General features: G+C 52.4%; 7 protein-coding genes and 4 non-coding genes across 15 annotated transcripts in view; 3 read left to right on the top strand and 8 right to left on the bottom strand.

Moving 5' to 3' along the window:
• TRAF4 (TNF receptor associated factor 4) overlaps positions 1-4,794 on the bottom strand; it is a 6,074-nt gene extending 1,280 nt beyond the window's left edge. Inside the window, exons 1-6 of the mRNA XM_065897089.1 lie at positions 4,563-4,794; positions 1,524-1,575; positions 839-943; positions 602-763; positions 351-512; positions 110-265 (exon numbers count right to left, since the gene is read on the bottom strand). Of these exons, the coding sequence (XP_065753161.1) occupies positions 110-265; positions 351-512; positions 602-763; positions 839-943; positions 1,524-1,575; positions 4,563-4,705 (780 nt within the window). The 5' untranslated portion in view covers positions 4,706-4,794. The remainder of the gene's footprint in view (positions 1-109; positions 266-350; positions 513-601; positions 764-838; positions 944-1,523; positions 1,576-4,562) is intronic.
• A 1,300-nt stretch (positions 4,795-6,094) lies between these two features.
• NEK8 (NIMA related kinase 8) lies at positions 6,095-13,885 on the bottom strand. The gene is made up of 15 exons (XM_065897343.1): positions 13,805-13,885; positions 11,739-11,944; positions 11,267-11,499; positions 10,897-11,028; positions 10,203-10,411; positions 9,968-10,047; positions 9,497-9,678; positions 9,245-9,395; positions 8,762-8,838; positions 8,314-8,431; positions 7,520-7,670; positions 7,111-7,274; positions 6,848-7,006; positions 6,506-6,664; positions 6,095-6,123 (listed from the first exon to the last, which is right to left on the bottom strand). The coding sequence occupies exons 1-15, from the start codon at positions 13,849-13,851 to the stop codon at positions 6,095-6,097; spliced, it is 2,097 nt and encodes a 698-aa protein (XP_065753415.1). The 5' UTR covers positions 13,852-13,885.
• Positions 13,886-15,753: 1,868 nt separating this feature from the next.
• Positions 15,754-18,235, top strand: TLCD1 (TLC domain containing 1). Its single transcript, XM_065897625.1, has 4 exons — positions 15,754-16,422; positions 16,752-16,834; positions 16,928-17,010; positions 17,406-18,235. Exons 1-4 carry the CDS (start codon positions 16,229-16,231, stop codon positions 17,787-17,789), a joined length of 744 nt encoding a protein of 247 aa, XP_065753697.1. The 5' UTR covers positions 15,754-16,228; the 3' UTR covers positions 17,790-18,235.
• Positions 18,236-18,369: 134 nt separating this feature from the next.
• On the bottom strand, positions 18,370-21,555 carry RPL23A (ribosomal protein L23a). The gene is made up of 5 exons (XM_065896715.1): positions 21,519-21,555; positions 20,728-20,911; positions 19,224-19,400; positions 18,660-18,729; positions 18,370-18,429 (listed from the first exon to the last, which is right to left on the bottom strand). Exons 1-5 carry the CDS (start codon positions 21,541-21,543, stop codon positions 18,415-18,417), a joined length of 471 nt encoding a protein of 156 aa, XP_065752787.1. The 5' UTR covers positions 21,544-21,555; the 3' UTR covers positions 18,370-18,414.
• LOC136139575 (small nucleolar RNA Z17) lies at positions 18,547-18,615 on the bottom strand. The gene has a single exon (XR_010657096.1). It is a non-coding gene; the product is annotated as a small nucleolar RNA Z17 (small nucleolar RNA).
• LOC136139571 (small nucleolar RNA SNORD42) lies at positions 18,807-18,873 on the bottom strand. The gene has a single exon (XR_010657092.1). It is a non-coding gene; the product is annotated as a small nucleolar RNA SNORD42 (small nucleolar RNA).
• LOC136139574 (small nucleolar RNA Z17) lies at positions 19,473-19,544 on the bottom strand. Its single transcript, XR_010657095.1, has one exon. It is a non-coding gene; the product is annotated as a small nucleolar RNA Z17 (small nucleolar RNA).
• LOC136139569 (small nucleolar RNA SNORD42) lies at positions 21,012-21,078 on the bottom strand. Its single transcript, XR_010657090.1, has one exon. It is a non-coding gene; the product is annotated as a small nucleolar RNA SNORD42 (small nucleolar RNA).
• Positions 21,556-22,556: 1,001 nt separating the features above from the next.
• Positions 22,557-26,739, top strand: RAB34 (RAB34, member RAS oncogene family). Of its 4 annotated transcripts, none has more exons than XM_065898153.1 (11): positions 22,557-22,696; positions 23,596-23,808; positions 24,021-24,112; positions 24,945-25,010; positions 25,113-25,214; positions 25,331-25,395; positions 25,521-25,572; positions 25,762-25,843; positions 25,923-26,013; positions 26,127-26,234; positions 26,317-26,739. In XM_065898153.1, the coding sequence occupies exons 2-11, from the start codon at positions 23,755-23,757 to the stop codon at positions 26,382-26,384; spliced, it is 780 nt and encodes a 259-aa protein (XP_065754225.1). In that variant the 5' UTR covers positions 22,557-22,696; positions 23,596-23,754; the 3' UTR covers positions 26,385-26,739. The 4 variants fall into 4 exon arrangements, with proteins under 4 accessions (XP_065754225.1, XP_065754224.1, XP_065754223.1 ...); XM_065898152.1 differs by lacking the exon at positions 22,557-22,696 and adding an exon at positions 22,869-22,926; XM_065898151.1 differs by lacking the exon at positions 22,557-22,696 and adding an exon at positions 23,183-23,342 and having other exon boundaries at positions 24,942-25,010.
• Positions 26,740-31,138: 4,399 nt separating this feature from the next.
• On the top strand, positions 31,139-37,724 carry PROCA1 (protein interacting with cyclin A1). Of its 2 annotated transcripts, XM_065897596.1 has the most exons (5): positions 31,139-31,151; positions 34,181-34,267; positions 36,396-36,531; positions 36,812-36,966; positions 37,045-37,724. In XM_065897596.1, exons 1-5 carry the CDS (start codon positions 31,139-31,141, stop codon positions 37,722-37,724), a joined length of 1,071 nt encoding a protein of 356 aa, XP_065753668.1. The 2 variants fall into 2 exon arrangements, with proteins under 2 accessions (XP_065753668.1, XP_065753669.1); XM_065897597.1 differs by lacking the exon at positions 34,181-34,267.
• Positions 37,725-39,108: 1,384 nt separating this feature from the next.
• SUPT6H (SPT6 homolog, histone chaperone and transcription elongation factor) lies at positions 39,109-61,890 on the bottom strand. Its single transcript, XM_065896396.1, has 36 exons — positions 61,782-61,890; positions 60,844-61,002; positions 60,669-60,745; positions 60,147-60,339; positions 59,823-59,907; positions 58,701-58,974; positions 58,124-58,225; positions 57,760-57,876; positions 57,319-57,408; positions 56,975-57,117; positions 56,158-56,306; positions 55,903-56,001; positions 55,309-55,438; positions 55,072-55,222; positions 54,745-54,899; positions 54,349-54,544; positions 53,799-53,938; positions 53,569-53,686; positions 52,583-52,659; positions 52,188-52,323; positions 51,758-51,895; positions 51,512-51,679; positions 50,400-50,527; positions 49,063-49,270; positions 48,394-48,541; positions 47,816-47,958; positions 46,754-46,894; positions 45,012-45,207; positions 44,373-44,611; positions 43,704-43,817; positions 43,407-43,531; positions 41,568-41,680; positions 41,083-41,160; positions 40,820-40,986; positions 40,162-40,349; positions 39,109-39,901 (listed from the first exon to the last, which is right to left on the bottom strand). Exons 1-36 carry the CDS (start codon positions 61,888-61,890, stop codon positions 39,715-39,717), a joined length of 5,181 nt encoding a protein of 1,726 aa, XP_065752468.1. The 3' UTR covers positions 39,109-39,714.
• Between the last annotated feature and the right edge of the window lie 3,568 nt (positions 61,891-65,458).

Below are 65,458 nucleotides of genomic sequence, written 5' to 3'. Positions count from 1 at the left end.
GGGGGAGGGCTGAGGCTTCAGAGCAGCACAGCAGGGACCACTAAGGGCCTATGTCTGAGGTTTCAAGGACCAAGAAGAGAGCTGACAGGAAGGAAGAGAGGCATCTCACCCTGTGCTTGCAGCCGGAGTCTTTGAATGGGCACAGCACCAGGGCAGTGCTACAGCTGTCCTTGAGGTGGCCCGGCAGATCCTCCCGAGCCATGGTGCCCACGCCACACTGGTTGGGGCACGGCACAGGCAGCCTCGGGCACTGGTACTGGTGGCTCTAGGGCCGCAGAGGCAGAGAGAAGCAGTCAGTAGCCTGACTCCCTGCTACCTGCCCTGCGGCCCACAGCTCAGGAGGGCCTCACCTGGATGGTGTCAAAGACAAACTCCTTGGTGCAGTAAGTGCAAGGCTGGGTGCGCTTGGGGCACTCAGAGGTGGCATGCTGGGCCAGGAGCCGCCGCATCATGCGGGCCCCGCATTTGTTCTCACAGTACACACTCTCTTGTGGGCACACACCTTCGTGGCTCTGTAGAAACACCAGAGGGGCTGAGTTAAGGGATCCCTGGGCCACCAGGTGCCCCACTCTCCCTCTACCCTCAGCCAGGCCCCACCCACCTCAAAGGCCTCCCCGCTGAAGTCACAGCCACAGAACTCGCACTTGAGTCGCCTCTTGGGGCAGTCGTGCTGCAGGTGCGCGGGCAGATCCCGGCGGCTCAGCTTGGCGGGGCAGCGGTTGGGGCAGGGGACTACGTTGAAGCTGCAGGTATTCAGGTGGCCCTGGTGGGAGGGGCCACAGTTAGTGCCTGCCCAGGGAGGGGCAGCCCCCCCACCCCGGCCCCTTCAGAGCCTCACCTGTAGGTGGCGAAGTGGCCCACTCCAGCGGCAGCCCTCCTCACTGTGGATGCAGCGGATAGGCAGGCCCAGTACCTGTACCTCCAGCTCTGGGTCTGGGTAGATCTGGGGACAAGGAGGCGGGGGACTGGTCAGGGTCAGAGCCTGCTACAGTCCCCAGTTCCCACCTCCTCCACCCCAGATAGCTTAGCTCTCTACCTTAGAGCCAGTAACAGCCCCTCGGTGTAAATTCTCCTCTGTGCCCAGGGATAAAGAGTGCAGCAGGTGGTCTCTGCTCTAACACTAGATTCCAGGGTCCCCAACACGCTGGCCCAGGACGCTCCCTTCGGAGCGGCAGCCAATCAGCCTGCTCAGCCCCAGGCAGCCTCCACACCCTTTGCTTCCTTCCTCCTGGTACAGGGGTCCTGGCCCTCAGCCACAGGGCTGGCCAGCCACCCAAACGGGAGGGGACACTTCTGGTGGGCACAGAGCGGTTCTGTATACCCCCACAGGCTGGGCATTGTGCCTGCCCTCCAGGGCAGACTCGGGCCTCATCTGCGAACTGGCCTGGTGGGAGGGAACAGGCCACGTCAGTAGGGGTGCCTGATTCTACGGCACCGGGTTGACACTGGCCCCGAGCCCACTGGCTGCAGCAGCTCCAGCCTCCACCGAGGGCAAGAGCCTGTACCTGGCACAGTGGACTCACCTTGGCATAGTCCAGAGGAAGTTGATCCTCAGGGCACTTGAAGACTCCTTCACTGTGAAGGGGGAAGGGACAGGGTCAAGGCGCCATACTATGAGAAGAGAGATCCCTGGGCCCCATCCCCTCAACCAGGGTAGCCTCCTTCCCTCACCAGACCGGTTCCCAGGTTCCCAGGCAGCCCTACCGGAGAGGGAGAGTAGAGGCCTGAGGGTACCCACTTCTACAGGACCACCAAAGATCCCAGCTCCTGTCCCGGGGAGGGTGGATTTGGGCCCAGTGGAGACAGAGGCAGCTGCTTCAGACAGCATTTGGCCAACAGGTGGCAGCTGGCACCCCTCCCCCAGGATGGCAGCTGGACGGCGAAAGGAACAGGCTGCCTAGCCACCCAGTCCCCCAGGTTACTTTTCATTGGCTGGGCTGAAAGCTGTTGGGGGAAGGTGAACACGGATGGGCTGAGGTTAAGCGCCGGGGCTGCCCAAGCCCCTGCGAGGGTGCCCAGCCAAGAACCCAGGGCAAAGGTCAGCTTGGGGCCACTTTACCCCAACTCTCCCCTCCTCCTATGTGGGTGTGTCTTCTAAAGCAAAGAAAAGGAAAGGCTCGCTCCAAGGTACTGTGTTTACACTCCCACCCAGTTCTCACAACCTGCCTGAGAAGGGGCTCAGTGTCTCCATTTTGCAGATGAAAGAACTGAGGCTCACGGGTGAACTGGACTGTCTGTCTGATTCCACAGCTCAGATAGTTTCTACTACGCTGTACACAGAAGAAAGGCCAGTCCAAGAAAAGTGTCCAGGCAAGCATAGCCAAGGCTCTGGTCACAGCACGGCAGGCATCTGAAGCCTGCTGCCCCTGTCCGCTGCCCTCCCTCTCCTCCACCAACCCCACACCAGGCTGTTAGCACTCAAGGAACCTGTGGCATGCCTCCTTCTGCCAACAAGGCCTCGCCGACCCTAGCCAGGACCAGTCACGCATGCCTGGCGCGGCCTAGGCAGGGCAAGGGCTCACCCAGCAGGACTGAAGACCCTCAGGCACGGCATTTCTGGCAAGTCTGAGTCAGGCAGGTGGGAGGCAGGCAAGGATGAAGGCGGAAACAGAGGCTACATGACAGCCCTGTCCACGATGGCACTTGGCAGGACGTGGGCAGTCCATGCCCCAGGTGCTCAAAGGATTTCTAGCACCCACCTCCTCCCCCTGACCCCACGACTACTACTGGGCATGCTGCCAATGCCAATAATAATACATGCCCAGGCACTGAGGAGGTATGCCGGTGCCCACAGGGTAACCAGGCTTCCTGGACCAACCTGAGTAACAGCGCTGGCAGGAGAAGGGAAAGAGGGGTGGGCCGTGGGGGAGGGGTCTGCTTGGCTGCTTCAGGAATGTGCTGACTTAGTGGTTTTGGAGTCAGGGAGGGGACTGAGGCAAGTCCCCAGGCTTCAGGCAGAAGATTAGCCTGGGCAGCTTGGGGCCCAGCCAGGACAAAGGTTCGCCCAGTGCCACGGACACCCTAGCTGGTAGGGTGGGAGGCGCAGGGCCTGTCCCACCATCCCTTCCCTCCCGGGCCTCAGCGTCAGAGTTCAGGCGCCAGCCGAGGTGGGGAGGCAAGGGCAGAGACTGCTCCAGGCCGTGCAGTGGAGGCCCAGGCCCAGGGGAGAAGACAGGATGGGGGGAAGGGGCTGTGGGAGAGGAAGAGGGGATTTCCGGGAGGGGGAGGGGAGAAGCAGCAGAGAGGGACAGAAGAGGGAAACAAGCCTGACAGCCCCCTCCCCCGTTCCTTCCCCGAGGCAGTCAGGGTGGGTCAGCTGAGGAGGGGAGAGGCTCAGCTGGCCTCATCTGGAAGCCAGAGGGCTGGGGAAGAGCACGGGAGAAGACAATGGGGCTGTGTGTAGGTAGGGGAGTGTGTGTACACTGAAGGGAGGAGGGAGGCGGGTGAGGGAAAAGGAGGAGGGGGCAGCACAGCAGCTTGTGCAGGAGCATATGTGAGGGCAGGACCGGCCCAGGCTGCGGGGAACCGAAAACAAAGGGCCTGCTGAGATTTCCGCCGGGCAAGGGGCTGCGGAGGACGGAGGGACGGAATCCCAGAGGTGCTCTCCCAGCCTGCGCCCCACGAACCCTCAGCAAACAGCCTCCTGACACAGGGCACTGGCTGACCCAGCCTTCCCCGGTGCTCTTGGCCCACGACCTCCCCACGACACGGGGCTCCCTCTTCTTGCCTCCCCACACCCAGGACTGAGCAGGTCCCAGCGTGGACAGGAGACTCAGAACACCGCAGGGCGCCCAGAACTCAACGAGTGCCCAAGAGCCCACGGAAGACCTGGGTCGGGAGAGCGCACGGGGCGTTCAGTCACACCCAGGGTGCGACCCCCTCCCCCTCACGACTTCTAGACCACTCGCAGTACCCAGGACCCCCAGGGGCAGGGAGGGACATCCAATGGGTTCCTGTTTCAGGGAAGATGGGGAGCGTCGTAGACCTCCCTCTATCGTGCGACCACAAGCAGGCCGGGCTTACACCCCAGTTAAGCCTTTAGGTAATTGTGCGACCGTGGGCAAGTCGCAGCCTTTCTTTGAATTTGAATCTCGTTTCCTCATCTGTGAAATGGGAGAACAATAGGTGCCGTTCTCGGAACATCCGAAGAATCAGAAAAGCTTAAGATGTGTGAAAGCTCGGAGGCTTAAGGTGCTGCGCGGGGCACAGGGTTTTGTCCTCCTCTTCCCAGGATTCAAAGTTCAAGGGTGAAGCCGTTCTGGCTCTCAGGTGAGGGGGAAGGGCCGGCCACGGATCAGGAAGGGCGTCCTTTCCCACCTCCACCCTGCGGGAAGGCACGGAATTCTTCCCACCTGGCGCGTGGCACGCGGGACCCTACGGATCAGTGCGTGGGGTCCTCCCTCGGGGCCTGACGTCACTGCCGCCCTGTGACGTCACGGTGGGCGCCCCTGAGGTCACGGGGCCGCAGCGCAGACAAAGGCCCGGCGTGCCTCCGGCCTGGGTCCTCCCCCGGCGGCGTGTCCCACCCCCACCGGCCGTCCCCTGCTCCCGCCGGGCCGCACCTGAGGAACTCCTGCAGGCAGGTGTCGCAGAAGCGGTGGCCGCAGGTAGAAACCTGCACGGGCTCGCGCATGGGCTTCCCGCACAGCGGGCACAGCAGCCGCCGCTTGGGCTTCTCCAAGAACTTGTAGTCAAAGCCGGGCATGGCGGGCGGGCACGGGCAAGCGGGGCCGGGTTCGCGGCGGCCCCACAGCCCGCGCCTCGCTCCAGCCGCGCTCCCGGCTGCGGGCGGCGCCGACTGGCAGCCGCGGCCTGCGCCCAGCCCTTGAGCTCGCCCGCCGGAAGAGGGGGCGGGGCCGTGCCCGCGCGGTCCTAGTGCCCGCCTCGCAGGGCTCCCCACCCACCCGGCGTTGCGGCAGCTTCGGGGTCGGCACTCAGACAGGCTCTCCCTCTCCAGGAAGCAGGGTCTCCTCTTTATGCTTGGGAACAGAGATCGAGGCCCCGCTACTCCCCAGGGCCGGGGGTGAGCTCTGATGCTGGATGGGGCGGAGAGCCTCGGGGGACGGGCCGCGCCACAAAGATTCGCTTCTCCGGAGTCAACAGCTCGGCCTCGGGGGCCACGTGTCGCCCAGGGGCCCGGGGCTCCAGCTTCCAGGTGCTAGGCAGCTGAAGCCTGGCAACCAGATCCGGGGAGCCCAGCTGGGCGGGGAGGCCGGGCTGGGAACTGGGCCAGAGGAACCTCGGCCCGGGCCTCAGGCTGCGCCCACATTCCTCTCTCCACCGCGGCCCTGCAGCCCAGATGGAGCCCAGCCCAGCCCTGGGGTGGCCGCCACCCCCAGCCCTCAAGAGACCACACTCTAGGCAGGCAGCTGATTTTTTATTGGCACTATTTCCCAGTCATCTGGGAAACTAGTCTGGTCCAGCCAGCTACCCTCTCTCCCAACGTGCTTTGGGGGAATGGCATGGGGTGAAGGGCAACCTTCAGCAGGGATATCCTCTGCGGTATACTGCAGCCCATGCACTCCCCCAGGGGAAGGGAGGCACTCAGATTGTGTAAACCCCTGCCTCAGGATATAGGAGTGGGGGCAGGTGGTAGCACTCCCGGGACCTCCCTGCCCCAGGCAATGCAGGGGCTAGGCCTCTGGAATGGCCAGAACAGGCAGGCCCCAGCTTGCCTTACTCCAAAGCACCGAGCTGCGCTCCCAGTAAGACACCTGCGACTTATTTTCAAACTGGGCTGGGGGAAGGGGCAGCATCTAGGTGGAGCCACAGCTACCTCCAGCCTTTTTCTGCAGAGGCTCTGGAGACCTCCCTGCTTCCAAAAGTTGCGTCTGGCCTCCAACTGTAGCCAGGCTGAACCCTGGGGACGTTGACTAAAGATAAGAAGGGGTGGGGAGGGGAAAAGGACGTTGGGGGAATAGGGTGGGTTGAGTTTTACATATCCAGGGCCAAAGGCAGAGCAGGGGCTTTATTGGTTCTTATACCCCATTGATGATACCATCCAGGGGGCTGGTCATGCCTGAGGCACCTGCACTTTTCAAGAACATTTACAGGAGAAGCAATATCGGGTCGTCCAGAGGTGTATCCAGGTGCCTCAAGGGGGGACTGGCTCATCTGTGACCGCTGGAGAGCACAAAAGAGAAATCCCTGCAGCCTCCCAGAGGGCGATGCCTCCAGCAAGCCTCAGCTACTTCCACTCTCACTCCCATACTGGGCCCTGGACTCTGGACCCTGCCAGGCCAGGTTCAAACTAAACTGGACTTGAGGGTTGGAGGAGAAAGACGCATTTGGGCCCTGGGGAGGAGCGGAGGCAGCCCTTCAGGCACAAGAAGCACCTACCCTTGCCCACCCCAGGAGCTCACTTTTGCCCAGCAGCTTCTGCTTTCATTTATCTGGGAGCTGAAAATGCTTTTAATAATTTGGGCTGTGACCACTGGGGATGGGAATGTGGGCAAGGGCCAGCTGCGTTAACCCTTGTGTGGGTGAGGGTGAAGTTATAACTCACGGCGGATAGCCAGGAGAGTGTTTCCATGGCAACAGGACACAGAAGTCACTGTGTAGGGGTGTGTCTCATCCAGCTGCACTGGCCTAGGGAGTCCAGCATCCTCATCCCTCCTTCCCAGTCGACCTCGGGCCCCTTTGCCCCAAGAGTACACTTCACTTTCTGCCAAAGAGAATCCCAAGGAGAGAAATGGGAGAAAGACATACCTTAGCAAGCAGCTAGCTTCCTAGATTGCCATACTGGCCCCAACATGGGGTTGCTGAGTTCAGTAGCCCTGAGGATAACCCCCCATTGCTCCTGGGTCTGCGCACACCCCTACCGGCCCCCACAGTGCCCACTAATCACCTGCCCCAATGGCCACAGTGAAGGCATCCCCACAGGCCACCATTGCTATCTTGATTCCCTGGAGGCCTTGGACTTGACAAGGTACCCGGCTGACCCGGCGAGCGATGGTACCCAACTGCCCATGCTGATTGCTGCCGAATGTATAGCAGTCACCAGAGGCTGTAGGGGAGGAGAGAGGAAAGGAAGGAAAGGGTGCCTCAACAGAGGGCCCAAGGAAGCCAGGGGAGTCCACCTTTGGCCTCCTGTGCCCAGGTCCTACTTACCAGTTACAGCAGCTGAATGAGCAGTGCCCAGGTCCACGCTCAGCAGGGGCTCGCGGTCCAGGGGTGCAGAACCTAGTGGTGTGAAGCTCAGGGCCTCCTCCACTTGCTGGTGTGGGGCAGGCTCCTCCCCTAGGGAGAGATGGTCCAGGCCCAGCTTGTTGAACCTGAGGGCAGAGCCAAAAGCCAAGTCCAGCTGACACAGTTTATATAGACTGTCCTCCCCCCACGTATCTGGGCAGGAGCTGGTGCACCAGGGGACATATCTTACACTGGGTTGAACCCACAGAACACTCAAGACCCGCTCAGTTCTAATCCCTGGTGGGAGGTAGGCAATGACAGATGGAGCACTGGCAGCTAAGGGAGGTCGGGGAGGGCAGGCTATTCATTGTAGTGCACCTAGTTCACGTACCTGTTGCTCCCACAGGCCAGGGCTTGGCCGGGCACAGTGAGGATCATGGAGGAGTCAATGCCACATACAACCCGCTGGGCTTCCTGTCCTGGGGGCATGGGTACCTGCTGGGGGCAGCTGTGGGACTCCCTGTTGCCTAGTCCCAGCCGGCCTACAAGGAGAAACCGGCACTGGGCTAGTTTGAGCTTGTCTAGCTTAGTGATACTAGGATAAGGAGGACCCACAGGGCAGCATGAGTGAAGGCTGTTCCTGACTGAAATGCCCATCCTTGGCCCCTCCGTGGGTCAAAATTCTACTCCTCCTTTAAGGCCCTGTTCAGGTGCCACGTCTCTCTTCTCCAGGTAGAGTCCCTTGCCATTCCTTGTGTTCCCACACCTCTGGACCTTGGGTGAGCCCTGATGCTGTCTGTCCTCTATCATGTTGGAGATGTGTCATCCTTCCCCCATCTAGACTGAGTCCTCCAGGAGGATGGGGACCCCTATCTAAGTCATCCCTAGTTTCAATGCCCAGCCTGATGCCTGACCCAGGGAGGGGCACAACATATATTTCTGGATGAATGAAATCTCTCTCATTACATCATGAGCACCCGAAGGAATCAACATCATGTTCATCTTGTCTCAGCACCCAGCACAAGGTGGGCACATATTGGGTGTGCAATAAAGGTTGGTCGAGTGAATAAATGATTCAGAGAGAAAAGGAGGAGGAGAAAACAGGCCATAGGGTAGAAGATGGCTATGAAGAGGAACAAATCATGGCGGGGCGGTTCCAGAGGCTAGAACAGAGTGAAACCTTACCACCATCTCCGCGGCCCCAGGCAAATAGTTCTCTCTCAGTGGACAAGGCCAGCACATGAGACGCCCCACAGGCCACCTGCACCATCTCATAGCCCAGCAGGGCCTCCACAATGGTGGGCTAGACGGAGAGGAAGCAAGGGCAGGCTGGGCAAGGGGCCTGGACTAGCCACCTGGCCTCAGCATCCTCTGTAGGGAGGAAGTTGGAGGCTGCAAATTCTCATGAGGTGGCTGTCTCTTTAACTCCCCCCCACACACATATTGCAACCACTGGGGAAGCCTGGTCTTTCTGTACTTCCCCAGATGCTGCCCAGAACAGGTGCAGCCTGGGAGGTATAGGGACCTGTGGCTGCTGGGGATTCCCCTGCCTCCAAGCTGGGTGTCAGCTCTCAAATGTGGGCTGCTTGCCATCTCCCCACTTCCTCCTCCACAATGTACACTCAAAACCCACCTGGCTGATGTCATTGAGGCTGCCATGGCCTAGGCACCCATTGCTGCCACTGCCAAAGGTCATGATGATGCCTCGGTCTGGGGAGGGGAGTAGTGAGGAAAGGGAAAGGAAAGAGGTTAGGCTGTTTTTCCAGACAGACCAGTGCAACCTTGGATCGGAGGAGCAAGAAAAAGTTAGCTGGAGGCTAGGGCTGGAAGAATTGGATGGGGGGAGAAAAGGACTGGGGTCTTTCTTCCCAAGTGTGTGACTTTGGACAAGTGACAGCCTCTGAGCCTTAGTTTCTAGATCTGTCAAATGGGGATGATATAACTGCCTTGTCAGGCCTGCTGTGAAGGTAAAGGAGATCGGGTAAGTAAAGCACTCCCTGGAAGATAAAAGCATTATTAAGTGAGCAGTTAGCAAATGATAGGCAAGGAAGGAAATTGCTCTGGGGGGGTCTTCTTATAGCTGAGTCCCCACAGGCTAGTCCCCTGACCGGCTCACCAGTCAGGCAGGCCGTGAAGAGGTCCCCACAGGCCACATGCTTGATAGTCACACCCGACTGGCCCTCCAGGAAACGGGAGATGAACTGGGGCTGCTGCTGCTCCACCGCCCCAGGGAGGAGGGGGCCCCCTCCGGCGCCTAGGGGCGGGGCCTGCGAGGGGACAGGGGAGGGCGTGGGCGGCGCCTGAGTGCTCAGCTCCTGAGCCACGCCCCCCTCCATTCATGGCCCCACCCCCACCCCCGCCTGCTCACCTCCCAAAGTATGAGGCGCCCAGAACGCGTGACGCCAGCCTTCTGCGTGCGCCCCGCTGCCACCTGGACCACCTCTGTGTTGAGCATTGGCAGCCGCAGCGGCACACTGAGCCCGCCACCCCACACGTACACCGATGACAGGGGCGGCGGAATGGCCGGCCGGGCAGGTCCCCGGGGAACACCTGCGGGGGACAACTCATCAGGCCTATTAAATTGGTGGGACAGACTTCCCTGATGGTCCAGTGGATAAGACTCCACACTCCCAATGCAGGGGGGCCGGGTTCAATCCCTGGTCAGGGAACTAGATCCTGCAAGCATGCCGCAACTAAAAATCCCCACGTGCTGCAACAAAGATCCCCACATGCCGCAACTAAGACCCCGCACAGCCTAAATTAATTAATTAATTAAAAAAAATTAATTGGTGAGAATGCCATGGCGTCCGTCGGAACCCCTGTGGTTGCCCCGACTTACCTCTGCAACGGCCACTGGTGGTCCTGCCCCCTGTGCTGCCGGGGGCCATGGGTGGCCCGGTGGCCGGGGGCTTCTCTGCCCTACAGGACAGATGGGGGCCTCAGGACAAGGACCCTCCCTGGCATCCCCACACCCAGAAATGGTGGACTTGCCGAGAATGCCCCTCTCTGCCCCAGGCCTACTGTGCTCCCACGGGGTGCCCCACTGCTGCCCAGGGCCCCCTCCCTGCACCGGCCTCCGCATGCGGACGCTGCCCAGGTCGGTGTGGAGGTTGAGGAGCGCCCGGATGCAGAGGGGCTGCGCCATGATGTGGCTGAGTGGTGGCCGCTGTGCAGGCTCCAGGCTGAGAAGACTCAGAACCAGCTGGCGGAGCTCAGGGCTGTACCGGTCAGAGATGGGCGCAAAGGTGCCGCTCATGATCTTCAGCACCAGCGCTGGCAGGTTCTGTGAAGGCACCACGTGTGGGGGTGGCCAGAACCTCAGGCCAGGCTCTTAGACTGCAGCACCCCCAGCTCCGGCCCCAGACCCTAGCCTGGTGGGGTGGCCACGGCCCTGCACTCAGAAGCCATCCGTCTGGTGAGGGGACTCCCAGGATGATAGGGGAGCCAAACTCTGCTTTCAAGAACCTCTGAGAGGGGAGCTGCAGCCATGTCCGCTGGCTGCATGTTGGGAAAACTCACGTCTTGCCCTTAGGAGGGTCCCTAATCTGATGGGAGAGCCCTACCCTCAGTTTAATGGGGGGTCCCAAGCCCTACTTTAAGGAACCCATAGTCTTAGGGAAGCCACAGCCCTGGCCTGGGGTAATCCACCAGTCTGATGAGAGAGACATAAGTGAGCCACAAGAGAAGAAACACAGAAGTGGTTGGAGCCAAGGACTTCAGGAGATAGAGGTAGGGATCTCAGTTGTCCCCCCGGGGGGACTTACTCACCGCAGCCTCAAAGGCCCTCTTGAGGCTGGCCAGCTCATATAGGACACAGCCCAGGGCCCAGATGTCACTCTTCTGGTTGTAGGGCTTGCCCTCACACAGTTCAGGGGAAATGTAGCATGGAGTACCCACCACCTGCAGGAGGGAAGCTGATATTACAGCCCCGGGGTGGGAGGACCAAGGCTCGGCCCAAAAGCCCACTTAGAGACAGCTTCTCCCCAAAGTAGGCAAAAGTGCTTCCTCCTGCAGGACCATCCAGCCAGGGACTAAGGGGCCAAGGTCTTGGGGGGGTGGGGCTGGGGACAGGGATGCAAAGTAGACCTTGGCCCTCAAAAGCTCCAGCACCCTTGAGGTCCCCTCCATGCCCAGGCACCGTGTAGGCCTTGCTCTTGCTGCTAAGGATCTTGGAGATGCCGAAGTCACCAATCTTGACGACCATGCGGTGTTTGTCTAGAAGGATGTTCTGGGTCTTGAGGTCCCGGTGCAGGATGAGGTGGGTGTGCACGTGATGCAGCGCCAGCAGGATCTGCACAAAGAAGTGCAGGATGGTCTCCTCCTCCAGCAGGGAATTACAGCGCTTCTGGATGAACTCAGCCAGGGTGCCACCTGCAGTCGCAAGGAACTAGTCAAGATCCAGGCTTCTCCATGCTTGAGATTTTCCTTTTATGAAACTAAAGACCCAGACAGGGCAAGGGCCTGCCAGTGTCACACAACTGGGGTCAGAACCCTATACCTCTGACCCTCAGCCAAGCCCATTCCAAGGAGGGAAGCTGGCTGATCTGTGCCTGCCTGTCCCAGAGGTGAGAGGCCCTTGGAGCCAGGCCAGTGCAAGGAGGCTGGCCCACCTGGTGCATATTCCATGGCGATCATGAGAGCCTTGTCCTCCAGGAAGTTCTCGTAGTACTCAATGACATTGGGGTGGTTGAGCAGCTTGAGGACCTGGCACTCATTCTGGGCTGCCTGCCTCTCTTCCTTGGTCATCTGCTCCACTGGGATCTGCTTGATGATCACCAGCTTCTGGTCAGCCTTGCGAAGGCACAGGTGAACAATCCTGAGGACGTGGAGTACAGGAGTGGGTACCAGCTGAGCTTCCAGCCACATATCAGGCAGGGCAGCCCTGGTGACTGGGTATTCCTTAGGACAAGGGAATTGGCACCTAGACTAAGAAGTCATCTAAGTTGGTGCGCAAAACACTGAGTTTAGGAATAGGGAGAACCGACCACAAGCTGTCTGAGACCTTGGGCAAGTCGTTTAACTTATCTGGGACTCAGTTTCACCACAGGCACAATGACTGTGCCTAATAATAGTCTTGGTCTCTGTAAGTCTGCATAGACTCTGGAGTTAACTGCCTGGTTCAAATCCTGGCTCCTCCTCTTACTAGTTATCTGGTCTTAAATTATGTGACATCAGGATCTGGAAAGTAGGATCGATCTCACAAGGTTGTTGAGAGGATCAAATGAGAAAATGCATGTACTGCACTTAGCACAGCGCCTGGCACATCAAAAATATTCAGTGAGTAGGAGCCATTCATTTATTTTCTGCCAGTTCTGTAGTCAGTGTTCATAAAAGCAGGGTTTTGTTATTTCTCCTTCACCACTATAGCCCCAGTGCATAGCCTAGTGCATACCCCAGCACTTAGTAGGAGCTCAATAAGTATCTGTTGAATGATGGACTATCTAAGTATCAACTGTATATCTCCAGCTCAGACCTCTCCTCTGAGCCTCAGACTTACATATTCAACTACCTGCTTTGCACCTCTACCTGAATGGCTGGCAAGCAACCTGAATTTTAACAAATACAAAACTCTTGATTCCTGCCCTTGAAACCTTTCCTTCCTCAGTTTCTTCCATCTCAGTAAATGACACCACCATCCCCCAGTTATTAAAGTCCCTAAGTTAGTAAAGTCAGACACCTGAAAATCATGCTAGAATCTTTCCCCTATCTCACACTGACATCAGTAAATCTTGTTTCTACTACCTCCAAAATACTGGGAACCCACCCGTTTCTCTGTGTCTTCTGCTATAACCCTTGGCCAAATTATCATTTCTTGCCTAAAATACTGCACTAGACTTCAAATGGTTCCTTTCACTCTTGTCACCCTCAAATCTAAATTCTACACAGCAGCCAGAGTGACATTTTAAAAATGCAAATCATATCACGACCATTCCTTTGCTTAAACCTCATTTCCTTTACACTGCAAATAAATTCAATTCCTTTACCTCAGCCTACAAGGCCGTAATTTGGTTCCCGCCCTCTGTGACAATCACATTTTATTCCATTCTTTACCTTGCCCACTACATTCCAACTACATTAGTCTTTTTCTCTTTGAATACTCTGAATTCTTTCCCACGTGAGGACCTTAGCATAAACTGTTTCCTCCGCCTGAGAAGCTCTGCCTTTTTCAGACTACATACTGGTCCTCATTCCTCAAGTCTTGGTTTGAAACTTCACTTCTCAGAGAAATTTTCCCTGATCATCCCAAATGAATACTCCCTGGTGTTGTACTCTATTCTCGCCGTTTGTTAATCACTGCTTTAACAATGTCCTGTTTATTGTATAATTTTCCGATAGTCTGTAAGCTCCGAGACGGAAAGGAGCACGCCTGTTTGGTCTTAACTGTATACCCAGTATCGAATGCCTGACGTGTATAGTTGCTGCTCAACATTTGTTGAATGAATGAGTCAGGATCAAAGAACAAACTCTGCGGGGGGCCGCAAAGGCTGGCCGGGGGCGTGACCTCCTTGGAGGCGGAGTTCCCCAACCAAGACTAGGACAGGAAGCCTGCGCAGGGCTTCCCGGATTAGGCGCTCACGCATCGGGGCGGGGCTAAACGGGTAGCGATTTTGCTGTCGGAGTTGGGCCTTATTTTCCCTCTTCCCGAGCAATTGCCTCCCCCAGAGCCCTGGCTCACCCGAAGGCACCTCTGCCCACCACTCGGATCCGCTCGTACTTCTCCATCGCATTTCTCAGAGTCACATTTCCGGAACCCCAAAACTCAGACACAGCGCGTGCGCGGCCCCGCCCTCTCTAGAACCACGCCCCCTGCACTGCAAGATAATTGAGGGGCGGAGCTAGTGGAGCTAGGTGTTGGTTCAGCCTCTCATTTGTCTCCGCTAATTTGCACCGTCCCTGCAGCCCGGATCCGCAGTCGCCCTCCCAGTGTGCAAGGAATGGGGCGATATGCCATTTCTTGGCATGCCCCGCAAAAGCCAGCACCTTACCAGCTACTTCCTACACACGTGGCCGCATCCGGCCCTCGCAAAGCTTCCTTAGACCGCAGGGGTTCCCCGCGCAGGCCGAGTGAGGGTGGGAAGAAAGGACCGATCTCTCTCTGCCCCCACTCTTTGCCCACTAGTGACGCTGTTTCCGAGGGAGAGGGCAGATTCTCACTGGCACGCAAACGATAAACACTACCAAAGCTGAACCGAGTCGGCGCTCTCGGTCTGTGGGGCAGGGTGCCGGATTAGTTTCGTGTTTGCCTAGGGAGGGACCGGGGAAACCCCGACCTGTGCAAGTTGATTCACCTAGGGAGGACGTGACGCGGTCTCCGGGCTGTCCTGACTAGTGAGCTAGTGAGCACTGCGCTCGTCAACACCCTCAACTCCCCAACGCACACATACAACGCTGCCGCTGCCGCAGAGTAATCTGCCTTCAGTTCTCAACTAGAGAGAACTTCCTTGGGGGAAGATGGGAGGGAAGTGGACTACTACCTGAAAGCTTCGGGGAGAAGGGGAAAGACCCTTGTTCGGCTGATATGGGTTCAAGGCTTCTTCTGCCCAGAGGTAGGGGGTCGGTTAGTACAATCGTCTAAGATCTTGACCAGAAGTGAGTTTAATTCCAGGTCGCTCCCTGGCGCCCCCTGCACTTCACGAGTTCCATAAAAGCTCAGTTTAGGGAGCAGGAAGGATGGTGATTAGTTAAGGGATAGCATCCCTATTTCTGAGGGGCGAGGAAAGTGAGGAAAGGGGTGTTTATCTTCAGCTCCCACCCTGCCCCTTGAAAGGGTGCCCAAACCTACCCACATGGAATGACCACTGGAAGGGCCCCTCATGAGGGCCCCTCAGTCTGGCTCAGGCCGCTGTGGCTGTCGGACAAAGCTGCCCTGTGAGCAAAGGGGAGCACTGAGTGGAAGGCCGCTCAGCCGGGACACTCCGTGCTCTCACCTAGAAACCGACTGGGCCTTGGTTGACCAAGAAGCCCCAGAGGGGTTAATGTGTAACCTTGGAGCCATCAGCGGAGGCAGAACAAACACCCAAACCGCTTTGCGCCTCGGGTTTCTGGCTTTTCCTCCCTCTCGCAGCACCTCCACTACCTCCCCCCCGCCCCCGCCCCAACTACTCCTTTCTCCTTTACCCCTGTCCCCGCCTCTCCGCCGCCCTTCAGTTTGCCTGGTTCCTTCGCAGGCGGGAGGGGATCCCGCGCCACGGTGAGGACAGGCTGACACCTAGTGGTCGCGAGCTGCAATTGCTCCACGCCACTGGCCTGCGGAGTGAGTCACCCCAGCGGCCAGGGCAAATCGGCCGTCTTCCCCGCCCTAGCCTCCAGGGAGCGGGGAGAAGAGAGCTGGGACTGTCTGAGGGAGGACTATGACTGCCGCGCGGCCCCGGGAACCCAAGAGCCGGACGGGAGATGGGTGATGAGTTAGTCGAGTTTCTAGGCACCGACTCGGTGCGGGACGAGGTAGAGGCAGGTAAACGTGTTCGTCTTGGGCTCGAAGAAGCTAGTGATCCAGTGGAACAAGGTCCGGGCGGAGATCACAGTCCGAAGCGGGGCACCGGCTGGTCCCCAGAACCAGGGATTAAGGACGTGGGTTGTGACGGGCCTCGCTTAGTTCTGCCCACAAAGGAGTTGAGGGCGGGCAGACAGAGTTCTCTCAGTACCCGCCCAGGCAGGGGAGCCGGGACCCCTGGGGAAAGTTGGGCATGCGGGTTAACTAGGCCAAGCGAGCGAAGTGGGACTCCGTCGGCAGTCGGGAGCTGCCAGCGAGGGGTGGCTTGAAGGCGGCGCCCCGAGGACAGCCCATTTTGCCCGAAGTCCGCGGGAGCCTGGAAGCGCCAGCGGGGGGGCCCCGGGAAATGGGGCCCGCGCCCTCCGCGCTGCAGAGGCGCCGGAGGGGCGGGGATAGGCGGGCGGGGCGGGACGGGGGCGGGGGCAGAGGCCGGCTGGGAGGGAACTGGAGGAGCGAAGGGGCCTAGAGGTCTTCGCCGAAACCGTGTGTGTGAGGCCGGCGGCCGGCAGGAGAGGCGTCCGGGGTGGACTGGCCCGAGAGGGAGCCCCTTTCCCGAACGGCCGGAGGAGGCCACCTAGAGGGCGGACAGAGGCAGGGAGGGCCAGCATGCCCCCAATGCTCTTCCCCGCCCTGCCGCTGCTCCTGGGCGCCACGCTGACCTTCCGGGCGCTCCGGCACGCGCTCTGTCGCCTGCCTCTGCCTGCGCACGTGCGCGCCGACCCCCTGCGCACCTGGCGCTGGCACAACCTTCTCGTCTCCTTCGCCCATTCCATTGTGTCAGGGATCTGGGCGCTGCTGTGGTGAGTGAAGGACTGGGGGAGTGAAGGTGGCTAGGGGACCCCGCATTACTCTCTCCATCACTCACCGGCGGGCTAAGGCCCAGGCAGTCTCACCCGATTCCCGGTTTAAAATGTCCAATCGGGAGCGGCAGCAGCGCCGGGGGGCGGGGGGGGCGGTTCTCACCTGGGAAACAGGAGACACCTGGGTTTCAGCCGAGCCCCTCCTGGCTCCCCCGTCAGCCAATAGCGCCAGCCCAGACCCTCCGGGGACTGGCAAGGGTAATGGCGGGGGGAGTCGTGGGTCCTTGGGGATACTGAGATGAGAGCCTGCCTTCTCCCTTCCCTTCCAGTATATGGCAGACCCCTGAGATGCTGGTGGACGTTGAGAGCGCATGGTCGCTTTCTGGCTATCTGCTTGTTTGCTTTTCCGCAGGTAAGTCTTGCCCAGGAAGCATTAAAAAGGGGGGACAGGGATAAGCTTCTTGTTCAGTACCATTTATGACCTCTTCCCCCAACCCTCTGCTAGGGTACTTCATCCACGACACACTGGATATTGTGGTTAGCCAACAGGCACGAGCTTCTTGGGAATACCTCGTCCACCACGTCATGGTGAGAAGCAGGGGATGTGGTATAGGCCTGGTGCTAGCAACCTAGTCTCAGCTGTCTTTCTGAACCTGGGAGGTAAAGACCATCTTTTCTTAACTCCATCCCCACCCTGTGTCCCACATCTCATGCTAGAATGCTGAGGGTTGGCAGTCTCTGGGCCCTTGCTTCACTATTTGAGGCCAGCAATCATGGCCTCACCTTCTTAAGACTGGAAACTCCACCCAGAATCTGTGGGCAGGGATCAAAATTTAATCTTGACTCCACTGTAAACTATATTTCAGAAAGCAAATAAGGGAAGATTTCCTACCCCTCGATCTGGTAGCCTTGTTATTCCCACCAACTTCCAGGAAAGCCTTGACATCTGGGTTCCCTAACCCATTCTCTCCCTTGCCTTGTAGGCTATGGGTGCCTTCTTTTCGGGCATCTTTTGGAGCAGATTTGTTGGTGGGGGCGTCCTAACCCTGCTGGTGGAGGTCAGCAACATCTTTCTCACAATACGCATGATGATGAAAATCAATAATGCCCAGGACCTCCTCCTCTATCGAGTCAACAAATACATCAACTTGTTTATGTACTTTCTTTTCCGCCTGGCCCCTCAGGCGTACCTCACCCATTTCTTCCTGGGTTACGCCGGCCAAAGGAACCTGGGAACCTTCCTGCTGGGCATCCTGCTTATGCTGGACGTCATGATCCTCATCTACTTTTCTCGCCTCCTCCGCTCTGACTTCTGCCCCCAAGGTGTCCCCAGCCGGCAACACAAAGACAAGTTCTTGATTGAGTGAAAAATGCAGTTAGGGACTTGTGGCAAGGACAGCAAACACAGCCAAGAACACCCTCACACGGACTGAGAAGAGACTTATTATTAGCCCCTTGCCTGAGGTGTCCTCTGGGGCCAGCCACTCCACCTTTCAAGCCTGCACCCACTATTGAAAACACTAATGAAAGCACTCTTCTGAAGTCCTTGTCCTTCCTTGGGCAAGGGGTGAGGGAAGCAGACAGACCGGTTGGACATGGTAGATGGGTATGGGGACAAGGTGCTACCGGAAAGCCAGCCAACCCACACTGCCCTGAAATGGATGCTAATGAAAACTCTGGATACTGGTTTCATACAAAGCCTCTTCCAGAGATGAAGGAAGGGGTTCTTGCAAAGCTTCTTGCTTGGTCTCTTACCTCATGATGGAGGCCAAGTTGTAGTTGTCCTAAGATGTGTCTGGGTCACAAATATCTGTTACAGGTGATAGGGCTGAGTGTTCCAACAGGTTAAGTAGACCAAGAGTCTTGCCCAAGCCCTGTTACTTAGGTGTGTATATACCATAGTATGGCCTCCCACCCAGAAATCCACAGAAAGAAAAGAAGCATACATATAGTGAAAACTTTTATATTTAGAATTAGTCAGCTGGACTCAGTTTAGATGATCCCAATCTGAAAAACAAAAGGGAGCTTTGTTACTGGGAGTTGAAATGTGAATATTAAGGGGGAAACATCAAAGTTAAAAAGCAAATTGAGGGCACATGGTGAGGGGTAGGGCCTATTAAAGACGGGGCACAGTCAGTTGAAACTAATCACCGAAGTCAAGGTTTGGTAACTAACAGACACATCATTTGCACCCAGGAAGCGGGGGTGTTAAGGAGTTTGTAGCAAAGGAAGCTTACTTTGTTGGCAACATCCAAAGCGTCATAGTCAGGAGCCAGTCGAACATATGCCTTCTTCTCTCCATCAGGCCTAGGGTGGAGAAGGAAGCCTTAGTCCCTACTGCCCTCACTGCCCCCATATGCCCCTCCTTCCTCCCCAGTCTTCTGGTGTATCAGTGGTTCCTTTGTTCATGTCATTCCCCCCCCAAATAGTGATTTTTTCCATCATTTGTGCAGAGGGGGTCAGGGAAGCCACTAAGCCACAAATGAAGCCAATTCCATTTTATGGGAAACAGGCATCCTGACATTAACTATATCTTACTCTAGGGTCTGCTTCTGTCTAGAGGTAGGGATCAAGAAAATGAGCATCAACCCCTTAAGTCCTAGAGGCAGGACAGCTGATGTTTCCTCAGAAGTCCATACTCCATACAAGGGGCTGCAATTACAGCAGGGGCTGCTCACTGGGAAGTCTACTTCTGATCCCAAAAGCAGCATCAAGGAATTTCATGCCATTCTGGTTTCCTGGCTTCTGACAAGAGGCCCAGAGGCCCCGGGTTCCTCCCCATCCCAAAGGACTCCACTCACCTGATCAGGGTGTTGACCTTAGCCACGTCAATGTCATAGAGCTTCTTCACAGCCTGTTTAATCTGGTGCTTGTTGGCCTTGACATCCACAATGAACACCAGTGTGTTGTTGTCTTCTATTTTCTTCATGGCTGACTCGGTGGTGAGGGGGAACTTGATGATGGCATAGTGGTCAAGCCTGGGAGAGGCAAAATGGGGTCAGCTGGCTTGGGCCCAGTACAATAAAGAATGGGCCCTCTTTTTGAGCCCAGGTGCATCAGACAATGAGGTAGCAATCATTTGTGTCAGACTTTGGTCGCTGAACAGTGTCATCACGTGCACCCTGAAACTTAGGGACCTGGAGCCTCAGCTTGGGGACATCTCAAGGGCTTTCATCCATTAAGTGATTAAACAATCATTTTTGAGTTCCAACTTTACTCATTCTTTTACCTGACCTCAACATTTCTGAAGAGCAAATTTCTAGAAGAAATTTGAGACTTAAGAGGTTAGACAACTTAACCCAAGAGCACAAAGTTAAGACTATGGAATCTAGAAACTCAGGCTAGGGTTCCAAAGAATGTTGGTGCTTCACTATGAGGCTGAATTGACTGTTTTGCCCCCTTTGGTTGCTGAAAACTGGCTTACAAGCCATCAATTCTTGAAAGCAACTTTTTATTTACAGCTCAGGTTAATGTTACAGTGGCCATCTAACACAGCTTACCCCCTGAAATTTAGAGAAGCAAGGCTCTATTTGCCTGGGTACACCATCCTCTTTTGAAGAGAGATCAGATCTCAATCTCTCATCACACTAAATTCTAGGTCCAAATGGCAGTAAAAAGTCTGTCAAGTCCATTTCTCCGTGGACACAATCCACTCTCCTGCCTTTTTCTTAGGAAGCAGTGGGAGGACCCACTGGTGGTAACCACTACCATGGCTCTACTCTAAACTGTGCTCCCTAAGGTCGGTCATTACCACTAGTGACACTGAAACACTCAAGTACCCTAACCTTTTCCACTCACTCCCCCAACCATTCCTGGAGTGTAAACATTTGGGAAAGTGAATGAAAAGAAGTTGCCATACACTGCTGCAGGTCTTCACTGTCCGATATAGATAAATGAATCTCACCAATCTGGAATCATCCCACATCCTCACCTTCAAGGACTATTCCCCACAGCAAAGATTTTAAAAAAATGCAACGAGGAGCAACCTAAACCTGGAACCCCCAAACAAACATCTAAGTCCCACTTTATACTCACAAGAAAGTAGACTACATAGGAAATGATGATTAACCTAACAATTCGCTAATCTTGACAGTGGCTCTGGGTTGTTTTAAACAATTCCTGCTAATATGCTAAACACGCCTCCTTTCGTTTTTAAATAGGGCATTATTCTCTTCATACTTCCTTTAGAGAAGCACACTAGGTACCAACGTGGTTTTGAGAAGCCATGCTCTAGGTCTGGTAAATTTCCCAATTACCAATGGAGGATACCCAAACATCTTTTCATGGGTACGGGGCAGTACTGACTTGTTTCTCCTAGGGGCGCTCTTCCGAGGATATTTGGGCTGCCTCCTGAGCCGCAGTGTTTTGGGCCGTCGGAAGGTGGGTGACGTCCGGATCTTCTTTTTTTTGTGGCTGTGTACGCCTTTCAACACTGCTTTCTTGGCCTTCAAAGCCTTTGCTTTGGCTTCGGCTTTGGGAGGGGCAGGGACTGAGAGAAGGAAAGAAGGAAAGAAAAATCCCGAGGGTGCGGGATTCAGAAATCAATCACTTCTGGCCTCAAGACCCATAGTGGACGCCCCAGGCCACACATGCATCAGTGGTTCCTTTGAAGACATCACAAGTCTCAGGAGTTTAAAATTTTTCCATCATGTGCACGTTTCTAGGGGGAACTTGGGATACGATGAAAAAGAAACTAGCAATGACCGAAAGCTTGACACTTGCTAAAAATGTGAACTAGTAGTTTTATGTATACCATCGCCCAGCCATTGGCGGAAAATATATAGCCCCATTTAACATCGGGACAAAAGAGAAGTTGAGAGTACCGATTCCTTACAGGTCTAGAGACATGGAGCTCCCCAGAGCCGACTGTCTGGCTGTCCCCGGCAAGTGGTACCGGCCGGGCTTGCCTCCCCAACACCCTTCACTGAAGCCCAGACCGTGCGGCTGGGCCCACGCGCTCCTCAGCGTTTCCAAAACTCGAGGAGCTGTCTCACAGCACACACCGCAAGGCCTGGCCCGGCCACCATCCTCCCAGTCCATTCACTCTGCGAGGACCCCAGGCCAGCCAGCTGTGTATCCCCAGTCCCAGCACACACCTTCCTTCTTCGCTTTCGGCGCCATCTTCGTGAAAAGGGTTTCCGAGACTTGTTCCCACGGGCTTATAGAGTCAAGTCTCACAGAAGACTCGCGATACTTTTTAGTTAAAGCTGATTGGATACTCTGCAGCGCGACGCCCGCCGGGAATGGTAGTTAGATTTTATTTCCTCGCGAGAGGGATTAAACTAGCACCACCCCTCCGTTTGTTAGACCCTAAAGCTTCATGGGGGTTGTAGTGTTTTGGAGACACGTGTTTATTTTATGCGGCGGGTGGATGGTGTAGCCTGCGGCTGCACGGGACTAAGCGCTTCACATCTTGAGCAACTTTAGGGAGGAGGATTACAGGATTGCAGTTACACTGCAAGCTGGAATTAATATACTGTAGTTAGATTGACTCAGGTAGAGTGAAGCAAAATTCTAGAACGTTAGAGCAGAATTTGCCCAGTCCAACTCCCTCAGACATCTGTGGAAATTGAGGTCGAGAGAGGGGACACTGCTTATTTATCACACGGTGATTAGGTGGCGGAAAAAGTCGAGTCAGGCGGAGGGGAAGAGCAAAGTGTCAGAAGAGGTAGGAGGTGGCCCTTATGACAGATTTCATGCGCCTTCCCGATAACACTCTTGAAGAGACTCTACCAATTATTCCAAATACCCAGAGATCAGATTTCTCCAGGATACGCTCGTTCTTCTTGGGAATAATTTCATTCACAGTCCCCTCCCTTTAAGCAGTCTTCTCTTCCTTGATCCAGTCATCTTTGCGTCCCCAAATTCAGTTCCTGACACAGCAAGGTTTAGTAAACGCTCGGGTTTTCTTTGAACGACTGTGCTTATCCCATATCACATCGCCTTTCTGTCCTCCCCCTCCTCTCTTGGAATCACCTTTGAAGGTGAGATTTGTTGTGTGCTACCCCCTCTTCTAGCCTGCAGACTGCAAAAAGGAAAAGTCCTGGGGGAGTGGAGGTAGATTTCAATGGGGTCAGAGCGAAGAACGCCCATACCAAAGGAGAGTCCCCATGTCCCAGAGCGGTGACTTCTCCAAAGGGAGGAATTCTGGGTCCCCTAGCCCTCCTTTATCCTCCATCAAGGGAGGCAGCTTGGTCTTCGGCGCCCCAGGCCCCCAATCTAACATGGCAGCCTTGGAGGAAAACGCACCAGATTTCGGACCTCTCTCTCCTTGGTGGCACCTCGTTCCGACCCTGGCACCCCCTCTACGCTCCCCCCCACCACCTCCCAGGGCAGAAGGGCGAGTGGGGGCAGACCCTATGAGTCACGTCCTGGGCCTGGAGTTGAGGAGGGAAGCGCCGCCTCTCCTAGGGCCCCTTCTCTCCCCCTTTCCCCTCCCGCTGTTTCCTGGCGCAGCCAGATGCTGCGCAGCGATCACCGATTCCCCATCACCAATTCGACTGGGTAAGGGTCCCCATGGAGGCTCCGCCCGGCACAGGAGGTGCAGGGGAGAGAGACCTGGGGGATCCCGATCTGGGCAGGTTCCAACCAGGGTGAGGGCGGGCCCGCAGCCGGGTGAGGCGTCTGCAGGGGGAGCCTGACCTGGGGCAGCGCTGGCGGGAGGAGGGGAGGGGGAGGCTGGGGCCGACTGCGAGGCCTGGAGCTGCCGGGAGAGGGGCGGGGGGCGGCCCTTTTCCAGGAATTTCCGGGGATCAAGTTACAGCGCTTGCGAAGGGAGAGCCGAGTGGGACGCGAGGCCCTGCAGCGCACTGGGCCCCTCGCCCCCTCCTCCAGCAGTCCACCGGCCGTGCTGTGCCGTCCCTGCCCACACTGACCCCGTGTGGCGGGGCCGCTCCGCGCCCCCGGGCTTCTCTGTTATGGTAGGGTCGCCTCAACCCCGAGTTGTCGTCGGGTCTTCACGGCCTCGAGTTATTGTAGGAACTATCCGGCCCCGGGTTATTGTAGGGTCAGCGCGGGCTCGGGTCCCCCCAGACGGGACTCCACGCCCCAACTTGGCGGCCGAGGGGTCTCCTCGCCCCCGAGTCGTCTTGGGGACGCCCCGGGCCCGGGTGATTGTGGGTTCGCCCCGGCCCCGGGTGATTGTCTCATCCCCGTGGCCCGCGGTGGTTGTAGCGTCCCCGAGGCCACGGGCTCCCGTAGGCTCCCCGTGGCCCCGAGTTATAGTCGGGACCCCTCGGTCGCGGGTGATTGTCGGGTCTCCACGGGCCCGGGTCGCTGGGGCGGATCAGGCCTCCGCGCCTTCTCAGGGCGCCCCGCAAGGCCGCAGGCAAGATGAACATTCTGGCGCCGGTGCGGAGGGACCGCGTCCTGACGGAGCTGCCCCAGGTAGGCGCCAGGGCCACGTCGGGCTTCTGGCTGCGGTGGGTGTGGGCGGGGAGTAGGCGGCACCAGACCAGTTACAGGCTTGGGCCCAGCCCTGCCGCCCAGCTAGGCCTGCTGCTTCTGGGTGGTCTCCTCCCCATCCCCCGCCGCGGGCTGCTTGGTTGCGGGAAGAGGGCCAGGAATGGGTGAGTCTCGTTCTCCTCTCTCCCTCTCAGTACCTGAGGAAGGAGGCCGCTTTGCACGTGCACAAAGACTTCCACCCCCGCGTCACCTGCGCCTGCCAGGAGCACCGGACAGGCACCGTGGGGTGAGTTAGAGACACCCGGAACGAAGTCCCAGGAAACCTGTAGTCAAAGCAAGGGTACAGAGCCAACATCTGGAGGCTCCGTTTCAGCTTTTACCAGCTATATGGTTATTCCCGCTTTTCATGCCCCTGTGTGCTCCTGTTTCTTCCAGCTGGGTTGAGGCGAGTCCTAAGAGATGGGGTGGGGTAGGAAGGTGGCAGTTTAATTCCTGACAGAGAGAAGGTGTCCAACATGAGGGCGTGGTCGCCAGCTCAGCTTCCCACTTCCCACACACCATCTATTTGAGGGCAGGGAGCAGTCCTAGAGGGATGAGTCCCATTGTGGGTAAAAAAAGGTAACACTGTTAACAGTTGCCACCAGTAATTGAGCATTTACTGTGTGCCCAAGCAGTGTGTTGTATACTATTATTGTCTATTATTAAATGGAAAACACCACCACTTTTAAGATGTATCCTGATTTCAGAGATGTTAGAATGTATGTTTGTGTGTGTGTGTATGTCTCAGAATATAGGACATTTATCTCACCTTAACCTCCACAACAACCCAGTAAAATGTATGTTAAATCCCCACTTAACAAAGGTTGAAACTGAGGCTCAGAGAAGCTGAGAAACTTGTCCTAAGTCATGCAGCTAGTAAGTGAGAGCTGGAATTCAAAATCATGTCTCTCTGTTATGAAAACAAAAACACTCCTCCCCAGCATATCTGTCCAGGCCTGGTGTCTATGGTAACCTCAGCCTGGGTGCAGCTACCCTTGTGGACCTACTAGGGAGCATTGGGACTCCTCTGAGTGAAAGAGCTAGTGCTCACTTTTCCTGCCCACTCTTGTGTCCAGCAGATTTAAGATCTCCAAGGTCATTGTGGTGGGGGACCTGTCAGTGGGGAAGACTTGTCTCATTAATAGGTAAGAGGGTGCTGCAGCTGAGCTGGTCTGGGCTGGGCAGAGTGGGCCCAGGTCTAGCCAGGTAGGCTGGGCTCAGGACCAGAGCATCTGGTGCCCCCTCAGGTTCTGCAAAGACACGTTTGATAAGAACTACAAGGCCACCATCGGAGTGGACTTTGAGATGGAACGATTTGAGGTGTTGGGCGTCCCCTTCAGTCTGCAGCTGTGAGTTCTTCCTCCACTCCTTCCCGCCGTTCCTTCTCCCAGCACCTATCTCCCACCGGAGCCACCAGCACCACCCTGCCCCACACATACCTGTGTTCCCCCCTCCTTCCTCCCAGCTGGGACACCGCTGGACAGGAGAGGTTCAAATGCATTGCATCGACCTACTACCGAGGAGCTCAAGGTAAGGGCCACGGTTAAGTGAGGTAGGTGGGAGCACCTGGCCTCTAGTCTAGGGCTGGAGGGATTGTGGAAATGAACCAGTAGTGTCTTCCCCAACAATCTGCATGTTTTCTTCCACTCTTCCAGCCATCATCATCGTTTTCAACCTGAATGATGTGACCTCCCTGGAACATACCAAGTACGTGCGCATGCTGAACTATAATGGGGGCTCTGGGAAGAGAAGGTTCAGAAAAGAGAGGGGTCAGGAGCATGGAAGGGAAGGAGAAGAATGTATCCAGGACCAGAGAGAGGGTCCCTGGGCATGTAAGTGTCAGCGGGGGGAGCCTGTCTAGCTCCCTCATCCCTTGCTGTCCACTGTCTATGGCAGGCAGTGGCTAGCTGATGCACTCAAGGAGAATGACCCTTCCAGTGTGCTTCTCTTCCTCGTGGGTTCCAAGAAGGACCTGAGTGTGAGTGTGCCAGTGGGGGGAGTTCCCACCTTGACAAGGGAAACTCCACCCCCAGCATCTGACTCTGGCTTTCCCTCAGACTCCTGCTCAGTATATGCTGATGGAGAAAGATGCACTCAAGGTGGCCCAAGAGATGAAGGCCGAGTACTGGGCAGTCTCATCTCTCACTGGTGAGTCAGAGGCGTCCCGCCTTCTGCTGTGGCATTCCTGCCTACCTTGCCTCTCACTCCTACACTCCAGCTGTGCTCATTGACCCCAGGCCTGAAACTGCTCCCTGTGTCAGGTGAAAATGTCCGGGAATTCTTCTTTCGTGTGACGGCACTGACCTTTGAGGCCAACGTGCTGGCTGAGCTGGAGAAATCGGGGTCCCGGCGTATTGGGGATGTTATCCGTGAGTGCCCGCCTGGATGAGGGTGGCAGAGGGCACAGGGACCCTCCAATCCCTGCTTCACATGTTTCTCACCCTTCTTCAGGCATCAACAGTGATGACAGCAACCTCTACCTAACTGCCAGCAAGAAGAAGCCCATGTGTTGCCCGTGACGGGTGAGGGTACTGTCCAGAGACTGCCCAGCCCTGGGGCAGTGTGCCACCTCTACTCCCCCAGAGCTCAACCCCTGGACATTTGCACTGACTGTTTTTCCAGACCAAAGAGCTGCCCCTTGGTGGCAGTATCCCCAGAGGTATAGCTGGGACCATGCTAGTCACTTCCTGCTCCCAGGCACCGTGCCAAAAACTGGATGCCCCTCTCCTCCAGGGTCCTCCAGGTTGCCCAGTGGTAGGGAGGTGGGTGGGCCCTGCTGCTCTTACTCAGCCTGCTGGGCCCTCTGGGTTTGAGGATGCTTAATGGTCCCAGCCTCACACTATGCCTTATGCATTAAAATATCTGTTATTAGCAGGTTAGGTGCTGGAGTCCTTTGTGGGGGAATCAGGGATGTGGAATGGGGAGGGCTGTATGGTGATCTTGGGACTGGAGCCTTCTGGGATTCTGGCCATTCCTGGCCTCTGGGCAGGCCTCAGGCAGGCTAGGAGCTCAGGGACCACGTTTGGGGGATGCACCGAACCCTTACTGGATGACATCTGAATAATTTTTGAGATCTTTGAGAGCTCTTTTCCTTTGGTTCCTTCCCCCCAAAAGTCTCCTGCTACTTCGTGCTTATACCCAAGTCCACCATTGGATAATATTTTTATTTTTTTTCACCTTCCTCCTGCCTGTCCTTTAAAAAATACTTCTCTGAGGGGAACACAGTGAGAAGTGAATGAGTTTTGGGTGCTTTTTGGGTTGACCAGAAGGCCCAGGAAGGTAAAGGCAGGGCTCTTACTCAGAAGATGCGCTATCTGATAACATCTAACTATATTAGTTAACAAAATTATCAGTAGCGTATTCTTATATTTTAAAACAATTAAAAAACTAAATTGGATAAAAAATAAGACATACGGGGACTTCCCTGGTGGTCCAGTGGTAAAGAATCCACCTTACAATGCAGGGGACGTGGGTTCGATCCCTGGTCAGGGAACTAAGATCCCACATGTTGTGGGGCAACTAAGCCCACGCGCCACAACTACTGGGCTCACGCGACTCAACTAGAGCCCGCGTGCCACAAACTACCGAGCCCACAGGCCCTGGAGCCTGAGAGCCACAACTAGAGAAAAACCCACACACCACAACCAGAGAGAAGCCCGCGTGCCAGAACAAAAGATCCCGCATGCCTCAACGGAGATCCCGCGTGCTGCAACTAAGACCCAGTGCAGACAAAAAAAAGACATACATTTTTCCCTCTTCAAAAAATAACACGTGCTCCAAGTCAGGAGGATCTGCATTTGAATCCTTGCTGTCCATCCTGGGACACTCAGACAAATCACTTATCCTCTGTGACTTAGTTTCCTCATCTCTATTATTATTTTCAGGGGGGCATGCCATGCAGCTTATGGGATTTCAGTTCCCTGACCAGGGATTGAACCTGAGTGATGGCAGTGAAAGCCCAGAATCCCAACCACCAGGCCACCAGGGAACTCCCAGTTGCCTCATCTGTAAAATGAGGTTTCATGGATGAAATAAGATAAATCACTAACATACACAGGAAGAGCTCAAAAACCTTAACTATTATAACAGTTTGGATGAAGAGTGACCAAGAACCTGGCTCACTGTTGACATCCAGAAGGCTAGAGATTGGCTAGAAGTGTCTCAGATATCTGGGCCAACAATGGAGGGACACATGTGGCCTGGTGTCATCCTGGGAGGTCATGGAGGGTCAAGATTAGAACACAGATCCTTGTTCCCAGTCAGCAGATATTCTTCCTTTGCTTCCATTCTTTTTTTTTTTTTTTAATTTAAATTGGAGTATAGTTGCTTTACACTGCTGTGTCAGTTTCTGCTATACAGCAAAGTGAATCAGCCATACGTATACATATATCCCCTCTGTTTTGGATTTCCTTCCCATTTAGGTCACCACAGAGCACTTGAGTAGAGTTCTCTGTGCTATAGTTATATTCTGTATAACTATAGTTATATAGTTATATTCTATAGTTCTCTGTGCTATATTAGTTATCTGTTTTGTACATAGTAGTGTATATATGTCAATCCCGATCTTTTGCTTCCATTCTTACCCACTACTCTATTCTGGAAGAGTTGGCTTTTCTGCACTCTCCCCCTTCTCCTGGCTTCCCCTCCCCTGCTGTTCTTATTTTTTTTTTTAAACTATTTTATTTATTTTTATTTTTGGCTGTGTGTGTCTTTGTTGCTGCACACGGGCTTTCTCCAGTTGCGGTGAGTGGGGGCTTCTCTTGTTGTGGAGCATGGGCTCTAGGCACGTGGGCTTCAGTAGTTGTGGCACATGGGCTCAGTAGTTATGGCTCACGGGCTCTAGAGCGCAGGCTCAGTAGTTGTGGCACACGGGCTTAGTTGCTCTGCGGCATGTGGGATCTTCCCAGACCAGGGCTCGAACCTGTGTCCCTGCATTAGCAGGCGGATTCTGCTGGGAGTCCTCCCTGCTGTTCTTAGAGTTCTCTAAAGCTACAGTGGGTGAGAAGGTCTGGGTGGTGATCCTGCACTCCAGCTGCTGGGTCTTGAGGAAGGTGGAGGTTGAGATCATGCAGAGCAGCAACAGGAGAGGCCCTTGATGGCTCTGGAGAAAACAAAGTTTAAGCAACATCCTTTTCCCTTCTCTCCATCCTTTGAGGCATATCCTGGCTTTGGAGCCTGGTACCAAGAGAAATTGAGAGGTGTGATGTGTGGAAAGTTAGTGATGTGGCTGTAACACTTTTTTCACACTCTCCTGGAATTGTTTTTCCATCTCTGTTCCCTTACAGGACTGTGATCCCCAACTCTTGCCTTACACAGAGTGTATATGTGTGTGTATGTGTGTGTGTCCTGCACCATAGTACTGTGGAGTGTTTGTGTTGTGTGGAGTGTAGGCAGCAGGAGTATGGGTCTGTGTTCTGGGTGGTGTATGTGAGGGGCGTGTGCATGTGTGCGTGTTGCATTGGTCCGTGTGTGGTGAGTAGATTTTTTTTACCTGCGCTAGGAGTGTGATACATGCATGTGCAGTGTGTATACTATACTTAAGGGTGAGAGGGCTGTGCGCTGTGAGGAGCGTGTGTAGTAGGTGACTATGCGTGCAGCTTGCCCTGCTCCCCGCATGGGGCAAGCCTATGGAGATACGACATGAGGTTGAAAGAGTGAAATAAAGCACTAACACACAGGAAGAGCTCAAAAACCTTAACTATTATACTAAATATTTGGGGGAAGAGTGACCACGATTCTTTGGCTCTATGTTGATGTCTATGTTGGGTAGTATTGTCTCAATACAGGGTGCCCCATGGGGGCTAGGAGGGGGCGCTGTGGGTGGGCGCCGCACGGGGGTCTGCGAGCCGACATCACGTCTTCATTAGCTGGGCTCCAGTGGAGGGGCCTGCGGACGGGGAGAGAGCGAGAGCGAGCCCGGCCTCCCGCCAGGGAAGGAGGGACCTTGGAAGAGCCAGGATGGCTGGTTGGAGTTTACTGGGAGTAGCTCCCTACGCAGGCGGGCCCGAGTGTAGATTGGGGGCGGGGCTAAGGGCAGCTGCTGGGTTCCGAAGGATTGGGAGGGGCCTGGAGGTTGCGAGAATGGCTGGGGCGGGGCTAAGAACGGGGTTAGGGGCGGGGCTAGGGTCTGGGGGTAGGACTAAACCTGGAGCAGATCTGGAGAGGAACTAGGGATGGGATTGAGGGCTGGGCGTCAGCGGCCGAGCTAAAGTTTAGGCCTGAGATAACGGGGAGGTGCTAAGGTTAAAGTGGAACAAAGAGGGAGAGGCCCGGAATGAACTGGGAGGACCCGGATGAAGAGCGCAGCGGAAGCTCAGACTTGGGCTAAGACAACGCAGCCTAGAGCGGAGGGAGGCGGGAAACTGGGCAAGCATGAGGCGGAGTTAAGGGCTGGACTGGGGCGAAGCTGAGATTGGGGTTTACGTTGGACTCGGCCAAGCTGAGGTTCAGGGTTGGACTTCTGCGAGGAAGAGTCTTGTAGAGACGAAGAACTAGGCTGAGAGATATGTGGGTTAGGACGACACTGAGGACTGAAAGGTGGACTAAGGAAAAAACTGAGGACGATGCCAGCTAGTGGGACGAGAGCAGCACCGGTAAGGAGGGGACGTGGCAGCAGATTAGGGGAGGGCTTCCAGCTGGGGGCGTGGCATGGGGTCTGGCTTGAGAACCCAAGAGGGGGTGTGGAACCTGAGAGAGCCCGACGAAGGAGGCGAGGCCAAGGACTGGCTGGGGCGGAGTTAGGATTTGGGGGTGGGCTCACGTCGAGACATGGACCAATGATTGAGGACTGGGGTCCTGAGGACCTAGAGAACCGCCTGCGCGTTCAGTTGGGGTGGTCCGGTTGAAGCCAGAGCTGAGGCCTCTGTTTGTAAGGCTGGAAGGCATTGCTGTGCCGCACCGGGGGCCCAAGCCGCTGCCCAAGAAGTGTGGGGCTTGGCTGGAGCCCATGGTCCAGCGGCCAACTAGTCGCCGGGGCTGGGGCGGGAGGTTTCATTGACTCTGGGGCAGGAAAAAGGCTGGAAGTTCCACAGGTGACATCACAATCGCCTCCAGATGTGGGCGGGGCCAGGGAGGCATTTCCCCGGAAACAGGAGCTGCCCTGCCTTGCTCCGTCCTCTTCCCTCCTTCCCTTCCTTGGTTACTCCCTTCCTTCCTCCTTCCCTCCCTCCTTCCCCAGTTCTGCTGCCCGGGTACCCCACCTAAAACCCTACCCCTTGTGCCGCAAGGTCGGGGGGAGCGCCTCAGCTCTCCAGACTGGGAGGATTCTGTACAAATGAGCATCACCTGTGAGTTTTGAGTTAGGCCCCTGCGACCAGAATAATGCCCTACTGAGAAAGAGACCACAAGCCTCCCTCTTCCTTTTAAGCTATCACTCTCATTCATTATGAAGTCCCCCCTGTGTCCAACTTCAATCACTTCTGCTGAGGAGCTCTGGACTCTGCTTCAGTCGGAAACTCCGACTGAAGATCTGAGGAGAGTTATTAAATCCCTCCCCTTAGCAGAGTTGTAATTGTCAGGGCTTCTTGGGGGTGTCAGGGGAGTTAGTCAGTGGACCCTGCATATAAGTTTCTTCCATGGTGACTGGAGAGAGCAAGCAGAGTTTGAATCCTGACCCTGGCTCGTGCTCCTCTGGCCTGACCTTAGGGTCCAGGCTGGATATGGGAGGCTGTGGAGTCAGGACTGAGTAAAACCAGAGGGTGAGGAATTGGCTATATTAGAGTTGAAAAGCCGGTGTAATGGTAAGTGATAGCTGGCAGGGCAGGTTTTGGATAGGACCATAAGTAGACAGGCTGAAAGAGCATAGACTATGGAGCCAGGAAAACAGGATTTGAATCCTACCTCTGTCATCTGTTAACTTGTGTCTTTGGACTGGTTACTTATTGTAAGTCTCTGTCCCCATCCATAAAATGGGCTTTGGTGAGGATTTAAAGTCAAAGGCATATTTTAAAAGCACCCCCCCGGCCCCGAAATAAAGCCCAGCACAGTGCCTGATATTAGGAAGATCCTCATCCAAGGTCAATTCTCCTTCCCTAGAAAAGTCCCCAGGTTTGAACCCTGAGCAGAATCTCCAGTGCCATAGCTTCTTTGTGGCTCCAATAGGGGCTTTATTCTCTTCTACTCATGTGTTCATTCAATCAACCAACATTTACTGAGCACTTTCCATGTTCCAGGATCTATAGATACAGAGGTGGATTAAATATAGGCCTTTTTCTCAAGTTGCTATAAACACATGAAGTACGTTGGCGTAGGGTAAAGGGGCAAAAGAGAAGTGTGACCCATTCTACTTGGATAGCATTGTTCTTTCCAAGATGAGCAGGTGTTCCTGGGGAGTGGGAGGCAGGAGAGAAGGAATGGAAAAGGGAGGGGTGGGAAGAGGGATGGATGGACAAGAGGAACTTATAACTGAAGAACAAGGGCCTGGGTCCTGGGGACCAGTTCTGTCCTGATAAGGAGTTCTTACCTCATCCTGAAGGCAGTGGAATGCTATTAAAGAAGGAGGAATGTGCTGAACCGGTTTGGCTGCATTGTGAGGGCTGGATATGGGTAGTGAGACAGAAGTCAGGGAGGCCAGGCAGAAGGTTACTACAGCTGTCTTGGTCAGAGATAATGAAGGTCTAAACCAAGACGGAGGCAGATATGGGGGCAGGTAGGCATGGCAAGACTTGGTCATCAGGTTGGTGAGAAGTGAGGGAAGGAATGATCCCTAGATTTCTAGCTGAGGTGTCTGTTGCTCTCTGAAATGGAAGATACAAGAGGAGGTGGTTCATGAAGGGCAGGGAGAAGATGGTGGGTTCATATGGGACATACTGGTTTGATGTTTTGGGAATGTCCAAGAGGACATTGGCTACATGCTCAGGAAAGAAGTCTGAATTGGAGACCCAGATTTATGTCATTTTATTAGTGGATGTTGAAACCATGGAAGTGGATAACATTATCCAAGACAAGCCTGTAGCTTTTTCTGAGAAGGAGACCAAAGACAGAACCTTGGTAATCACCAATTTAAGGGGTACAGCAGAGAAAGAGGGGACAGCAAAGGAGTTAGGAAAGAACTAAAAAGCTGGGAAGGAAGAGAGATGAGAGGTGTCTGTCATGGGAGCCAAAGGAACAGTTTGCAGAAGAGATTGATTGGTCAACAGGGTCAAATGAGATGAGACTAAAAGAAGGCCGCTGGGTTTGGCTATTAGATCACTGGTGGCCTTTGCCGGGGCTATTCTGCTAGAGGGGCTGGGATGGCTGCCATGCTGTAGGTGGCTGGAGTAGAAGAGAGAGGTAGAGACTGAGCTCACTAAAGTAGGGACTAGGCTTCCTTCACTGGTGCCGAGTAAAGCTAATACATCCGTTAAATGAGGGAGTGAATAAACTTGGATTGAAAAGGAAGAGGGGTGGGATATGCAGTGGCAGAGTGAGAAACAGGGTTCATAGAGTGTTTTGTTTGAAGATGTTCATAGCCTGTAAAGAGAAAAAAACCCCAAAACACTAAAGAGGCAGAAGGCGAGAATTCTGGCTGGGACCTAGAGTTCAGGTGCTTGGGCAGGAGGGAGGGCCACTTCCCCAGGCTGGAAGTTGATGAGGGTGGGGACAGCCATAAATAATGCTGGTGAAATTTTGTGCTGAGAGGAACAGAAGCAGGGTAGGAGTTTCCAGGAAAGTGCTTGGAGTTTCATTCATTCATTCCATTAATTTTGAGTACTTCCTGTGCTGTGGAAAACAGAAGGAGCTCACCAGGGACCAGTAGAAGGATGACCGAGTGCCACTGAAAGCCCAGCTGAAGTCCCCAAGCAGTCAGCTACCTTCCTTAAGCAGGACTCAGCTCTAGTACCCCAAAGGACAAAGCTAATTGTAGGAGGAAAAAGGAAGTGGCAGACTCTACCCTGTGGCTGCTGACGGAGCTGCTGCCGGTTGGAGTTGTCTTTGGGAACACCCTGGGACAATTCCTGGAACCGTCCCTTCTTGCCTAGACTCTGGCTCACTCCTATTCATGACTCCAGATTCAGCTCCTATTATGCTTCTTCCAAGAAGGTCACCCCATCCCTATCTCAGTAGGTGTCCTTGTTCTGTCCTCCCACAGGCCTTCGTCCCCACCATTTCCCTCCTGATCGGTGTCTGCCACACACTGTGTCATGCACTGTTCCACAGACCTCTCCTGCCTCTCCCCTCCTCATGCCCTCCCCCAGCCCCTTGACAGCAGGGACTGTTGTGTCGTCCTTTTAATCTCTGCATCTTCTGGGGACTGCACCTGGAGCTTCTCAGGAAATGTTTTTGGAATGAATGGTATGGGGAGGGGGGCTGCTGTTACCTCTCTGTACTCTCTCAGATATAAACAGGTTACCCAGCTGGGAGAGAGGACATCTGCTGGCTGGTGTAGCGTCCAGCACTGACGCATCTACCTTATCCTCTGAAGGTGGGTCTGTCTGGGGGAATCTCTGGCCCCAGGGGTCCCCACCACCCCTCACCTGGTGGTAGGCAGGAGGGAGGGAAGTGTTTGGTCCTGAAGGGGTCACCCAGCTGCCCTACCCTGAGACCCCTCCTTGTGCCAGACAGAGAGGGCCACCCCTTCCTGGAAGCCACAATCACCCCTTTCCTTTGTACGGCACTTTATGTATGGTGCACCAATATCTTTGACACATGTAAACTGAGTCCTCCCAACAACCCTGCAAAATAGGTATTACCGTCATCCCCATTTTGTGAATAAGGAAATGGAAGGCTCAGAGAAGTAAAGTAACTTGCCCTAGGTCACCCAGCTAGACTTGGACCCAGGCCTGACTACAAGTTCAGAGCAGTTGCCACCCTGCTGCCCTTTGCTCCAGTTCAGCCGTGCTGGAGAAAGGCCGAGGTGGTGGTGCAGGACTCTTACTCCCCCTGCCTCTTATTTCCCTGAGATGGAGAAAGGGCATGGGAGGAAAGGAAGCAGAAAGGGAGGCCACTAAGTGGATCTGGGGTGTATGGGGGACCCAGGCCCCCCAGAGCCTGGTAGGGGGGGAGGGAAGGGGAGGAAGAATGTAGGGAAGGCTCAGATCAAGCTGCTGTCTCATCTCTCAAGAACTTTAAGGCCACTTGGAGTAACACACCCCCAAGCTGATTAGCTACTAACTGGTGGCCAGTATGAGGTCTTGCCCCAGTTCCACCTCTTGTAGGGGCTGGATAAAGGCACAGTCCTCCTGGCCTGTTTGGAGGGAGTTAGCCAGCCGTAGCACCCCAAACTGGGCTGCCCTGGAACTTGGGAGTGCCCGCCCCCTTCCTCCAGAGCCCCCTTCCTCCTCTGGGAGCGGGTGGAGCCGGAGTTCAGGGGGAACCTCCAGGAAGGTGCCTTGTCCTCTCGGCACAGGGAATCACTTCCTGGGCTTGTTTTAGATGGTGGCCCAAGGGGAGAGCCGTTGGTAGACTGGGGCCTTAGGCAGGGTCAGAGGTGAGGCAGTGAGGGTGGAGGCTGGGACACACCAGTGTGTGCGCAGGGCTTGCATTCAGCTGAGCAAAAGAGGTAGGAACCTTTCTTCAGGCCTTTCCCCTAATCCCCAGGCCTCTCCCCAGCAGCTTCTCCCCTGTGCCCTGGGACACGGTATCTGTGTCGCCTACAAGGGGTAGACTGTTTGAGTCTGTGGCTCTAAGACTGGGGAGAGAGAATGGATGGGGAATGGGAACTTGATGAGTAAAGAGAAGGGAAAGAATAAAGAGTGAGCCTGGGAAAGGGGAGAGAAGTGAGAGTGAGAAAGGTGTCAGAGGGAGAAGAGAGGAGGGAAAGGGAAGAGTCAGCAGGGAAGCCAAGGAACGTGACGCACTGGAGGCTCAGGCCTAGCTCCCCTCCAGGCCTGAGCTGTCATGCTGGAGCAGGCCCTGGGGATGGAGTGGCTTCAGAGGCTGAGAGGTCGGACGCTGGCCTCCTGGGCCTGTGTGGGGCAGGCGTAGGATCTGAGGATGCTGCTGCCGCCAGGTTTAACTGCTGGGGACTCTGAAGTGGTGCTCCCGTCTGCCATGGCAAGAGGGCCCTCCCTCACCCAGGTACTCTGTGCAGTGGGGTAGCTGACAACTCCGAGCACTGGGTGAGGGGCAGGCAGGAGTCAGCAGAGGGCCTTGGGAAGGAAGGTAGGCTCCCACACAAGGCAGGGGAGGGGAAGAGGCAGGTGTCACAGGACAGCAAGGGGGACTTGGTGAGACACTGTCCTGGGAGTCTGCGAGGGGCAGGCAGAGTCACACGCAGTGGACTGGGGAGAGGAGAGCGCTGGGCTGAGTTACTACTACTCAGCAGTAGAAGCAGCTGTGGGGGGAATCCTGGCGGTCCAATGGTTAGGACTTGGCACTTTCACTGTCGGGGCCCAGGTTCAATCCCTTGTTGGGGGAACTGAGATCCCACAAGCTGCATGGTGCGGCCAAAAAAAAAATAAAAAAGAAACAGCTATGGGGGAGGGAGGGACGATGGTGGCAGCAGGTGAACTTGGTGAAGCCTTTATACTGAACTGTGGGAAGGGAGATCCAGGTGTGTTGCTGCTGCCGCGCATACGACCCCCTCTCACCCCAGACCCCTCCCCCGTCAGGTGAATTCAAGGACACTGACAGGTGCTGCTGGAAACACAGAACGTGCCCCGGGCGCATCACCCATCCCTTCGCCTGTGACTATGGCCACCACGGTGTGCACCTGCACTCCGTCAGCCACTGTGACTGTGAGTCTAGGTAAGGGCCCTCCTCCTTGGGAGAGCCACAGCCCAGAAGAGACTCCTGGGTAGAGCCACATCCAAAATTTTCACTGTGGTCCCCTGCTTCAGCTTTGACCTGGTGCTGCCAGCCCGGCCCCAGCTTCTGTACACCTGGCTTGTGTTCCAGGAGCCACGGGGAGGTCTTTTGGCAGACTGGGCTGAACCCAGTGGAAGCCTGCTGTCCCTCAGGCTTCTTGCTCTGGGCCCCTGGGGAGTCGTGGAGGCAGGGGAGCCAGCCTGAGTCCCCTGTGTGGCAGGCTGAAGGACTGCTCAGAGAAGACATATAGCAGTTCCAGAGATGTGGGCCTAACCTGCTCCCAAGATGTGGACTCGGCCTGTTTCAACATCATCCGGTGCCCATGCTTTGAGCTCATCCCAGAGGAAGAGTGTGTGGAGCGGTTCTGGTGTGGCTGGTGAGTGCCGGCGGGCCGATGGGGGTCACTGGCCCCCACACTCCGTCAGCCATATTCCCCTGTTCTCCTCTCCCCCGGGTGCAAAAGCTACAGGCCTGTCTCTGTGGCAGTGATCCACCATCCCATCTACCGTGAGTGCGGGGCAGATGACCTAAACCAAGAAGAGGAAGAGGAGGAGGAGGAGGAGGAGGAGGAGGAGGAAGAAAGCAAGCCTCCCATCCCGACCCAGGTGGGGCCCCCTGCCCTCCTCACCAACACAGGTATGGGCATGGTCACAGGTACCCCTGACTTAGCAGCTCCCATCACCATCTGGCGTTCCGAAAGCCCCACAGGGAAGGCCCAGGGCAATAAGATGATCAAGAAGATAAAGAAGAAAAAGGGAAAAGAGAAAGACAAGGAGGAGGAGACGGACGAAAAAGCAAAGGTGAAGAAAAAAGTCAAGAAGGGCAAGCTGACTAAGAAGAAAAGCCCAGTTAAATCAGAATCACCTCCAGACTTAAGCCGATCGTTAAGCCCAAGAGAGTTGGCCAGGATGTCAGAGTTCAGCCCAGACAGCTGGCGAGATCTGGAGAGTGAGCACACTTACAATGACCCTGGGCGGGAGGAACCCTCCAGTGAGGATATTGTGGAGTCTTTATCACCCAGGAAGAGAGAGAAGAACGGGGTCCAGGCCAAGAAGCCCAGGATGAAGACCTCACCAGTCAAGAAGGTCAACAAGAGGAAATCTCCCCCAGCATCAAACCCCAATCTCAGTTGAGGCCAGGGCGACCAGGGCGAAGAATAAATACGATCAAACCTGTAGCTGACCCCCTGCTTCTCTCTCCCTCCAACCTGGCTATTTCTGGGCTGGGGGGGGGGGGGCGGGCAGCCTCTGGGCATAACTAGAGCCAAGGGGCTAAGGAGCTGCAGGTGTTTCTGAAGGGCAATCCGTCTTTCAAGAGGAAGCCCAGAGAAGGCAGGTGGGAGGGCAGGGAAAGGGCACAGCCTGTTCCTCTGCAACATCCTAGGTCCAGGGCAGGAGAAGAGCACCTCTGGGTGGGAAGGAGGCTTCCTGTCTACTGGGAGACAGGTCTGTGCAAAATCCACATGGTGATAGGCACTGTGTGCAGTGATACCACTAATCAACTGAACCTTTTAGCCCACTCTGTGCTGCCTTGCCTGGCCTTTCCCTACTCTAAGTGGCCCTGGGGCAGGTGCTGGTGGCATCAAAAGGAACATGATGAACCTTCCCAGCTGGTGTGGCCCTGCTCCTGCTAGGCCCTTCTAGGCCTTTTGTGCTGAATTCCTGTCGGAAGGCCAGCCCCTTCCCCCAACTCTTGCCAACAGCCAAAGGGATCTTGAATGAAGGAAAGCAAGGCGGGAAGCTCTCCAAGTTTAGGCAGCAGTGGCCTCTTCTGACTTCTCTGCTGAGCCCCAAGCAGAGCGAAGGAAGGGGGAAAGCTTTGCTTTCCCAGAGCTGACAGGCAAAGCTCTGAGGTGAAGCCCTAGTGAAGAAACACAGGGAGATCAGTCCAGAACAAGAGGCAATGGGGCTGGGGGAAGCGACTAGTCAGCTCTCTTCATCAGGGCTGTGTGTGTGTGGGACCAGGTGAGTGGGGAGCCCATCCTGGGGGAGATACACTTGACTCATGTGGAGGTACTGTCAGAGACCAAGGCCCAGCCGGCAAAAAGGGGAGAGAGAGGTGCAGGGTTCAAGTGGAGACACCCAGATTGACTTGTGGCCTTTCTCCCATGTGCCAGAGAAGACTAGAAGGCACAGTGGATGGGGTGGCTGTGTGTGAGTGTAACAGCAGCTGCTAACATTTCCTGAGGCCTGATGAGGTCCCAGGCACTGGACTTAGCACTTCACACATTCTTTCTTAGTCCTCACAGCTGCCCTGCTGAGCTAGGTATCATCATCTCCATTTTACACATAAGAAAGCTGGCTTAGAGACAACAGGAACTCGCTCAAGGTCACAGGGCTGGGAAGTGGAGCAGGGATGTGACCCTAGGCAACATGGTACAGAAGCCACCTGCTCCTCTCTAAGTCCCTGCCTCTCTGATGGCCTGGAAGAGGGAGTCAAGGGAGCCCTCAGAGCTCCAAACACTGCTTTGAAAGCTCCCCCTCAAGAGCTGGAGACTTGGAGAGAGGCTTTGCCAAGTGCTCTGTAGAAACACTGTTTATTCAAATGACGGGCAGGAAGCGTGGCAGCAGGGGGTAGGGGCAGCCAGGCGGGGCTGGGCAGGTTAGCACTGCTCCCCTACGTCCCTTGTGATCCTGCTTTGATAGCCACCCAAGCTGTTGGTATCGGTCAGAAATACCTTCCCTCCTCTCTCCTGTCCCAAACTGAATAAATAGCATTCATCTCCCCACGAGAGCTGGGGGAGACTCACGTGCTGAGCTGGTGCTCCGTCATAGCCCAGAGTCAGGTGAGAGCAGAAGCTCAAAATGGCTTGTAGGGAGTAGAATACAAAACTGTTCCACTCTCATTTTCTTCTTCCTCTTCTTCCTCCCTGCCACACTCCCTTCCCAGCCTGGTCCCACGACAGGTGGTCAGTGAGGACCTGGAGTGGGAGTATTGTTGCCTAGCGTACACTGAGCTCAAGTGCGCAAGGCCATCCAGACTGTCACCCATCCAGGCTGACCACCAAAGAGAACGTCAATTCACTCCACTTTATGGACAGAAAAGGAGGGGCAAGGAGTGAGGCAATGGGCAGCCAGGCCTCTCCCAGCCTCAGAGGTAACCAGAGTCCTAGGAGCAGGCCCCCTACCGATCCATCTCGTCCAGGAGTGGGGTGGCGTCGCCAGCAATAGACATGGGGGTGCTTTCGATCATAGGGCTGGGGGAGGGCCGAGGTGTCAGCCGCTGCTTCTGTTTCCGCCGTTCTGCCTCCTTCTCCTGCAGCCACTGTTCCGCCATCTTCCCCCAGTCGATGGCTGCATGGCTGTTGGACCTGGGAGGGAGAACAAGGGCCTTTGAGACTGGGACTCCCTAGAAGAAAGCCTTCCCAGCAATCACTGGTGAGCATCCATTCTTGCAGAAATGGACCTCGCCTCTATGGACAGCAGCCATGGCCTGCTGACAGACTGTGTTCTTCCCTCTTCTCCCAGAAAGTAGTCCTGCTGGGGACATCACCTGGGCCGTGGCTGTCAGAAGATCCAGAGCACCTCCCTCTACTAATAACCTGTTCTGTGCCACCATCTGTATACTTACTTTGGCTGCTGCTGCCGTTGCCGGGAGCTGGAGGAGGGCTGGGGCTGGGGCTGGGCAGACTGAGGGGTGGTGCTGGCCTGTAGCTGGTGGTACTGTGGTGTGGTGATGGGCTGGCTTGGGGTTGTGTAGGAGTAGCTGGGGGTCATTAGTGGCGTGGCCACCGGCTGCTGGGCTGGCGTCGGGAACACCTGGAGAAGGGTGAACAGTTGAATCGGGACGGGTTTTGTGCTTATTTGGTTTTTCTGTGAATTTCTGGCAAGCTGAAAATCTGGGCTCCATCCAGAGCCTTCCAGCTGACCCTCTCCTGAGCAGTGTGTGGTTCTGAGCAGCAGAGGCAGGCCAACCCGATGGGACCTGGCACGACACCACAGTGCACCCTTGACCACTTGAGGTTGCTAGAGGCTTGAGGATTCTAAAGATCCCAAAAGACTGTGGAAAGGTCAGAACTTCTCTCATTCCCGTTCCCCTTAAATGGGCCTGAGAAAAAGGAACATCTGCTGGAGACAGTTCCTAATGCTGTGGTAGCACCCTCTCCTTAGGAAGGCCCTCGTGGTGGGCACTGCAGAGGCCAGTCTATGGACACAGGCTGGTAAAGGATGACCGTTCCCTTTCACCCTTCCCCACCCTCTGCAGGGAGCCTCCTCCCCAAGCCACGTACGTGGTAAGCGCTGCTGCCCCCTCCACTGCCGCCATAGCCATACTGGCTGGAGGCCCACTGCGCTGGGGTGGCATTAGGGTTCTGGCCTTGGCCTGTCACGGCAGCAATGGCACTGAACACCTGTGAGGTCATGTTCTGGGGCAGGGCGTTCACAGCCCGTGTCAGATCTGTAAGCACACAGAGGTGGGAGATGGGCATGTTAGAGGTGACAGTCCTTCTAGCTCCATCCCTCTTACCCCCAGTCCCCGGCACGAGCTCCTTACCTGCAAGGTTGATATTGGCTGGGGTAGCATTGATAGAGGCAGGTGTCCGGGTCCTGCTGCTGCTACTGGGGGTGATGCCTGCAAGAAATGGCCCAAATTATGTCTCACCAGAAACCTACTTCTGGTTTTACAACTGGGGGGCTGGGAGAGGTACTGAGGTGGGTGGAAAGAAGGGAAGCTGGGGGGATTCCCTGGCAGTCCAGTGGTTAGGACTCTGCGCTCTCACTGCTGAGGGCATGGGTTCAACCCCTGGTCAGGGAACTAATATCCCACAAGCCACGTGGTGTGGCCAAATAAATACATAAATTAAAAAAAAAATAGGGACGCTGTACAGGCAAAGTAGAAGATGGAATAGGAATTAAGAGAACTACAATGACAGCCTAGGCCTCAGCCCTTCCTGTAGAAGGGCTGACTCAGCACTTGCTTGACTCAGCACTTAGACGTCCCTCAACCACACTCCACAAGTCAGAGAGAGTAGAACTCACCTGGTACAGGATCCTGATAATGATCCTTAAACCATCTGAAAAGGCCATTCACAGTCGGGAAGATTTGGCCCCGGTACCGGAATCCTTCTGGAGTCACTGTTACATATTCTATCCTGGGATTTTGGGAGGAAACGTGCATCAGATACCACTTGTGGCCAGCTGTAAGAGAGCGGCCAGAGCAGATTTCCACCATGTGAAGTAGCCACACTGGGTGCTGGGGGAAAGGAGAGATAAAAGAGCCAGTCCCTGACCCTGTAAAAGGAGGCTGCACTCTGGGTGAGGTGAGAAGGGCACAGCAGAGTCCAGGCAACGCCAGGAGTCAGCAGCCCCTGGTGTGCTATGTTCAGGCTGCCAGAAGAAGCCTTGCTGGGGGCTGGGCCACCGTCCTGTGCTGCAGTATGTCGGCAGCACACTGCAGGTGAGGGTTACTGAGATCACAGTGTCAGGGTTGGGAGGGGCCTCCCAGGGCAGCAAAGCACAGCTCCCCACGAGCTGGAATCTGGAAGTGCTTCTTGACGGTGGCTGGTCTGCCCTTATTTAACACTTTGCCAGAGCAGAGAGTGGATCAGAGGATGGGCTCTGGGTTCAGACCCAGTCCTTGTTCCAGTTTTGTCTCTGCCACTCATCACCTATATGGCTTGTACCAAGTTACTAAACCTGAATCTCGGCCTCATTTGTAAAATGAGGATAACAACACTTAAACCTATAGCGTGGGTATAAGGAATAAATGAGACAACACATAAAGCACTTATCACAACACTTAAAACAGATTGTGCTCAGTAAAGGATAGCTGTCAACAGCCAACAGTCAACGCTAATAAGTATGGCAATGTGCTGACTCATATTAAGCTGAAACCTGCTTCCTAGATCTTCTACCCAACTGTTGTTCATTCTGCACCACAAGGAGTTTGTACCCCTTTCCAAGGGACGCTATCATGTTGCCTCTGCTCCTGGTTAAAGTCCCCTGTTTGTTCAACTGTTGCTCATGGGATAGTTTCCAACCGCCACATGGCCCTGGCTGCCATCTTCTGGAAGCATGCTGGTGAGTCAGAAAAGGCTTCTCAGAAACAAGCACAATATTCCAGAAATGCCCACGATGGTGCAGGGTCCAGAGTCCAGAGCTCCTTGTCCTCTGGCCTCTGAGCCCCTCCTAATAGAGCCCACACTGTGCATCATGTGCGAGCAGTACAGGACTAAGAGCAGAAAGGCACAGGCTCTGGCCAAGGACCGAAGGGAGGATGGGGGAGTAGAGAAGGCTAGTATGGCTATCAGTCTGGGTAACGGACACAAAGAAAGCAGGCCTAAGGAAATCAGACTTTGTCTGATGCAGGGTGAACAAAGGAGGGACTCAGATAGAGGAATACCTAGGAAGGCCAGCCTGTCAGTCATACACAGAAGGGAGCGGAGCAGGTTGGTGACTGGAAGAGATGCTTTCCTGACCTATCCCCGTTCAGCACAGGCTCACCACAGCAACAGTGAGCCACCGTGTGCTGAAAAGCCCTGGTGAGGGTGAAGCAGAGAGTGGAAGGAGTGACCAGTGTGTTGGCCCCCATCTTTGCCAGTCAGGTAGAGAGAGTGTCTGGTGATTTCTATCACTCTCTGGGAGGGAGAAGAGGTGAAGGGAACTCTTTTTCACAGGGTTGATTAAAGAACCTTTCTTATTCAGTCTGCCTTTTGCCTCTAAATCATCACCCTCTTTCCCCACCTCCAACCTCCACCTCCACTCTAAACAGATAAGAGGAGAAAGGCAGTCAAGCAGAACCAGAGAGAGTACTGTTTGGGGGCCTGCTAGCCTATCTGTGGACCCCAGTGGCAGCACCTTCTCAGCACCAGTGCTCACCTGGGTTTACCCCGGGGCTGGTATCCCAGTAGGAACTTGCCGGGCAGTTCCTTGCAGGCACAGATGAAATAGGGAATGAAGGTGGGCTTCTCCTTCTTAGTTTTGATGAGCAGCTCCTCTAATTTCTGGGGGTAGAATGAGGGGGAGAGGTTGGGATAGCAGCATGCTTGGTACACAATGTCTGGCTCACACATGATGTACACCTCCTTCACCAGCTGAGCATCCCCTACACTGAAGGGAAACCATACATCCTTAAGTGACTGGGAGGTGTCATCCCTTGCAGGGCCCTGGGCTCACCTTACGGTCCCCACCACTGCAGTCCTGATAATACTTGTGGTTCAGAAGGTCCCGGGCAAAGGATGCCATAGGCTGAACATAGCGGGCAACAATCTCATCCAAGTCTTCAAATTCCTGTGGGAAGAAAAAGGCCCCGACTGTCATATCCAGAGCTGAGATTCAGCCTTTCATCAAATCCACTTGGAAGAGAACCCACTGGAGGGGAGGAACTTCCCAGCCCTGCTGCAGCCTCACTCTGCTGCAAAGTCCCCTCAATGTATCCATCTGTTTGAGTCATGCCCAGATTTATTAGCTTACAAGGCACAAAATCCTTTAATTCATAACTTTAGTTCTCCCTTAGTGCTTGGGAACAATAGGGGGCTTCATAAAATTTCTCTCCACTGAAAACAGGACAAAGAAATTTGGTGTGTGTGTGTTGTGCACGAAGCGCTTGCATGTGTATTTTCTCCTCTTCCTCCAGCGGTTCTCTAGTCTATTTTAAAATCTGGAGAACAGGGAAAGAAGTGCAAAATATACAAAACTGATATCAAATTACTCATTTCATAACCAACCTCCTGTTTTGTTGCTCTGTGTAGCTAAAATACAACGCATACCAGTAACTAAGGTGAGAGTGGTTTGTTTCTGGAAGCAGGAGTGGGGATGCTAGTGCAGGCAGGGGCTGCCTCTCACCTCACTGTTAATCCACAGGGTGGCTCCCAGGCTGAAGGCGTTTTCCTTGCCCTCTTCCCGCACATCCACATGCTGGTATATGCCGTCACTGACCTTCCAGGTCACTGTCAGGTGATTTTCACCCTTGCTGCTCGGTCGGATGATCACGTCACCCTGGTCCATGGTCTCCATCATTTTTTCTGCTTGCTTAAAATTTATATTATGGAAGGACGGGTGTGCAATCACTCGCTTGATATATGCTGAAGAGAGCAGGAAAGAAGTATAGATCAGGTGATGGGACTGGGAGCCAACATCAATGGAACAGGCCATGGCTTAATCTCTGACCCACTACTGAATTCTGAGACTCTTTCACCCTCTCTGGGCCTGGATTCTCTGATACGAATGATATGTTAACCTGGGCCCCTGGGTGCTGAGAGAATGAAGCTTTAAGAGTCACAGTGCATTAGCAAAGAAAATGTGACCCAAGAAGACCCCAGCTTCCAGCCCTGCCAATGGCTCCCTTTCATGATGCCTCTGGGTCTCGGCACCTCAGAGCTGAGCACTCACTCCCACTGGGAAGCTGAGCAGTCAGCAGTGCATCCTGCAGAGGGAGAGCTGCCAGGACTTGGGGTGCACAGGCATGGTCATGGGCACACTCACTGGTCCGCTGCTGCTTCCGTTTCATGTCCTCCTCCTGCTTGTGGTCTGCTGCTTCAGCATCAAAGTCATAGTAGGTGTCCTTGGGCAGTTTCCACTCGTTGTTCCTGTCCATGAGGTCTGAGGTACGGCAGGTCAGGTCTGCACTAAACTTCTCGATGTCAATCTTCATGATGCGGCAGTGAACAGTCATTCCCACCTAGATCCACAGAACATTTGAGCTGGAAGGGACAAAGATGGTCTAGCCCGATGCCCTATTTTACATGTGAGAAAAGCAAAGTCCAGGCAGAAAGGTGGAGTGACTGCCCAAAGCCAGCCAGCTACTGAGTGGCAGATTAGCAGGAGTTCAGAGTTCAGTTTCGTCTGCAGACTATAGTCTGTGCCCTGTACTGATGCCTCCCACTCTAGGCAGAAAAACCAACTGAAGCCTCCTGGGACATATTCTGTCACTGGTAATATTCCCTTTTCTCATAAAGCTGCCTAATTATTGCTGCTAGGATGTGATCCAAGTCTGGCTGCCCTTTTTGGAGGGAAAGCAAAGTAGTAGCTATTTTCTATACTTTACCCCTGATTTGAGCCCTTCTGTCTAAAGAGTGACAAAACCCAGTCATCTGCATGGCTCTCCTTCTGAAAATCTCCCTAGCTTCATTTACAGGCATACCTTGGAGATATTGCAGGCTCAGTTCCAGACCACCGCAATAAAGCAGATATCACAATAAAGTGAGTCACAAGAATGTTTTAGTTTCCCGGTACATATAAAAGTTATGTTCACACTACAGTCTACTAAGGGTGCAACACTATTATGTTTTAAAAAATGTACATACCTTTGTTAAAAAATACTTTATTGCTTAAAAACGTTAACCGTCACCTGAGCCTTTAGTGAGTCCTAATCTTTCTGCAAGACTAACATCAAAGACTACTGGTCACAAATCACCCTAACAAATATAATGAAAAAGTCTGAAATACTGTGAGAATTACCACACATAAATGTGACACAGAGACACGAAGTGATCAAATGCTGTTGGGAAAATGGTACTGATAGACTTGCTCGATGCAGGGTTACTACCAACCTTAAATTTGTAAAAACAAACAAACAAACAGTATCTGCAAAGGTCAATAAAATCAGGTATGCCTGTATTCGGAATGTCTTTCCCCAGCCTTCCTAAGTCCATAGGCTCAGGGGTTCACAACACTTAGAACCAGAGAATTTGGCAGATGTGGTACCAGCTGTATCACTAACAAACCAGCTGATCCTGGAAAAGGCACTCAAATTTCTCTGAAAAAAGAAGGTACTATTTCCTTCCCCATCAGGCTGTGAGATCTGAGTCAACATATGTAAATGTCAAGGGCTGGTATCTAGTGTGTGCAGAACAAATGGCAGCTCTGACAGGAGAATACTAGAACAGAAAGGGAGCTTAGCCTTTCTGCTTCCCAGCACGTAATGCTGGGCCCTGCTTCCTGCCCGCCGGACTAAACCACAGCCTCCCACACAGGAAGAGAGAGCCCTCTCTCAAAGGGCCGGCAATTTGATGACATTTCACAAAGGCAGGGCACAAAAGCTGCTCCTCATTCAGACAGACGGTTCTCGCCCTGACTTCACTCAATTGGTTATAAATCCTTCTGAAATGCTCCCCACCAGGAGCCACTGGGAACAGAGCCTAACTCCTGGTGGGGACAGCCCAAAGCCAGCCTGATTTGGGCAGCTGAAAACTGCACCAGGGGCCTTACCCCAGTCATTCACCTACCTTCACTCGCTCCTCCGGCCGCTTTACCACTTTGTCGCTGAGGAATTTGGTGGGGATGAAGCCAGTGACACCATTGTCTAGCCTTGTTTTGACACCGATGGCCTGGCCTGGGCATGAACCACTGTCAAAGTGGTTCCAGACCTAAAGAGGGCATCAGGAGAGGAGCTTGATCATTAAGATTCTGGAGATCACACATTCAGAAAAGAGCTGCCAGGAGTGCTGTAATTCATTCTACCATTGACACTGGCATCATGATGTGAGAACACAACGACTCAGCCACCCAGCAACACAGAATTTGAATATTCCCAAAGTCCCTTGACTCATAACTCATGCTTGGCACCACTGGCCATCAGACCAATTTTTTATGTTAATCTAATTTATATGTCCCTCCAGCTACAACTGAAGCCCCTCTCTCCCATTCTGTTCTGACCTAGTGGGCATAAGAAATATCTCTGTCAGTCTCCTCAGAACAACTCATTTCAGTGAACCAGGCACACCTTGGCTCTTTTATAACCTGGACAAATCTCACCAGCTTCTTTTATTGGGTAAAGTTAAGAAACTGTCTATTTTACAGTCTGCCTAAATAACATTTGAGGATCCAGAAAAAGCTTTCAGGATGGCTTTTATGAGTTCTAACCATGAGAAAAGCAGATGATGTCTAGAAGAATGTGGGAAAAATTAAGATGTGTGTGGACAATGAAAAAATTGAAGGGAGCCTTACAGATACCTTCTAACTAGCAGAGGGACACAGTGCCTACCTACACTGTATGTGAGAAATGCATATATCCTCTTGTCTCTACTCTGGTTGAGCTACATCCTCAGAGAATGGGAAACAAGGATTAAGGGTTGAGCGAGAACAGAAAAAACCACATAGATCATTTCTGACTAGCATACAGAGGGACTTCATGTTAGGCCTATATGCATTCCAGCCCTCTTCCTTCTTTGTGTGTTCACTTGGTAAAGTGTCATCTAAACTATCCCCATTCTTGGTTCCTTTCTAGGGCACTGAGAACATCCAATAAAGGAAATTCAGAGTTACCATGGTAACAATGCAGCACGTACCTCACTTAGTTCAGGGAAATTGTCCTGTTGACAGAAGGGGCACTGCCATAGCCCTGTCTCATCATTGCGGATTGCTTGGTCATAGCTCTCACCCTGTGGACGCCTATGGGCGATGCCAGTGACGTTGCAGATAATGAGCTTTCCTGGAGTAAGGGGAGAGGAGGAGAGGGAAGGGAAGAAGAGAACAGGAAGCAGGCTAAGAGAACTGGAGAGGTAACTCCTTCCCACCAGCCATTTAGTGACAGAACGTCTGTCCTAGAGCATCTCCACTGATTTCCTTCACATCCTCGAAAAGGGAGATCTTCCCCCTCATTTGATGACAGGAAAATGAGGCCATAAGACTGACCCCATGAAGACCCCACAGCAGCAGGTTAAAAGCATAATCTGACCTTGAACTCAGCTTTGACTTCCAGCTCAGGGCGCTATAATCTTCTTAAAAGTTTCCCTGGTCTTTCCCACCTACAGTACAAACCTGCCTCATTCTGCTGTAACTGTTGCTTGGTTTGAATGTGTACAGTAAACACATCCCCTCACCCCTACATATCCTCCTCCAGCTAAAAAACAGACACAGAATTTACCAATGTAGAAGGTCTCTGGTGTTTCTTTGGTTAACATATTGAAGATTTCCTCTGTGTTGGGAGAGCGATAGGCTGTCCGGAGGTCCTTATACCGACAGCTCAGCTCTGCTCGGATGTCATACAGAGTGATGTGTTTGTCACCATAGCCCTGGGGAAGAAGCCCCCGTCAAGAAGAGCCTTGCAACTGCTCCCCAACTGAGCCATCAGGGGTTTCAATGAAAGAAGTAAGCCAGTTGGCTCCTGTCAGGGTTTCTCTTCTTTCCCCCCAACATTTACTAAAGGAGGTTTTCAACCTTTTTCTTAGCCATGGAACACTGTTCTGATAAAAATGCCTCACAGAACCCCAATGTATAAAACAGACAAATGCAAAACCGCACCACTGGAAAGGAGGAAAGAGGGCCTAGAAGGAAACCCTGCTACTCACCCCCTCCCAGCTCCCTCGCAATGTGCCCCCAACAATGAATACAGCAGTCTCCGAGACGTCCTCGGCTCCTTAATAAGCAGACTGAAAACTTCCTTGAGAAACCCAGTACAGCACGGGGAGGGAGAAGGATCAGGTCTCCTACACTAACACTATTAGGAATTCTCTGAGGACTTGCTGCCTAAGTCTCCTCTCAACTAGGCCACTTGGGATAGTTTCTGTGCCAGGCCTTCTACACTGTCACCTACCTGCCTCTCCAGTTCTTCTGCAAAGGCATCCAAGTCCAGGTCCTTGAGTCGCTCTGGGTTTTCCAAGATCTCCTCAAGGGCCCCTGCAGGGTTGGCATCCTCGGCTGACTCATCATATTCCAGAGCATCCACTGCCATCTTCCTGGCCCACTCATAGGTCTCAGGGTGAACTCGGGAACCATCAAGGACTTCAATATATGAGTCAGTGCTGAAGGAAAGGCAGAAAAGGGGCAGGATATATAACGAGAAGCTTCTAGTAACAACCCAGATGTCCACCAATGGGGAACTGGTTAAATAAATTAGGGTACCTCCATACAATGGAATACTATACAGCCATTAAAAAGAATGAGGTAGATCTATGTGTGCTGACATGGAAAGATGGCCACAATATATTGATACGTGAAAAATGCACTGCAAAACACTATGAACCGTATGATCCCATTTTTGTAGTAAATGGGTAGTTAGTAAATGCATAGCAAAAATAAAATTTAGAAAAGTTGTAGTATACATCAACTTGTTATGGTAATTATCTCTGGGGGGTGGGATTATGGGGGACTTCCACTTTCTGCATAATATTTCTATATGTTGAATTTTATATCATGAACTTATATTATATAAGTCTTATAATAAGATAAAACAAGAAGGGGGAAGAAGACCTTTGAGAATTTGCTGACAGCTACTTTCCCCCATAAAGCCTTCCCAGGCTGGTCTTGCCCGTGCACTCACATGGACCTATGTTATTCGTGGAGTGTTACAGCAAAGCTGGGTGGAAAATGAAGTTTTAGAACTTGAAGCCTATTTCCCCACTGATTTCCATTACTGAATGAGGAGCTATGTGCCCGTGGAAAAGATCCTCCAAAGACTGAGTTGATAACTTCTGGAGAGGAAGAGGTCAATAGTGAAGTCCAAAGTCCAAGTGAATAGAACTTTCTCTCAATAACATCATCTCAAAACATACCAAATCTCTCTCCCCCTTCCTTATGCCTCAGACCCCCACACTGCTTCTCCACTGCCCCTTCTATTCCCACCCTTATCTAGCCACAACAAACCATTAACAACAGAACAAGTATGTGTTTACTGAACCAAGTCTTATGTTTTCTGTCCTTAATTTATACACTAAGTTGGTTCTTTTTATGTTTCTCTCACAAAAAAGCTTCACATAATTGAACTGATCTTTTCCATAGGTCAGAGGCTCGACTAAATAAAGGTTCCTCACCTTTGCTTTAAAACATTTCCTAATTTAAACAGCTTGTGGCCCTTTGACAGCCCTAATCCCTGAATCCCCAAAGCAAAGCCCAAGAGAATTCCTCTTGGCCCACCCAGGCAGAGGGCATCACCTGTCCCCCAGGGAGGCCGTGTCGATCTTGAGGAAGCCAGCGCAATTCATGAAGACTTTGGGACCCATGTGGCACATGGTGACCAGCTGGGTCCGGCTCTCGAGCCTGGTGTTGTTCTGTTTCAGGATCTAGAAGAGCAGACTGGAGTAAGCTGGAGCAGGAGGCAGGCCCCACCTCCCAGCCTGCTTTCAGGTCTCTGGGAAACCCTCCATGATGGGAATTTTGCCGCCACACCCCGATATCTAACTGAGCACTACACCATACTAACTGCTACTAAAAAAATTATGTTAAAAGACTACACTATGCCAAGCAAAGATAATACATACCTAACGTACTGCTTCAAAGTTAATGATACAGTCAAGTAGCCACCCCATATTAAGAAAAAAAAAATTACAAATACTCTTGAAGATCACTACATACCCTCCTCTGTATTGAAATCCTTTTTTTCCACTAGGGAAAAAACCCCCACTATCCTGGGCTTCCCTGGTGGCACCGTGGTTAAGAATTTGCCTGCCAATGCAGGGGACACGGGTTCGAGCCCTGGTTTGGGAAGATCCCATATGCCACGGAGCAACAAAGCCCATGCGCCACAACTATTGAGCCTGCGCTCTAGAGCCCGCGTGCCACAACTACTGAGCCCGTGCGCCTAGAGCCCGAGCTCTGGAACAAGAGAAGCCACTGCAATGAGAAGCCCACGCACCACAACGAAGAGTAGCTCCTGCTCGCCACAACTAAAGAAAGCCTGCATGAAGCAACAAAGACCCAATGCAGCCAAAAATAAATAAATAATACATATATATATATAAAAACAAAAAAACAAAAACCCCCACTATCCTGAGGTCTGTGTCTAGTACACTCTTGCTTTCCTCCATTTCTTTTAAATCATGGCTCAGGTTATCTCTTCCATGAGCCACCACTGTGCAGTAGTGAAGACCATGACTGTGGCCACCTGGTCTGAAGTCTGACTCTTGACCCTCTCTAGCTTCATGACTCTAGGCAAGAGGTAAAGTGCCTTTACCTCTCTGACCTTGGTCTGCCTGTCAAAGCATATTGGCAAAGTAAAGGTTCAATGAAATAGAACTTTTCTTTTTTCTGATTCAACCCAATCCTACCTTTAGGAGATGGGTCCCTTTTCGAGGTCCCAGGCCACAGACATACTGAATTAAGGCCTGGCTGTAGGGGTGGGCAATGGCACGGTTGACATCAACTCCAACCTCATTGACTCGGTTGATAAATTCACAGTACAGGGCATTGAGCAGCTCTTCTTTCACCACATGCTCCTGTCGACACACAGCAGGCAGGGATAAGGTTATTGTGCCACTCTGTCCACTTGGGCCTATCTGTCAAATCCTACTCACCTGCAAGGGGTGAAACTTGAGGCACAGAATGTCTTCATCAGAGCTGCAAACCTGGGCAAATTCAATCAGAGGGTCCTGGATACGCCGGGCCAGGGAGACTGCCTGTCTCAGCACAGGAGGGTAATCCCGGAACTCTGCCTAGAGTCAAACGAGGGTCAGCAGGGCCATAAAGTCTCCTCAGCTCTAACAGCAAGAGGAAATCCAAACCGCCTGGCTTTTTAAGTCAATTTCTCTTCTCTGGGACCATTTTTCCTGGGACCAATTTAATCTCTGGGGCTCCCTATCTGAACCATGACTGGCACAATGGAGATCCTCTGCATAGGTAAGTGAACAGGTGCAGTCCTGTGCCCCCACAATCTTTGTTTCCCCAACTCCCTGGGATTGATAGCTCTTGCCTGTGCAGGGCCTAAGGGTGGGGCTCCAGCATTACCTCTGATTTCTTGCTGTTCATATAGAGAATGGCCAATTCATTGTCAATCAGCTCCACCCCAATAGAGGACAGCTGTTGACCTTGGTCCAGCTCATGCACAATGCGCTTCACATCCTCAATCAACATCTGGGCATCCCTGGAGGAATGAGGGGTGCTGGTCAGGGATATTTCTGGACAGTTTCTCAGGGATGAACAATCTCATGGCTGGGAGTGGGGGAGGAGAGAGCTTTGAAGACAAAGAGGTACAATATCCCCAGGGATATCCCCTGGGGATGGGGATATTACCAAGGCTCTACACAGGCGCATGCCTACTCTGTAACAGGGACAGAGCAGATTCAACAATAAAGGATGAGTGACTTTAAGCCAGGCCTGGCCCAATCCCCTGGTACCCCTACCTGTTCTCTCCTGCAACTGTCACCACATGAGGCTTTTTGTTCAGGAGGAATTTCTTTAGAGTTTCAATGTCTTGAGCCTGGAGTGAAAGAAAATTGGAGCTGAAGGACTTTGAGGATAGGGAGATTTCAAGCACTTCTCTCTCCCTAAGTAGCTTGAGACCTTACAAGACCACAGAACAATGATGCATCACACGTTGTCAAACTGGAAGACAAGACGAGGGGACTAGGACCTCTAGTTTGAATATTGTACTTCTGTTAATATTTCCTAAGATTATTACACTTCTGGCTTATACTTGAGTTGTGGTTAACTAAACATACCTAAGTCTTTTTTTAACATAAACCACTGTCTGGCAGTCAAGACTATTCTAATCTCCACTTTAAGATTTTTCTTTCTTTTTTTAAAGAGCTGTTTGTTGAAAATTATTTTTTAGAATGGAGCTCTGTCAATAAAATTGAAAGATACCTTTATGCTAAAAAAAATCAGAAGCATATACACGAGATGAATTCAAATTTCTCTTTCCCTGGTAGAAACACAAATGCTAAAGCAGAGAAAAGATTGGCTTAATGCCACACTGGCTTTCAGCTCCTGGAACAAGCTGACCCAGATGCTGGTAAAAACAGAGGCAGTTATGGCAGCTCCCAGAAGCACGTAAGGCTTAGGAACCGGCTTCAAGCCAGAAGGAAATTCTGCACTAGAACTTGAGTGCCATCTACTGCCTACGGAAGTGAGACTTGTCCCAGGACTTAAGAGGTCAGGGACCAAGTCAGAGATAATCAGGGTCTTGCACAGGATGTTGCTTAGGCCATAAACTCTTTTTTTTTTAAACATCTTTATTGGGATATATTTGCTTTACAATGGTGTGTTAGTTTCTGCTTTATAACAAAGTGAATCAGTTATACATATACATAGACCATAAACTCTTATCCCCACTGAAGTATAAGATGTGCTCAAGATGTACACTTGGTAACCTGTCCTAGTCACTTGCCTTCTTCTCCCGTTCTTCCTCTCTCCATGCAGTTCGCCGTTTGGTAAAATGAGGCAGCCGGAGGAAGTCTGTCACTTCTCCTTCACCGTTGACCAAGGCGCAGAACACAGGGTGATCTCTGCCAGCCCAACAGAAAAAGAACTGTGTGATAATCAGCAATATGAGGATATGAGTAAGAGAAGAACGAGACTAGGGAGACAGATAAGGGGTGATGCCAGACAGGAAGTTACCTGGCAGAGGAGAAAGCAATGCCTAGGACTCGGATGCCCTTCCCTTGGTTCTCATCCATGAAGTCATCATCTTCCTCTACCTGTTGATCCGGCCGGTAGGGTGCCACCCTCAACCAGTTGTAGAGCTTCCGACTACAGGCCTGCGGAGGAGGCACACCAGTCACTACGTCCAGCAGGCCCGCCAAGTAGGTTAAGGAAACAGATGCAGGCACACATTTGCAAAGGTCCTATTTATATGCATGCACATTCCTAGCCCTCAGCACACTTACAACCTGAAGGCGCACTTTGCTTTTAGAAATAGGAGAGTACACAGAGGCCAGACGTATAAACAAAGAGTATGTGTATGCAGTGGGGGAGGGAGGGAAGAGGCTCTTCAAGTGGGGAGGTCTTGGAGTGACCCGTGACCTTGTTTGCACTCCCTCTCAGGTTACACTAAGCCTGCCCCCAGTGTTTCCCCATTAGCTATAGGACAGCTATTAAGGGGTGCCTTCACTCTCAGCTCTAGCTTGGGGAAATCATGTGACTGAAGATCACTAGCTCCTGTCCTTACCTTTATGACATATTCTTTGGCTTCGGCCAGCAGCTTGTTCTTGAGCTCTTTGGCCATCTGCACGTACAGGAACTGCTGCAAAGCTCGCTCGATGGCCATGGTGCGCTGCCGATTCCACTCCTGCACCTGGTGGCTGAACTCATCTCGGTAGTAAAATTGTTTGATTTCTTCAAAATACGTCTGGTCATTGCCATAGCTGAGGAGAGACAACACTGTGGTGTCAGGGACAGAGAAAAGGTGATGGCCAAATGCCCTTGAACACTGGGAGTGACTGAGCCAGGGACGGTGGTTTGCTCAGTTCTGAAAGTGTGGTTCACATTCCTGAGGGACCCCTCCTTCCAACAGACTACTGACCAAGCCCTTCCCAAAGAGCCCCCAGCCCAGAGCTTTGCTTACCCTTCCACCCCCTTCATGTCTATGCTGATGTCAATGGTGAGCAGCCCTTCATCTTCAGCCAGGCATATCTTGAGGAACTGGTCATCTCTCAGTTCCTTAACAGGCTTGTTCTTTAAGTACTTGAAGGAGTAAGCGTAGTGGGCTTCATCCACATCCTGTACACAAGAGGGAATCATCAGTCAACAGACAGACTGGGCTTGACCCTTGGAAAAAAGACCGACTCTCTGCTCTCAGGCAGACAGCTCAGCTAAGTGTGAAGGCAAGAAACTCAGTTCAATCAAACAGAGCTGGAACACATGCTAGATCAAAGCCCCTCAACTGGCTTACCTTTCTGCCTTTCTTGGTGGGGGTTATATTGAGCTTGGCTCTCTCCTGGAAAGTTTGCCTCAGCACCTGCCGGACAAGGGGCTCTCGGGCAATCTGCAGGGCTACCATGTAGCGGGCACCTTCCAGCACAGCTTCTGGTGTAGGGAACTGGCTGTAGGGAAAATGGAGGAGCTGCAGGATGACGACATCTTTGCCCTCAGGTCCCTCCTCCTGCCAGCCACCTACTGCAATGCCTACCTGCAAACATAATCCTTGGCCAGCTCCAAGGGCTCTGCAGGAAACTGCTCTGTCTCGTGCCTCTGGTAACTGTCCCGGAGGTTTTCCCCAAATTGCTCAGGGGTAAGCCCAAACTTTTTTGCCAAGCCATCTAAAGCAAACCAGGAGGGTGAAAGGTGAGCCAACAGCTGGGCCCAGTAACCTCTTGGCTTTCAGTCTAGAGCAGCAATTCTGGGCGTTAGACTTTAAAGGGATCACAAATGAGCAGGAGCAGGATGTTTTACAGTGAACAGTGAAAACGCTGACTTTAAAGACCTAACAGGCTGTCACAAAGCAGAAAAAGTAGAAATTTTCTATGTGACTACTGGGGTCAGAACTAAGGTGGAAGTTAACGTTTAGTAAAAGAACTTCTCAAAGATAGGATGAACTCCCTCTCTCTGATCGTGTGTTTCCCACTCCTTCAGAAATTATGGGAGAGGCTGGACCATTCCTGTGGCGTGGGTGTGGGTCATGGTAGCAAGTGTTAGAAGTGGACTGGTGACTCACTCAGAGGTCCTTTAGGTCCTCTTCCTACCTACCAGTGACCACTGGGGAATGTATACAGCTCGTTTTTACCTAGCCCAGCGCTCTGGCAGATGGTGTACATATCCCGGCGGGAAGCCTGCTTGAGCTCTGGCCCTCTCTGCTCCTCATCTTCTGCCTCCTCACCATCACCTAGGAAGAAAACATGAGTTAGTCCTCTGGTTTCCGGTTTCCAATCACTCCCAAGGATCTGACACATGTAGAGAAGCCCCGAAGTGTAATCGGCCAAGGGGATCCTTGGAAAGGCCATGGCCACCAAGCCTCTAGGTTTTCTTTTCCAACACTCACCTTCCTCATCTCCCTCTTCCCTTACACGCTTTAGCTTCTTGCGGCTGGCCTTGGCGGCATTCTGCATCTTGGGGATGTCACGACCATAATAAAGCAGGAAATGATTGTAGACATCTTTCAGTTCATCCATTGATTGTACATCCTTGAGCCTGGAGGGAAGGGACATAAGACCTCAATTGTCACAGAGGAAGGGTATACCCCAGTTTTGCTACAAGAGGTCCAATTCCCATGAGGCAAGATCCCAACTAGGATGAGTACCTATATTCTCCAATTATTAAAGACATGCATTGGCCCCAGACCATGACTTAACTGCAATCAAGGTATCTTAAAGGAGGAATATGTCAAATAAGTGGTGGCTGGTGGTTGTTAGAAATGGCAACAAAAAGGGAGAGGCAGATGAGGCAGCATGTCTCCGGTTCAGAGTCCTTGAGACAGTCCTTGTCCTTCTTTCCCAGGTTCATGCCGCTGGCCACTAAAATCATCTGCTCCCCTCCCACACCCCTCTCTGATTCCAGGCTCACCAAGCTACTTTCTGGTTGTAGTTTGGTTTCCCATGTAGCTTTTCCCACGGGGAACATATAAATAAGCAAACATGACTATCGGATCCTCTTAACCTTTTATACCAAGATGGATAAGTAACAGGAATTTCCCTGTCAGAAAGATCACTTTTGACGTGTTGATAAGTTGGGATTCTAAGGAACGGGTCCCGTGCTGAGAATTTTGCAAGGTTATGCTGCTCTGGGGTGGGGGTGGAAGGGCGGGGGCCTGCCTTTGGTGTGAGGGCTCCCTGTAATGGAATAAACCCTGCATATGCTACCTCTCCATGTCGGTGGTGTCCAGAGCCCGGATGCCATCAGCAAGGGGCTTGTCAGGGTCAGCAGAGATTTGCTCGTACTGATAAGCCTGCATCTTCTCAAACAGCCGTGTTAGGTTCTCCTTACGGATCCTCAGCTGGGTCCACTAGGACAAGACAAAGCAGGAGTAAGGGATGGTATTCAGCCTTGGACACCCAAGACCATGCTGTTCCTTACCAGGAGACCCTGGGGGAAGCCTGACAGGGTCTGGGCTGCCACCTGATACGTACAGGAGAACTTGGGTGCCAGTAGTGGTAGTACCCAGTCCAGCCCTCAACCCCTTGAGGGGCATGGATCCCTATATTACCTTTTCATCCCACTGCCACACCCTCCACAGGTCATTGATATGCAACTCGGGCTCCACGTACTCCTTCCGGTAGAAAGCAATGAAAGGCACCTAGAGGGGCAAGGAGGTGGCAAGTCAGCCAGAGAGGAAAGATCTGCAAGGACCCCCTTTGTTAGAGGAATAAACAGCTCCAGGAAATTCAACAGTAGGAAGCTTGGCCTCCCTCACAGGCCCGTCCAGGACACATGCTCTCCCTCACCCACCCCCAACAGGAGAAGATAATGCTGCAAATGGGGTAGCACTGTTCTCTGGATCACTGGAGTCTATGGTCCTCACGCTTCTTGAGTCAAGGGACCACTGCTGCGGACAGAAGGGGGCTCCCCACCTGACTGAGGTAGCCACCTTTTCCATCACCCCCAGTTGAAATTCTAACCAGTGGGCCACTAGAGCTTGAGGTGCTACCTCAAAATGCTGATTTCTCATGAAGCCCAGGGCCTCTTTAATCTTCTGAATTGTGCTAGGTCCTTTTCGACTGAAGCTGCTGGTTGGCTGCCCTCGGTCTAGGTAATCACAGCTTTCCTACAGTCAGAAGAAAAAAGAAACAGCAATGACACCATTACTTGCTCTGTCTTACCACACACAAAACCGCTTCTTGTCACAGGATGACCTTCTCAGATTAAATCTAGAAAAATTTCCCTCACATACCCGCACACACATGCTATTCTATACTAAGCCCACAGATGTTTGGAGCAGGGGAGAAGCAGCTCCTCATCCTAATGAAGTAGCTTCTGGTTCATGTCAAAATATAGCATCCTTTTTTGGGTACCTGCAGAGAAATGGTTGGTGTGGCAAAGGCATTCCTATAGATCCAGTCAGCCTCTTCTTCCAGTTCATCATCTTCAGCCCCCTTGACGGAGATGGAACGGAGCTGCAGGGGATAAGGCATCAGCATGAGACTGACTTTATCTTGTATCTCACGTAGCAAAAACATGCACTACTTCTGGACAAAAACGTGTGCTCCAGAGGCACACGTTTCTAGTACCCGGAAGAGTGTTGTCTGGCAAGAAGTAGGCATGTCGTGTATTTGCTCAAGAAACCATAAGCCACCGGAGAGTCTATGTTGAGCTAGACTTCCCGTACGCCTGGTCAGATGGGGTTCAAAGCCGACTTCCTGTATACCATTTTTTGGTGTTTTTTGGCTGCGCTGCCCCAATGAGGGATTGAACCCGCGCCCCCTGCAGTGGAAGCATGGAGTCTTAACCAGTGGACCGCCAGGGAAGTTCCCCTATATACCGTTGTTGTTAATATTGTTGCTAGATTGTTTCTCTGCTATAACTCTTGTACCAAGGAGGCTCAGGGCAGTTGATGACAGTTCAGCAGGACAGACACTGGTGCTTCCTTACCTGGAACCTCTCAGGCAGGTCAGTAGCTCGGATTTCATTGTCCTGATCTGTGAGGTGGCTGCTTTCCAGCTCACTGGGCTCATACATCTCAAAGATGCTCCTGCGGCTCACACGTTTCTTGGTGGTCTTCTTGGGGCGCACTCGGATCTCGCCCTCAGCCTCATCGTCCTCATACTCATACTCTTCCTCCAGTTCTTCATCATACTCATTGTATTTCTCAAATTCGTCATAGTCAAAGTCCACACCAAAAATCTCCTGGGCTTCTTGCAGGGCCCTGTGGGTGAGAGCAAAAGGCAGTTGGCCCAGATTCCAGTGAGAGGAGACAAATGCAGCCCCTGCAGAGATCCTGTACCTACCCCAAGGGGACTAAAAAGGTTAAGAGAAATGTAAACAAAAAAAGCATATTCACTGCGGAGGAAAGGCTTAGCTGGGGGATATTTCTGGGGAAACTTTTTTTTTTTTTTTGCGGTGCGCGGGCCTCTCACTGTTGCGGCCTCTCCCGTTGTGGAGCACAGGCTCTGGACGCGCAGGCTCAGCGGCCATGGCTCACGGGCCCAGCTGCTCCGCAGCATGTGGGATCTTCCCGGACCGGGGCACGAACCCGTGTCCCCTGCATCGGCAGGCGGACTCTCAACCACTGCGCCACCAAGGAAGCCCGGGGAAACTATTATTTATTGAGATTAAAAAGCCCATCTTTGGCACGTGCTAGTGACAAGGATCAAACAGCAACAGGGCACATGGTTTCACATCACACTCAGTAGATCCATCTTCTGCTAAGACATTATAGTATTCCCTCAGGGCGAAAGCTTTCTTCTAACAAAATTATATTTAGAAGACTAATAAATAAACAAATGAACATGGAGCTGCAGGTGGAAGAGAGAGGCTGGATCCTTGCCTGTGTGTGCCTCCACCTTCATCCCACCACGGCCCTTGAATGCTGAGAGAGCTATCAGAGCTTCTAGAAACAGCCCGACATCACTGCCTGGTAAAGGATATTACGGGCAGGCAAGCAAAATGCTGAGAGCTGACTGTTCCATTTTTAGCAGAGGCCTCTGACCTCCTCCTTCCTGCCCGGGTCCACTCAGATGCCCTTATCACCACCTCGCACCAGACCCCACTCACGCATCAGTGTATCCAGGAAGCTTTTTCCGCCACTTAGGTTTTTTCAGTGGTTGTCCATCGTCATCCACAATGAAGTCATCAATGTCTGGATAGGGAAGGGAAAGGTTAGTGCCCAGAGGCAGGGGATGAGCCAGGACTGAATGGCTTTAGTTCCTACTGTAGGAGTGGTTGGTGAGGAGAAGAGGAGACAGGTTCCTGAAAAGGAACTTCTTTGTGTCAAATGCTGGGGGCCAGTAGCTGAACAATGGTCTCCCATTCTATTGTTCGGGGTAGGAAATCCCAACACCCCGCCCCAACCTGGCTTCCCTGCCTAATGCCACATACCTGACTCTTCATCATCTTCTTCCTCCTCCTCTGGAGGAGCCATGGGGGCCTCCACGGCCTCCTGCCCTTCTTCCCCTTCCCCATCCTGAAAGATCTCCTCTGCAATAGCTTCTTTTTCATGTTCCTCCTTGCCATATTCCTCTTCGTCATCGTCCTCATCATCTGACATTTTTTTGACACGTCGGTATTTTTGCTAGGGGTGGAAAACCTGCCTCGTCAGGGTCTGAGGGAACTGGCATAAGGATCCCTGCTCTCCAGTCTCACTCCTATTTTCCCAGCCCAGCTATACTGACAAGGGAGATGGGAAAGGACACATCAAGTACGCCCCAAGGCCCACCCTTGAAACTCTGACAAGCCTTTACTAGGCACCCAGCACTGGCTCCACAGCACAGTGATACTGAGCCACTTTCTCCCCGCTGACATTCCCCAAACTGTTCTGGATGTGCCTCCTCTCCCCAGAGTCACTGAATTTCAAGGGCTTCTTCCTTCACCCCCAAGGACAGAGACAAAAAGGGCACTTACTCCTCTTTTGACTTTGACACCCAAATTCTCCTCAATGAGATCAAAATCATCATCCTCCAAGCGGTCGTCAAAAGATGCTAGAGAAGACAGAGTGGTTGCCCATGGTGATGGGGAGGTCCCTTCTCCACTATGACTTCCACCCCATCCTCACCTGACCTAAGGAGAGGCTACTCACTGCGTTTTCTCTTCTTGTGGCCAACATCATCTTCTGAATCACCAGAGTCACTACCCTCATCCTCCTCCCCTTCATCTTCATCGTCATCGTCATTGATAAAGCCTTTCAGGTTTCCTTGTTCATCCTGATCATCCAGGTTCTCCTCCTCCTCCTCCTCATCTGGAAAACATACATGTTTGAGGCATGCAGTTTGGGAAATAGGCTGGGGCTGGGGCAGGGCCACCTGCTTAACTGTTATTTCTCATCTGCTCTGAACCTAATGACCTGGATGCCATGTTAACTCTTCTGCCTCATCTAAAGATACAAAAAACATGACCACTGACTTAGAGCAGCTTCTGGAAAAGAATATCTCTTTTCCACATTCACCATCTGTATTTAGGCAAGATGAGCTTCCTAATTGCTTTGGCTTGTCAAAATCATTACTAGAGGCTTTACAGCCACCAGTAACCTTTGTTTTCCTCTCAGTTTATAAACTCAGTAGCTATATTCCTTCTTTCATCCATAGTGCTTTTCATGAAGCTTGCATTTTCCTTTCTGTCTCTAGAGCCATTTCATGGTTCCACTCTGCTGATGATCCTAATGGTTGGATTTGGACAGAGAACTTGGAAAGTGGGTACATAAATACCAACACTGTTAAGTCTCTAAAAGAGCGAAACATTACCTATGTATTTATTTATTGGTTTACTGTCTGTCCCCTCCCACTAATATAAGCTCTACGATAGCTGGGACTTTATGTTGTATTCCTAGTTCTAGGTACAGTGCCTGGCATATAGCAGACAGATGTTCAGTAAATATTTTCTATGAATGACTGAAAATTCTCAAGCTGGTACCTCATGTGTGATAACTTCTGTGCTCAGCCTGAGCCTCTCATCAGCAAGAATCCAACTATCCAAAGCTTAGCAATACTGGGGAGAAGCTTGAGGCTGGGGCTTCCTCACCGTCATCCTCCTCTTCTACAAATTTCTTGGTGACCCGGGGCACCACCTCGCCTTCATCATTGTACTCTTCCTCTGACTCCTCGGCCTCGCTTTCCACAAAATCAGACATTGCTGCAGCTTCTCACGGCCTGCCTGAAGATGACTAGGGATGGAAAGGAGTTGGGGATAAAAAATGAGACAGAGGAACTTTAAACATTTCCACAAAAAGCATTCAGCTACGTGCCACTGATCTGCCCAATCATTTCTACCTGGGAGGAGAGAGTAAGAATCAGATGGCTCCATCTCTTCCATTATCCATTCCTCTCACAATTGCCCCTCTCGTGTGTACCTTAAAAAAAGCAATTATACTGGACTGCTCTGTATATACCATCTTGCTTGTCCAAAGAGTTTTACTGCACTTACCATCTGGGGACAGAAATAGGCAGACGAAGAAATCAGCGTAGGAATAATTATATAGGTAGGGATACAGTGTAGTGAGTTTATATGACTCACTCATAAGTTTGGGAAACAATAACTAAATGCCAACTTAATGACAGGAACTTTCATATACACTATCAAAAGGAAAATCCTTTTCGACAGATTAAACAACGTTTCATGAAGTTGAGCCCACTTGTGTGAGTAGTGGTTGGGAGCATTCGGGTAGAGAAGGGGCCTCTTCAGAAACATCAGAACCACAACTCTATTGTGACCATTTACCTCCCCAGCAAAACAAAAACCAAAAAACCAAAAATACAAAAAACACTTTGAAAGAGACTTCCATGGCCTACAAATTAAATGCAACATACCTAAATACAAAAACTGCTGGGCCTAAGAGTAGAGATCAAATCCTGGCCCCACCACCTACTAGGTATATAAACTTAAGCATATCATTGAACGTGCCTGAATATCAATTTCTTCATCTGGAAAATGGCAACAGCACTACCTACCTCGCAGGATAGTTAAGAATATTACATGACATAGGAGAAGGAACCTAGTCTACTATTTCAAAAAATGCTGAGTTTAAATTTAAATCCTGGGCATAATTTCCCTCAGCATTCTGTAATTTTGTACCAACCAATCCCAACTTTGTCTTCTACTTTCCAGCTGTCAGATGCATCCAAAGTCTGGAAATGGCAGTGGAGAACCACAAAACCATGAAATGGAGTTTCCTGGGCTTTAAAACACAGCACTGGGACTTCCCTAGTGGTGCAGTGGTTAAGAATCTGCCTGCCAATGCAGGGGACACAGGTTCGAGCCCTGGTCCGGGAAGATCCTACATGCCGCGGAGCAACTAAGCCCGTGTGCCACAGCTACCGAGCCTGCACTCTAGAGCCCGCGAGCCACAACTACTGAGCCCATGTACCACAACTACTGAAGCCTGCACGCCTAGAGCCCGTGCTCCGCAACAAGAGAAGCCACTGCAATGAGAAGCCCGCGCACCGCAATGAAGAGTATCCCCCACTCGCCGCAATTAGAGAAAGCCCGCACACAGCAACGAAGACCCCACGCAGCCAAAAATATAAAAAGCAAAACAAAGCAAAAAAAACACAGCACTGATCATACAAATCATAGCATCAAGATTCCATTCTGGAATCCTGAAGCTGGCTGCTGATCAACTCAGCACCACTCCTCATGTCCTGAATTAAGGTCCACTGCATATGTCCATTTTCTCCACTTACACTATAAGCTTCTGGAAGGCAAAGATGATATCCAATTGAAGGGCTAATAAAAACCATGAAAACATAAACGGCAATATAAGAGGCATTACGTGGTACTTTATTCTGTACCAGATAAGCTGTTTCCCACTAGGTGCTCTATACAAAATAGAAACTGCTAAGTATCCGTTAAATAGATTACTTATTGTTTCATGTCTTCCCAGGTAAAGATGGCAGTGGAACTGGAGAGAGAGGAGGGTGGCTAATAGCTACCTGAAGTGGTCTAAGCTCTAGAAGGAGGCTTAAGTTCTGTGGCTCTAATTCTCCTGAAAATTACCCTTACTGATATCAACTGATACCATAACCAGTTAAGATTAACTGAGCTCAAGGAAATAAAACTGAAGGTACTAAGTTCTGGTGGAAAGGGAGGGTCAATGACATGGTCTTATGTTCAATTTTAGGCTGAGGTTTCAGATGCCATTCTTTTCAAACTGTACTGAATGCCTACCAAGTACAAACACTCTGCTAGGGAGCTGGGGATTTGAAGAGAAACAGAACTGTATGTTCTCAAGGAGCTGATGTCTAGTAGAGGGCCAAATAAGGACCTTAAAATAATTTTATGTATTTTGACATATATGTAGAGCAGACACAGGAAGAGAATTGGAAAATGAACAAACCCACAAAACCCACCCAAAACTAATATAGGCCTTTCCTGGGTACTTTACGCAATTAAAAAAAATGTGCCCTGAGGAATATTTTTTGCACACCTACCAAGTTCCAGACACTTAATAATTAACCCCTACATTGTCCTAGGAGTTACAGCACACTTCTCTCTCCATTCAGCAAAGGAGGAAATAGACTCAGAGATTAAGTCACTTGTTCAAGGTGACACAACTGTCAACTGCAAGAGGTGAGATCTGAGTTAAGATCTGTCTGACTCCACAGAAACAGTTGTTTCTATCACATCAGTAGTTCTCAAAGTGTGGTCCAGGGATCACCCCCTCCTTTCTCTCATGAGTGTACAGTGGAGTTTTCCAGAGGTTATACGACAGACATGTAGTATCACAACAGACTGAATGCAGAAGCAGGTAGGAGAATCCAGCATTCCTCTATTAAGGCAGACATTAAAAGGATTTGCCAAAAACAAAACAACCCAAACCCCAAACAAAAACAACCCCCCCTCCAAAAACCCAAACCCCAAAACAAACCAAAAAAACCCCCAAAACCAAAAACAAAACCCAAACAACGTCACTGTTCTTACTACGTTTTTTATTTTGAAGATTATACTTGTTTTTCATAAAATGTGTTATCTATGCTAAAATGTAGTGGGCTTACTTTTTTTCTCAGCTTTATTCATGTACAACTGACCCTTGAACAACATGGGTTTGAACTGCGTGGGTCCACTTATATACGGATTTTTTACCCAGTAAATATAGTAGTATCTGTATTTTCATTTTACAGATCTTTAAATTAAATGTGGGAAACCGTTTGTGTTTGATTAGAGATCACAATATGTGGAATCAAAAGAATCAGGGTTTGAGTTTTTTTTTTTTTTTTTTTTTGCCGTACGCGGGCCTCTCACCGTTGTGGTCTCTCCCGTTGCAGAGCACAGGCTCCGGATGCGCAGGCTCAGCGGCCATGGCTCGTGGGCCCAGCCGCTCCGCGGCATGTGGGATCTTCCCGGACCGGGGCACAAACCCGTGTCCCCTGCAGCGGCAGCCGGACTCTCAACAACTGCGCCACCAGGGAAGCCCAGGGTTTGAGTTTTGATTCTATCCAAATTGTTTCAGCTTCCTGCCCTTGGGTGAGTCATTCATCAATTCCTTTGTTTTTGAGGCAGAGATAGCCGTATGGGATTGTGAGGGGAAGAGCGGTGGGTCAGCACATCAACCCTGTGTTATCCAAGGGTCAACTGTAATTGGCATATAACATTGTGTAAGGTTAAGGTCTATAATGTGTTGATTTGATATACTTGTATATTGCAAACAGGCTTATTATTATGTTAAAATGAATTAACATTCATCTATTTATTTAGTCATTATT

This window comes from Phocoena phocoena, chromosome 19, assembly GCF_963924675.1.
Source record: "Phocoena phocoena chromosome 19, mPhoPho1.1, whole genome shotgun sequence".
In the NCBI taxonomy this organism is placed as follows: domain Eukaryota; kingdom Metazoa; phylum Chordata; class Mammalia; order Artiodactyla; family Phocoenidae; genus Phocoena; species Phocoena phocoena.
This window is presented reverse-complemented; position numbering and strand designations above follow the sequence as displayed.

Coding starts and splice junctions, on each gene's coding strand:
- SUPT6H (XM_065896396.1), bottom strand. CDS start 61,890: ATGTCTGATTTTGTGGAAAGCGAGGCCGAGGAGTCAGAGGAAGAGTAC. Junction 52,324..52,582: donor ACAGTTGCAGGAGAGAACAG/GTAGGGGTACCA, acceptor TCATTCCTCCAG/GGATGCCCAGATGTTGATTG. Junction 41,161..41,567: donor TTATCAGGATCCTGTACCAG/GTGAGTTCTACT, acceptor CATTTCTTGCAG/GCATCACCCCCAGTAGCAGC.
- PROCA1 (XM_065897596.1), top strand. Junction 36,532..36,811: donor CACTGTGACTGTGAGTCTAG/GTAAGGGCCCTC, acceptor CCTGTGTGGCAG/GCTGAAGGACTGCTCAGAGA. Junction 36,967..37,044: donor GGAGCGGTTCTGGTGTGGCT/GGTGAGTGCCGG, acceptor TCCTCTCCCCCG/GGTGCAAAAGCTACAGGCCT.
- RAB34 (XM_065898151.1), top strand. CDS start 23,755: ATGAACATTCTGGCGCCGGTGCGGAGGGACCGCGTCCTGACGGAGCTG. Junction 25,844..25,922: donor GTTCCAAGAAGGACCTGAGT/GTGAGTGTGCCA, acceptor GCTTTCCCTCAG/ACTCCTGCTCAGTATATGCT. Junction 26,014..26,126: donor GGCAGTCTCATCTCTCACTG/GTGAGTCAGAGG, acceptor TCCCTGTGTCAG/GTGAAAATGTCCGGGAATTC.
- NEK8 (XM_065897343.1), bottom strand. CDS start 13,851: ATGGAGAAGTACGAGCGGATCCGAGTGGTGGGCAGAGGTGCCTTCGG. Junction 10,412..10,896: donor AGAGGGCCTTTGAGGCTGCG/GTGAGTAAGTCC, acceptor GTGCCTTCACAG/AACCTGCCAGCGCTGGTGCT. Junction 7,275..7,519: donor CTGGCCTGTGGGAGCAACAG/GTACGTGAACTA, acceptor CTCTGCCCTCAG/GTTCAACAAGCTGGGCCTGG.
- RPL23A (XM_065896715.1), bottom strand. CDS start 21,543: ATGGCGCCGAAAGCGAAGAAGGAAG. Junction 19,401..20,727: donor AGCGCCCCTAGGAGAAACAA/GTCAGTACTGCC, acceptor TGCCTCTCCCAG/GCTTGACCACTATGCCATCA. Junction 18,730..19,223: donor AAGGTCAACACCCTGATCAG/GTGAGTGGAGTC, acceptor TCTCCACCCTAG/GCCTGATGGAGAGAAGAAGG.
- TLCD1 (XM_065897625.1), top strand. CDS start 16,229: ATGCCCCCAATGCTCTTCCCCGCCCTGCCGCTGCTCCTGGGCGCCACG. Junction 16,423..16,751: donor GGGATCTGGGCGCTGCTGTG/GTGAGTGAAGGA, acceptor CTTCCCTTCCAG/TATATGGCAGACCCCTGAGA. Junction 17,011..17,405: donor ACCTCGTCCACCACGTCATG/GTGAGAAGCAGG, acceptor CTTGCCTTGTAG/GCTATGGGTGCCTTCTTTTC.